The sequence below is a fragment of the Etheostoma spectabile genome, chromosome 4 (genome assembly GCF_008692095.1).
Source record: "Etheostoma spectabile isolate EspeVRDwgs_2016 chromosome 4, UIUC_Espe_1.0, whole genome shotgun sequence".
Classification (NCBI taxonomy): domain Eukaryota; kingdom Metazoa; phylum Chordata; class Actinopteri; order Perciformes; family Percidae; genus Etheostoma; species Etheostoma spectabile.
Genome location: NC_045736.1, coordinates 22,506,819 through 22,578,907, shown reverse-complemented (window position 1 = coordinate 22,578,907; position 72,089 = coordinate 22,506,819). Strand labels below are relative to the sequence as shown.

At 40.0% G+C, this 72,089-nt stretch overlaps 2 protein-coding genes and 1 non-coding gene across 6 annotated transcripts in view; 2 read left to right on the top strand and 1 right to left on the bottom strand.

The window, feature by feature from the left end:
• LOC116688071 (tensin-2) overlaps positions 1-29,985 on the top strand; it is a 31,006-nt gene extending 1,021 nt beyond the window's left edge. The window contains exons 2-27 of one of the 4 annotated variants that reach the window (XM_032513869.1): positions 7,565-7,670; positions 7,815-7,852; positions 18,516-18,548; positions 18,634-18,683; positions 18,852-19,035; positions 19,522-19,572; positions 19,702-19,824; positions 19,917-19,981; positions 20,327-20,410; positions 20,532-20,644; positions 20,824-20,884; positions 21,149-21,224; positions 21,663-21,792; positions 22,443-22,508; positions 22,593-22,709; positions 22,794-24,197; positions 24,331-24,475; positions 24,943-25,802; positions 25,900-26,031; positions 26,780-26,872; positions 27,075-27,152; positions 27,344-27,421; positions 27,615-27,783; positions 27,979-28,047; positions 28,355-28,384; positions 28,581-29,985. In XM_032513869.1, the coding sequence (XP_032369760.1) occupies positions 7,565-7,670; positions 7,815-7,852; positions 18,516-18,548; positions 18,634-18,683; positions 18,852-19,035; positions 19,522-19,572; positions 19,702-19,824; positions 19,917-19,981; positions 20,327-20,410; positions 20,532-20,644; positions 20,824-20,884; positions 21,149-21,224; positions 21,663-21,792; positions 22,443-22,508; positions 22,593-22,709; positions 22,794-24,197; positions 24,331-24,475; positions 24,943-25,802; positions 25,900-26,031; positions 26,780-26,872; positions 27,075-27,152; positions 27,344-27,421; positions 27,615-27,783; positions 27,979-28,047; positions 28,355-28,384; positions 28,581-28,725 (4,500 nt within the window). In that variant the 3' untranslated portion in view covers positions 28,726-29,985. Of the gene's footprint in view, positions 1-7,564; positions 7,671-7,814; positions 7,853-11,097; positions 11,177-18,515; positions 18,549-18,633; positions 18,684-18,851; positions 19,036-19,521; positions 19,573-19,701; positions 19,825-19,916; positions 19,982-20,326; positions 20,411-20,531; positions 20,645-20,823; positions 20,885-21,148; positions 21,225-21,662; positions 21,793-22,442; positions 22,509-22,592; positions 22,710-22,793; positions 24,198-24,327; positions 24,476-24,942; positions 25,803-25,899; positions 26,032-26,779; positions 26,873-27,074; positions 27,153-27,343; positions 27,422-27,614; positions 27,784-27,978; positions 28,048-28,354; positions 28,385-28,580 lie in introns of those variants that run through there. The other 3 variants (XM_032513868.1, XM_032513870.1, XM_032513871.1) reach the window with 3 other exon arrangements.
• Positions 29,986-30,240: 255 nt separating this feature from the next.
• Positions 30,241-30,312, bottom strand: trnaq-uug (transfer RNA glutamine (anticodon UUG)). Its single transcript has one exon. It is a non-coding gene; the product is annotated as a tRNA-Gln (tRNA).
• A 6,475-nt stretch (positions 30,313-36,787) lies between these two features.
• Positions 36,788-67,108, top strand: LOC116688051 (vitamin D3 receptor B). Its single transcript, XM_032513830.1, has 10 exons — positions 36,788-37,286; positions 37,578-37,650; positions 48,786-48,933; positions 50,140-50,270; positions 51,465-51,661; positions 53,813-53,912; positions 56,018-56,198; positions 58,684-58,835; positions 60,989-61,105; positions 61,576-67,108. Exons 3-10 carry the CDS (start codon positions 48,788-48,790, stop codon positions 61,827-61,829), a joined length of 1,278 nt encoding a protein of 425 aa, XP_032369721.1. The 5' UTR covers positions 36,788-37,286; positions 37,578-37,650; positions 48,786-48,787; the 3' UTR covers positions 61,830-67,108.
• The last annotated feature ends 4,981 nt before the right edge of the window (positions 67,109-72,089 follow it).

The window sequence follows — 72,089 nt, the reverse complement described above, 5'->3', positions numbered from 1 at the left end:
TTGTTTCAAATAGCCGTGGATAACCATCAATAGTGTTTGTCGCTTGACTCCATGGAAAAAAGCTGAACTTTAATTGTTATACACTACATTCACCACATCCTATTTATGAACATCAACGAAAAGAATCCAAAGAATTACCACTATGTTTCCAAATTAGATCCAAAGCACTTCTCTCTCTTACGAAATATTCCTTCTCTGAATTCTTGCCAGCATCAAATAGAACAGAAGCATCTTGTGCTGCACATGCTTGCATACCAAAGGATGAATGTGTGTTTTGCAGGGCCCATTTTAGACCTGCATTAGAAGCATGAATAGAGAGATTTGTCAAAAGTATGATTTAAAATATGGCATTCTTGCTGCGCTCAAAGGGATCAGTTGCAATACATGAAGAAAATAGATTCCGACAGCATTGGACGATCTACTTGATCTCTGTTAATCATGTCTCTTGGGGACGAGGTCAAGGTTCAAGAGGAAGTGGTTTAAGTTACTGTCCGGTTCTGACCCGCCGTCTGCCTGGCTGCTGACTCTATTTAGGAACATGTATGGATTTAGGAGCAAGCACCGTAAAGCCTCTGGAGGACTTTTTTAGAGACTTATAATAAAATAAGTGTCTGTGGGTTCAGTTCCAAGGCTATGCAAAAGAATGTGTGCATTCTCGCATCATGTCAGAGTAAAAGGACAAACGAAAAAAAAAGTAATTTTAAGTAATGTCACTGTATTTTCACACATTGCTGCGAGTTGCTGCACACTTCTAAATCTTACTGGAACAAAAACATTACTCAGATCACATGTGGCTTTGAATCCCCTAAAGCTTCAATTGTGCATGTCTCTCTGAATTACTTTGCGTGTGTGTCTAACCTTGCCAAATTATGATAACATTGTCCCAATTGAATGGGTGGACTCTGCAGTGGAGAGGAATGAAATGTGTCATACATAACCAGTCCAGGAATTCTTTATGTTGTTTGTAGTGTCTGCTTTTTTTCTTTGTCTCGCTCTCTCACACACACACTCACACACTCACACACACTCACAAACTCTCTTTCCCGCACCTATTTTCAGCATTTTCATGGCTGTTTGGAGGTGACAGCCCCTGCTCATGCAGGTTATAAATACCCTGTCAGAACTTAGAGCATACCCCTGGCTCGCCACCTGCTCCCGTCCCTTCCTGAGTAGATTGTGTGTGTGTGTGTGTGTGTGTGTGTGTGTGTGTGTGTGTGTGTGTGTGTGTGTGTGTGTGTGTGGTGTGTGTGCATGTGTGTGTTTGGGCGTGCGTGCGTGCGTGCGTGCGTGCGTGCGTGCATAAGCTAGAGGTTGTGGCTGCTGCTCTCTAGCATGTCATCACTAGTTAGGTGTCATTGAAAATACACTCACACAGACCAAAGTATTTAGTGCAGAGGGGGTGTGTCACTGTACTCTGTATTAATTTACAGTGTGTGTGTGTGTGTGTGTGTGTGTGTGTGTGTGTGTGTGCGTGTGTGGGGGGGGTTCACATTTTATTTAGTTATTTAGGATCCCCCTTGGCTAATAGGGACATGGGGGGGGGGGAATTAACCTTCCTTTTGGGGACAAAATGCAAGTCCCAAACATAAAACGTTGCATTTCAGGCTGAAGACTTGGTGTAAGGTTAGGTCCTAAGTTGTTCGGTCACACGTTGTTATTCCAAAACAACTCAGTGATAATAAAATGCTACTACTGCTGCCGTCCTCACAGTAATAAAAAGCTCATGCAGCCACAGTCATAAAGTATTCTATTATGCTTCTGTTCCTGCCTCTCCTCTGCTACAGTGAAAGTGCTTTAGGCTCTCTGCAGTGGTCAGAGATGCTTGTACAATGACATAGGCTTTGGCTGCAACTATCCAAATGGGGTGGGGTTCTTTAATGCTGCAATGCAATACTGCAACACTGCTGATAGTCACTGGAGCCGGAGAGTAAATGTCCTCTCATCTGAAGTTCCCTTTTACTGGTATCAAAAGTACATAAATGTCACCTGTACAGTCCAATGCTAATAGTATTTTTTGTAACTATTTTTAATATTGTATATTTTTTATATCTCAAGTTCTGGGTCTTATTTACCTCTGTCTTTTCTTGTAAAGCACTTTTTATGTTAATTATTATTATTGTTATTATTATAAAATGTTCAACATTATAAAACATTAAACAAATACTATCATTGTCATTGGATTGTATTATGTGGCCCATGCTCCTGTGGTATACACCCTTACTGTGGGTTTCTCCTTCTACTGTCCGCTAATGTACTGATAGGGTAGTAGAAATGGAGGGAAAGAACAACTGGGAGAAAAGTGTAAAGGCAGCACCAATTTTGTAATAAGACACCCCCACACTGTGAGATTAATGAGTCATTTCATTTGTCAGTTTTATATTTAACGACTGCTCTTTGATCCCATTTGTTGTTATATGACAGATGAGTACAACACAATTTTCTTCAACTTATGTGCTAACTCACCAACCTACTGCTGCTAACAACTCTGGTAACATGCTTTAATTTGTAGAATTTCTTTTCGTCATGCTTGATGGTAGCACAGGAAACAGAATCTTATACCTATGCACCTGAACACCTTTAATATTTAAAATAAGTTGAAATGTGTGTAGAATGAGCATGCATTTAACAGGAATGAATTAACTAAAAAACCTAAATGTCACTAGTTGCATCAGGAGATTAACTATGCAATGTGAAGTATATATTTTAAGCAGCCTGACCCTAAACTTCCAAAATAAGGGATATGAAATATAGGTATTTGAACATATGGGTGGGTGTAGATTAAGATATGATTCACTTGCAACATAAACAACATACCCTCTTAGCTCTGCGTTATTAAAAAGAAAGCTATGCTACTATTTGTCCACCAGGTGGTGATCTTGACTCATCGTGAGTTTTTAGTTTGAACTTCAAACTGTCACTGCATCAACAGATGAATGGCGGTAAGATTTCAACATGGAACTGATGAAATACTGTCCATCCAAAATCAAATCATCTCAGATGTTTGTCACTTGAAAGAGTTTGTAGACCTTAGACTTAGACTTAGACTTATCTTTATTAATCCCTTTGGGATGACTCCCGCAAGGAAATTAAAGTTACCAGCATCCGATACCTTTAGGAAGAATAAGACATTGCACCCCAAGTCATTAACCTGGCCAATGTCAGCTTCACCTGATTATGCAATACCCAGTGCACTCGTTATGTTTTTAGCGAATTTAATGCAACTGTACAACTTGACTCAGATGTGCAGCCACAAAACCCAAATATTATAAACATGTTAAAAACATTTGTAATTGAGTTGGCTCCAAGCAAATGGTGAAAGAAAAATCAATTCAGTGTCCAGTCAAATTGAGCTATTGATGTTATTTTGGTATTTTTAACTTCTGTAATATCACAACGTTACTTATATGATACTTACAATAGGATTCTTAATATTGAGATGGTTTAATGTTGATATTTTATATCTTGATGTTGATATATCCAGATGATAATATAAATAGCTTAGCCTTTGAGAAATATTAAAGCATTGTTACATTTCTCTTTTAGCAGAGCATTCAGCAGATTTAGATGTTTGTGTATTCAGCAAATTGTGGAATATCCTGCTCTGGAAAAATAGTGACTCTGATAAAAGATGTAACTTTTTTTTTTAGATTATTTTTTGGGCAATTTAGGCCTTTAATTGACAGGACAGATATGAAAGGGGAGAGAAAGGGGGAGTGACATGCAGCAAAGGGCCGCAGGCCAGACTCGAACCCGGGCCCGCTGCGTCGAGGAGTAAACCTCTATATATGAGCACCCGCTCTACCAACTGAGCTATCTGGGTGCCCTAAAAGTTGTAACTTATGTATCTTTACTGCGATGCGAGTCTGATCCAACAAAACTCCTCAATGTTGTCCTCTACTTTTTTATCCTGCTGGTGATCTGATGTCAGGTTTATAAAGGGACATGGTTACACGTATTGCAACTCAGTGGGCCATCACATAAGTCCAATTGATTCAAGCTACACAATTCACAAGTTATGTAATAACAGTTGAAATGTAAATGGCTGGAGGGGATGATGATCCTCCTTTGCCCTCACATGCCCTGTTTTTGTCAGGTTCCCAGGCCTATCGTCGCTCTACCTAAATCCCATACACAAACACACACACTAGCATCCACATAGAGACCTAGATTCAACACATTCAGTGGATGCCATGGTTTAGAGCAGCTTCCATTCATCATAATAGCAGAGTCCATAGTATGTCAATAGTCCATGTTACTCTGCTGATGTGATTATAAGATCAATACATGCAGCATAATGGTAATGTGTCCCATCAGTGCCTGCAAGCATCTGATCAGCATGGGTCAGTGATCAAACTAAACACTGTTTTTCCACCAGAGATGGTTTTTCTAGTTAGAAAAGACAAGAAGAAGAATTACAAAAGAAAAACAAGAGGGGCACTCAGAGAGCGCAGACCTCCAGATCTCAGTGTTAACAAAAGTGAACAATAATTTGTTATTATTTGTAACATATTTTTAACAGATACTTTTTATTTGGTGAAACACATCCTAAAACAATTTTGAACACCCTGTGTGACCCCATTATTCTCTCTGCTTTATGTTTACCATCTCCAGGCTGTTTGTAGCTTCATATTTTGCACACAGACATTAGAGTTGTAAAACTCCTCTCATCTAACTTGCAACAAGAAGACTAATAAGTGTATATCCCAAAATGTCAAACTATTCCTTTAAATCTCTGACTTGTTGCCAGTATAGTTAATGCAGTTGTGATTCGCCTTAGTATCACAAGCATCAAGTGGATTAAAAACTGAAGACTGAAAAACTGAATTTAGTAAAGATTGAATGTTAATGAAAAAAAAACATTCACAGTATTTACTGAAGCAAGTCACAAATTCTGTGGATTTTGTTTTGTTGAGGGTTGGGAAGTCACAGCAAATCAACAGCCTTTGCATTTACATTATGTAACCAGACAAAGCTAAGGGTAGGGCTACATAAAACATGAATTATACATTTCTAGTCATAAAGGATTTAGACTGCGCACTCTCCTCTTTAGAGACATGGCTGTTTTATTATACATTGTGGTTAAAAGATTGAGTTTCCTTTCCCTCATAATTCAAGATGGTGGGAGTCTTGTGTAGAAGTGAGACTCTGGTGTCGCATAGTCAATGAAAAGTGTTTGTGAGAGTGTTAGTCTAAACCGGAGTACATGCTCCTTCACCTCTCAGTTAAATTGAATGCCCCTCCTGTTTGGAAAAACCCAGGCGTAGGAAAATGTAAAAAATGCCTGAGTTTTTTTTCAAGACCAGAGAAATTCATCAAGTCATTTAACGGGAAGAGAAACACCAGTGTTTGCAGGTACACTGTGGCCGTCCACCTCTCCCATTGCCTCATGCACAAGCACGCATGCACACACACACACACACACACACACACACACACACACACAGTACAAACACCATCTCCCTCCTGATGTTTCCAGGCAACTCCTTCTCTACTAAAGGAAAGATTTAATGGTTTAATGTGCTTCGCATGCTGTCAGAAAGCATTGCTTTGGGAGAACATTACCATAGTTTTGTAAAAACAGTTTCCTATTGTAGTTTTGGAAATTGTATTGGTTTACAAAAAGAAAGATTCATGCATTATGAATCAGGACACAACATTTACTTGCTTTTAGGATACTGTGTGTGCGTGTGTTTGTGTGTGCGTGTGTGTGTTTCATACAGTGTATGGTAGGCCTATGTCTTCTCTTCTTTAATGGTATTGAGTATGTGACTCTCTGTATGATCCAGGTTGTGACAAGTAGCATTCGGTTAAATTAGGGTATTCTTACTCTTGTAGTATATAAAGTATTTTTATTGTATATTACTGTAAACCTTTCCAATAATAATACTATTAATAGCATCAGTAGAGAGATATTAGTTCAACATTTTGAGAAAGACAGCAAACAGTGGGTCTGTCTACGTCCGTCTCTTTCTTTGCTTGGCCCACAGAAGCTCATGTCTCGTGTGTACACAGCTGGCTAGTCCAGTGTGGTACCACCTTGCTGTGTTGAAAGGAGGGTAAGCCTGTCATCACATAGGAAAATAAATGTCACAGTATTTGTCTAATAGTTTTGGTTACAAGCCTGGTTCAGGTTTGCTTGAATGCTCAGTTTCTCTGTAGGTATGTGGCAAAAGATTTGTCTTCAAGGTAAACTGTTTATCTGTATTATTGCCATGTAGTCAAGGCATATTTTAACCCAGTGTTTATTTAAACAACTTTTTACGTTTATTGTAATGGCTTGAGGAGAGGCAATCGGCCTTTTGATTGGCTAATATGGGAAGGTGGGTGAAAAATATAGCAGCACAGAACAGTTCAATTTCAGTGCAAAGATTCTATGCCAGTTGTAGACTGCACTCACACATAGGCTAACTTTAGCATAGCAACATTTTAGGATTCACAATGACAATGCTAACATGCTGATGAAGTATAATGCTTACTATGTTCACCATCTTAGTGTTAGAGTGCTAGTATGCTAACATTTAGCATTTAACAATTAGTACTAAACACAAAATATGGCTAAGACTAAAGATGGTCATAAACCAAAGTATTGGACGAATAAAATGTTGACCTGATGTTTGCACGTACAGGAAAAGTCAGGGGGTCACCACCAATGTTTTTACAATTGATCCTCTGGGGAACATGAATATCTGTACCAAATTTAATGGTAACGTTAACCCATATAAAAGTTGTTGAGATATTTCAGTACGGACAGACAGACCTGGGGACCTGAGGAAAGCTAACAGCATCACAAAAGACACCAATAAAACAATGAACATCATGTCCATCCAATTATTTTTAGCTTAAATGTGATCACACAGCACATGAGATGAGCGTGGCAGATCAGAACGCTGCTTGTTTTTCATCATCTTAGCCGCCCGACAGACTGGATCCTCTTGAATGAGGACAAGTTCAAAGACGAGACAACAGGGTCAGAATCAGCTTTAGTTGCCAGGTATGAAGACACATATGAGGAATTTTGCTTTGGATTGTAGTGTTCACAATGCGCTTACTCATGAAAAACAATCAACAAATCAAACAATACATACACACTATAAACAGAAACAACAAAGACAGGTTGAGACAATAATGCAACGAAGAGTGCAAAGTATGCAGGAGTAAATTACAATTATGATCATTATTATCATTTTAACTATGGAGCATAGTGCATAGGATGCTGGAATAAATAGTATTATGTTTTTATATAAGTCTTATATTATAACATAACCTTTATGGGTGAGGGTGCCTTAAACACAGCGTTATATGACAGCAGTTTTTAGAGGAGGACGCTAAATGCACAGCAAGAAGGGCATCAGTGCTCATGCTGGTGTGTCACGGAAGCAGCACACATCTGTAATGACAGCAGCCAGACAGGGGACAGTGACAGTTTAATGCTGAGACATATTCCTTGAGACACATGAGGAAACTGCTAAAGCTGAACATGTCACAAGCACGTACGCATTCCTATGGCAGTAGCATTTATTGTTTTCACCTCTTGACTAATTACATTTTTTGTGTGTGCCTGCAGCTTGCCAAAGCAGGGAGCCACACCTTCACAGAGAAGAGCTTTAAGAGGAAACGGGTGTGTGATGTGTGCAAGCAAAACATCGACAACCCTGGGGCTTTTTGCAAGGGTGAGTCCACGTCTCAATCAGGTCAGGCAGAGGCACAACTGACCAGCATGGATACACACCTAGACCATACATAGAGCTCACCCTGAGTGCCCTCTCTCTGTCTCACTGTCAGAATAAAACATGTACTCTCCTTTCTGTGTGCAGAGTGCAAGGTTGCAGTTCACAAGACATGTGAAGCCAAGGTAAGCTGTATGTTTCCTTACTGAAGCCACCACTCTACCTTCCTCCTGTCCTGAGTAAATTGTGCTCCTGAGTCAGAGGTTCAGATGTTAATACATTGTAATTCTTAAGTGGAGTAAGCCATGTGCACTGACCTAGATGTCTGGTTAAAGAAGCCTCCCCCTGACTGCAACAAGCCAGGTTGCCATGAGTAAGTCAGTCATGTGTTAATGTAGGATAACAGGATTTTGTCAAGGATTACTCAACAAAAAGCAACAAAATCATATAGAGCTGGACTCGATAGAGACCAACTAGAATATTTGGCGAGTCCGAGACAAGTCTGAGTCCAAATACAAACGAGTCAAAGACAAGTCAAAAACAACTGTAAAATGCCCTGAGTCCGGACTGGACTCAAGTACTGCAGCCCTGGTGAGCTTTTCAGTGGGGGTCAGAGGGGGAGAAAGCACAAGAGGCAGCATAGTTTAGGGAGACGGCAGCTTGCAGAGGGAACTGTCTGTTTGCCTGTCAAGCTGTAATACTCTCGCTTTGCCAGACCCTCCTCCAAAAAGCGCACGTTTTAAAATTGTTTTAATCATGTAACACAAAACTCAGATTGGACAGATGGTCTAGCTAGCTGATTTACCCTGGACAGATCTGAGAAAAGGTTAACCACAGTTCTCATAAATTGACTGGTGTTTAAAATGACAACACAAAGGAAGCCCAAGGCACTGGGTATCCAGCCTAAATGAGTGAAATCCGGCGGAACATAGCAATCCCGGATGTGGACCGTCAAGGATATAGACTAGGCTGTAATAGATCAGCTGTGTTGTTTACTGTATTAAAGCAACGCTAGCAAACTTTTTGTACCATAAAATAATGTTTCCAAAATCGTTTCAGTGGTTCATCAACTCGTAACAGGGTGAACGGCACTTCTGCATTCGCTTTGCGGCTCTCTACCGGCTATAACCGCACTGTGCGAGTTTGCCAGCTCGGGTAGCGGATCTGTAGCACTTGAATGAGACATAATGGGACAATTGCGCTTCCAACCTGTAGGGGGACCAAAGCAGGAAAAGTTCTCTAGTGTTGCTTTAAAGAAAGTCAAGTGGAGGACTAAACTGTTTTCAATCACTGTTTTGAGTTATAGAAGCATTTTAGTTCATAGAACGTTCCCCACAGTTTCCCTGACAAGATGTATGTATGCAAGGCTTCAACTAGCAAGAAGTGTCCATTGTTACTGGTGATGACCTGAATCAGGAATTTTCTTCCACAAACAAGACAAAGAAAAGGAAGTGGTATGCTTTTGATTAAATAAATTTGAGTCAAAGATTTTAGTGAAGTTACTGAAATGATCTCAGCACCCTGCCCAAATAATGTTCACTTGTTTTAGGATTTGCTACTCAAGGCATCCCCTCTTTTCTCCTGCTCTTTCTGTTGATCTCACTTCTCTGTGTTAGCAGCAATATTTTCAGGGCGTAATGGCTTGACACTCCGTACTATTCATATATAACACATGAGGTTTGTGAAATAAGTCATATTTTTCATATTGCAGCCATCGAACATCACAGTGTATACACACTAATGTAAGCTTTGGCTTCTTACCTAAAATGGTAAAGTATATCATAGAATTGAAGATACCAAAGAGAAATAATGACCCGACAACAATTTGATGCTACAATGGAGCTCCATTGCAGAACTTGTTCATGCCTTATATCAGTGGTAAATGTGAGGTGTTGTTGTCAGTCCCTTTAGAATCAAAGAAAAATAGCTTCTTGTCACCATTAAACAATCACACAAGGTAAAATTCATCATAGAGGAGGTAGGGACATATTTCTAATTGATCTGTCAATCTGTCATGCAAAAGAGTGTGTTTTGAGGAAGCAGCCTAACAAAAGCTTTTGTTATTTTTGAGTGGATTCTCTTATTATGAGAGGACATGTTTGCGCTGTGTAAGAGAGAATCACTCTTTCGGCGACAGATTATGTCAAACCATTGGCAGTAGCCTCCTCTGCTCCCCTGTGACCCCGCTCACAGCAGCTCAGTGTCACACACCACTGTGAGCTCATCACTTGCTTTAACTATGCTGTTTTGCCTCACTACCCAACAACACAAACACAGAGAAAAAAACAGCACAATGGCATTTGACCCACACTTTATTTCTCAGCTCTTCTGCTCAGTTTAAATCCTGTGATTAATGACATGGGGCAGACTTGGCCTTCCTGTCCCCTCCTCCTCCAAATACTGCAATGGTGTACAACTGGGCACTGCCAGCTGTTGTGCCTTAGCAGCATGTATTCAAAGAGGATTATTTTTTTTTTCATACTTTGGCCCCCCTGGTCACCACGGTGATATCCAAAAACAACTCTTGGTGGCTGCAGGAGAGGCAGGCGCCAAGAGTGGACATCGTCACATGGGACGATGATCAATCCGGATAGGAGAAGTCTACGAGGGTAAATATAGAAAATAACAAGAGTGCCGTAGATGCCTGCCAGTGAGTGATCATTGGTTTTGTGGGGGGACACAAATAAGGGAGAGGCAGCTGGGGAGGCAGACTGTGTGTGTATGTAATCAGTCCCATTTGGGGGTATTCATAAATAAAGAGCAACATTGGGTCAAGGCTGCATATTGCTGTCTGCTTCATGTCACGCTATGCTCTCACTGTATGTTTCTAGGTGCTACTCATATGTCAACACATTGTTTTTTTTACTTCTTTCATCTCTTGAGTCTTACTGTCATCATCTTTTTTTTTACCTTTCATCTGTGTTACCTTTCTTTCCTGATGTTTTTATAGTCACATTTATAACTTCTCCCACCTTCTGCTTGGAATTTTTTCATAAATACTTTTATCAGTGTGTTATGCCAGCTTAGTACCATCTCCATAACAGTCACCACTAGTTTAGTTTTGTTTGGGTTTTTTTTGCAACCAGAGGGTTGTGCAGTCCATCTAATTCTGCCACTTGTCATCTCTCTGTCAGCCTCTGGCCACTGGAGAGGTCAGTGGCCAAAAGTACTGTGCAGGGCTGCCTAGTGAGCACATGTGGTGTATTGATGTGTAAGTGCACTTGAAGGGGAAAGCACTTGCACAGTTGACGTGCTTTACTGTCTCTGTGCATATGACACAGGCAGAGCGAGAGGGGAAAGCTGTGTTGGATATGCTGCTGACACAGTGTTAGTGTGCGTGTGTGTGTGTGTGTGTGTGTTATCGTGAGAGAGGGAGGGAGGCAAAGGGAGTTGGTGAAAGAGAGAGTGAGCAGAAAGCTTGTATGAGAGAGAGAGGGAGCTAGTATATCCCACTCTACAGACAGGACTGCACAGAGGCAGAGAGAAAGACTGAAGCTGCTTGTTGAGAGGTAAAACATGATCTGTATTTACTGAGTAAAGCTTTGGGTTTAGTTTATTCATATGTATTCAGCACATCAGTTTTGACTTTTTACGTACTTTGTGTATTTTTGTGTATAACAACGATCATTACAAATATTTACAATCTAACAACCTTGAAGCCTCTTCACAGTGTTTGCTCTGATAATGCGGCATGTGATTGTGCATATTATTCCATTAAAGCTGTAGCCTGAGAGCTCTTGCTTTGCCCAGAAAGAGGATTTCATTTACTGTGATTAAGGCAAGTGCAGAAAATGAAGGAGAGACTCCTGCTGTGACCTACAAAAAATACACAGATATTAATTTTTAATACTAGAGAGTGAAAGACTTACTTTTTAATGAGATAGTTGTCCGTATATGTGCAAGTCAGGAAATTATGGAAACTAAACACTTTTCTATTATGCTACTATACATGTGTTTAAATGTAAAATTTTGTAAAACTGTTAAAGCTGTGCCAGACTGTTTAAGGGCTAGATTAGATGTTTTTGTGGGCATGCATCTGTTTGCTTGTGTGTGCTGTAAGACTTGTCTTTATACACCAGCGTGCATCTATTTGTATGCTCAACTTTTCATACTTTTAATACTACTTTTGATTTTAACAACATTTATACCATCTATCTACATCTTTGTGTATGCTGCTGCTTTTTTGGATGTCTGATTCTGATAAATGTGCAATTTTCCACCGGTTCTATCCACTATCTATCTACGTGTGTAACACTGTGTGTGTGTGTCTATGTTGTGTATTGTGTACAGACAATTATCTACACCCAAAGGGCACCTGACAGAGACAAATGGCTGTATCCCAGACACAGTCAGCTGCCCTGACATCATCTGATGGATCCTAATGTTGTGTTGTGAAATACAGATGGTTGCCGTGTCTGTTCACACACACCAGCTGTTGTGATAATGTTTCATGCTGATTTATGAATTGATATATCAACTATGATGCTTTATGGAATATGTGCTTGTGTAAGAAGCAAGTGTTGTGTAGAGTTTTCTCTAGTCCTAATAAGTGGAGCTGGAACAGTTCCTAAAACAACTTAAACTGGTATTTCTTGTTAATTATTGGCTGAAATTTATGCCGATACTGATGTATCTGCAGTATGCTCATATCGGCTCATGTGTCAGTCTAGCTTTTATCCAGATGTTGTGAATTTCTGTGGCGTTTCTCCTATTAGGTGTCTTGAGCAACATGGCAACAAGTGTCATGTTTTTCAACCTCTTCTGTTTCGTCTGTGTATCACCACAGGAGACCAGATGGGTGTCCTGTGTCATGGCACATCAGGTAGAAACAGCTTTAAGTCAATAGAGATGGAGAACTCAGGTGGTGGAAGTTGTTGTTGTGGTGTAACTTCATTAAGGTGGTGAAATTGTTGTTGCTATTTATAACCATCACCAGCACTATGCACTGTGGACAAATAATTATCATGGTTAATTTAATTTTACTGCTTTACACTTTACAGGGACGGTACACACACACACACACACACACACACATACACACACACACACGGATGCATGCACAGTGTTTATATTTACCCATTGCTTTCATTTCCTGAAAGCCCAAGCCAAGTGATAGGTGCACAGCAAGACCTGTTCAATTTTCTAGGAATTGTACAGTTCCTATTTTTTGGGATGGCTTTTTAAACAATCTGAGCTTTTTTACACCTTTGTGTTATATTTCTTTTGATACCCATGTGTTGGATGAATATAGACAGTAGGTTGTGATAAATGTGTGTTTTTTAAATTACTGGATGTTAAATGTTGTTAGTCAAAGCACCAAATACATGTATGTTGCCATGATGCATTCACATAGCGTTGTAGTGCAGAGCCATTGGCAATTCTGCTGAAAATATCACTGCTGCTGCCAGAAAGGCAAGTGGATTTGCGAGACGACTGACGGACAAATAGACAAAATGAGCCTTTAAGTGGTCTGAGGGACGTATGGTCTAAAATAAGGAGCTCTATCAAAATAGCTCTGTGAAATCTCTCTGATGTGTGTCATTGGTCAGCATTTTCAGCTGTTGACATCTCTCTCCCATCCAGCACTCACTCTTGCTTTCCATTTGCCTCTCCTCTTTCTTCCTTCCCGTCTTCCTGATGCCTTTTTTTCTCCACTCCCTTTTTATTTTTATTGCTTTGAGCCCAGTTACGTTGCGACAGGCCACTGCTATGCGTGATGCTTATCGAGATGTCCTTGGTCATCTGATGTTGTTTATTCAAGGGGGGCACATACTTGCATCTCACTGCAGGGATGATTGTATCCTGTCCCTTGTCCCCAGGCACTAAAAGTAGAGAGAGAGAGTGAGAGAGAGAGAGAGAGTAAGAGAGAAAGAGCGAGAGAGAGAGACAGAGTTCGATGTAGCAAGAGAGAGGTAAGCAAAGGGGAGTGACACAGATTGCAGGGGTTAGGAAATGCAGAAACAGGGGATCAAAAATGAGAGAAAAACAAGAGAGGCAGTGTGATAATGAGAAGAAAGAGAGGGGATGCCATACTTTCATGTAAAGCCTCCTAAATCCCAGCCCCTCCTAAATTTGCCCTCTTATACCCTCGGTGAAATCTTAACAATCTTTGCAAAAAATAAAAAACCCCAGAGTTTTATTTAGCTTTCAGTGGACTTAAGTGTCTTTTTGTGAGATGATGGAACTTAGCCATGAAGCCATGTAGCCAGGAATAAGCCATGGTTATTTTCCTTTTCCACTTTCAAACGGGATGGCTTACTCACTTCTCCCTTTCTAGAGTGTGACAGAGAGCTCTGAATCGACTGTCAAAATGAAACTTGCTTCTCCTGGACGGCACACTGACGCCTGTGTCTCAAACACTCACAATTATCTCCCGCTTCCCTGTAACTGACTCAGCTACTCCGGCAGATCTCTGTGTTAGATTTTCTCTCCCTGGAAAAGGAGTGATGAATTAAGATGTGGCAGTGACAACTTTTAACATTTGTGCCACAGTCACTCTGTTGTGGAGCTGCCAGGAAACTCTTAATCAAGATCCACTGACACTCTGTGAACACACAGATCCACTTACAATCTGAATACTCAACGTACAATAATTCTGATAAACCAATTGATCAAATTTCTAGTTGATAAGATGAGCTGTAAATGTCAGATAGTAATGAAAAATCCCATCACAATTTACAGCACATTCTATAGCTTAAGAGCCAGCAGGCAGTAGTTTAGCTTAACATGAAGACTGGAAACAGGGTGAAACTGCTATCCCGGCTCTATCTGAAGGAAACAAAAGCCATCTACCAACACCTTTCAAAGCTATAACATGTTAATAAGTGAGTTTTAGAGGTTCTGGTTTCCAGTCTTTGTGCAAAGCTAGACAGCTGGCCGCTGGCAATAGCGTCATATTTATCCCACCACTGGCAAATAATCAAAAGATAACGCAGCACAATCTCACATTTGAGAAGCTAAAAATAGACAATGTTTGGCATTGTGCTTTAATAAATGAATACAAAGTGTTATTTAAAAAAAACAAGGTAATCTGAACCACTTGACAGACTGGTTATCCAGTCCACTAGTCAGTCAGTCCCTGAGGAATGGGCTCGAGTTCTGTCATTAGCACCTTAGTAAATGCTAGCTGGTGAACAGGACAAACTGAACCAGATGGCTATGCTCCCTGTGGTTCCAGCATGCAGTTCACATGTATTAATGAAGACCCTGAGGCTGGCAGAGCCACCAAAAAAGGTGTATACATTTTGTGTGTGTGTGTGTGTGTGTGCGTGTGTGTGTGCATGTGCATGTGCATGTGCATGTGCATTTTCATGTGCGAGTGAGCCTAGGTTGACCAGCATTGACATCCTGTTGCAAATTGTTTCCTGTTGACTCTGGTATCTTCCTCCTCTCCCTACATGCTGCATATTGGTTCAACCTGGTCTTCTTGTATGTGTGTATGTGTGTGTGTGTGTGTGTGTGTGTGTGTGTGTGTGTGTGTGTGTGTGTGTGTGTGTGTGCGTGCGTGCGTGTGTGTGTGTGTGTGTGTACACATAGATACACATGTGCATGTTGTGTCTGTCTCCTACTGTTCCTTCCTGAAGCCGGCCACCTTATCCACTTTACTACCATTATTAAACTTATTAAGAGAGGAGTTTTCCCCTATGGCTGAATCTCTGTGTTCTTTAATTTCCTACTGTAGGTTTACTAACATGTTTGTGATCTGTTGTTGTACATTAACACAATGGAAAGTACGTATTATGCTTGTGCTGGGGTGGAATGTGAAAATAACTGATTGATTAAAGACCAATAGATTTGAACAAATATTAACAAAAAAAAAAGAGTATTAGTACATTGGCTGTCAGTCTGTGTGAGACCAGCATGACGATAATTACGTAATGATATTATCTTGTCAGTTCAGCAGTTGCCTATTTTGTTGAATGTTCTCTGCAATGAAATAACCAATTACCGCATGCCCTTTCCCCTTAAGTCCTCCTTTTACTCATTCCTCGTGGATCACATGTCTGTTTATGTTTCCCTCCTTTTCCCCATCACATTCTCCTAAACTCTCTGTCAGACTTTCTCTGTAATCCTCTGTAATGGCGTTGGCCATCTCCACACAGGTTCCTTGTGTGTGTGCCATGAAATAAGAAAGCTATCATTTGTGTTGCCATGCCCTTAAAACCCCATCTTCTGTATTAAAAATAATAATAATAACAATAATCCTGGGTTCTTTTGCTCTATTTTGGAAATGCTAAAACACTAAAGCCAATTAGCAAAAAATTTAAGAGGATATTAGTGTTATTTTTGAACGTTCCACACAGACATTGGTCTTGGGTTAATAAAAATACAGTTCAGTAGTCCAGTACTACTGGGTTGGCACAGACTCTTCTTGACTTGCCAAATCAAATCAACAGCCGTATTTTCTATAAGCTGCATGAGGATAGTGATGCATAAACCCCATACAATGGTAAAATAAATGTATCAGTGGTTGCCTCAGTTTATTTTATTTCAACAATGGAATGCTGTTGTTGTTGACATGATGACATGATGGTCTACAAGAACAAAGACAAAAACAAACACAACCTGACTGAAATCTAATACCCTCATAAATAAATGTATCTGGAGCTTAGATCAAAACTTGCTTGACAATCAGTCGTGACTATTTGGTGCTTTTGTTTTGCTAAAGTTAGAGCAGAGATGATTTGCAAATTAGACCTTAAACCCAACGTCTACCTGGAAGTTGTGACATCAATCAAAAAAAATTGGAATTAAAAATGTAGCAATAAATTGGCCGACAGTATTGATTGAAATTTGGCTTTTTCTGTCAACATAAAACTTGTATTTCTGCACGGTCGCTGTGTTTTTTCTGAAGTTGTGGATCATTGTAATAGCAGGCATTTGACTTGTTAACCTGTTGTCTGACACCTGTCAGCACTCAGCCACAGAGGCCAACTCAGCTGTCAATCAATCTCAAGGAATAGTTCAAAGGTCAAAAGTTAAAAGGGTGTCAACTGTCAAGATTTACAGTTGGAGCCTGTCGTTGTGCTACAATAAAGCTTCCATTTATCAGCTAATTTCCGTCATTTTCTATTTGTTAGGTCATGTTTTTAATGCATTTCTTGTTGTTTTCAATCATTTTATGTAATTTGCATTGTAAATGACTTCATCTCATGGGGGAAAATTGAAGCCCTGTGTGTCCTTATAGCCATTTCTCTGGCATGGCGCTAAGGGTGCGCTTCATTCCAGCGCTTCACAACGCTGCCCGTGGTTTTTGTTTCTATGACGTCATTAACGTTAGCGAGGTAGCTTGCCTTGCTTGCTTGCTAGACCTTTATCCACAGCACTGCAAAGGAGGGTCTGGCTAGTCCACACAGCATTCTGTGATGGGAGAAAAACATGCTCTGGTTTATTGGCATATCTTTAAACCAATCACAATTGCCATGGGCAGCGCTAAGCACTGGGCAGAGCCACGGTGCCGTGGCAATACAGCCTTGGGAAGAAACTTGTTTTGGTGGAACGTGTACGTACAAAAGTTGTTTTAGTGGTGCAATTGAAAACTCAGATTGGACAGATAGTCTACCTAGCTGTCTGGATTTACCCTGCAGACATCTGAGGAGCAGTTACCATAGTCCTCAAAAATCAATTTCCGGTGGCAACGTAGCAATCCTGGAAGTTGGACGTTGTGGATGTAGACTACTATGTAGCTAACTTAATGCTAAATTAATAACAGGGGGTCGACTACACAGCTAACAACAAGCTTACAACATGTAAGGTGGTAAAAGCACAACACTCACCTGTAACATTCAGTGTCTAGCCAATCTGCTTCCACAAATGGGCTTTTCTCTCTTTGTCGACACCAGCACTTTTCTGAAAAGTTTGTAGATTTTAAACTTGCGCTTGGAGCGGCTGCAAAAAAGATGGAGCGCTCTGAAAAAAGTGTGTGCAGTGCTTCATATGCTCTCTTCTACTTTGGAACAATTGAAAAAAAGACACTCGCGCTCAGAAAAAACAAATGCTGTATGGACACAAACCAATGAACACATGCACTGACATACCAGTTTCTACTAGCTTATCACTTTAGGGTCAACTGTTATCCTGATAGTAAACAATGAATCACCACTTTCCCTGTGTTTGTGATTTTGGCAATTTACTTTTGGTTCAGCAGCAGATTACAAGGACTGCACGCCACATGTAGAGACTTCCTCCACTCCTCACTTCCTCACTCCTCTCCTTCTTCTTTACCAGGCAAAAACAACTCTACAATCAATCATATTTATTGAGCATCTCTAATTAAACTGAGCACTTCTTTTTTATAACAACTGCTTGGTCAGCACAATAAACACCAATCGGGTATACAGTGTGCAAAAGAAGAACTCAAAGAAGCCAATACAATGTCCTCAAGTTCTTTACATTTCTGTAGACATGCGTGCACAAGCTTTTTTGCCTTTATCTGTATGACACTGTTTGTTAGTGTGCACCAGTCTGTGTGTGTGTGTGTGTGTGTGTGTGTGTGTGTGTGTGTGTGTGTGTGTGTGTGTGTGTGTGTGCCTGTCAAACATCATGCATCACTAACCCATCATGTGGAACAGACAGATTTGTGCTGACAGCTTCTTCTTTAATGAGCTGCAGCAGATGACAGAAAAAAAGTGACAATGAATCTAACCATTCTTCCTCCTTATCCCTCCATCCTTTCATTCCTTCATCTGCGCTGCTGGAGCATGACCAAGAGTGTTAAACAAAACACATGACTTGGCATGTGTTAGTTCATTTCCAGTGTGCGTACGTGCGTACGTGAGTGCGTGTGTGTGCATATGACTATGTGAATACTGCAAAATCCAACAGTATGATGTGCTCATTTCCTTTCAGGTGACTCCCACCTGTACCTCAACATCAGACCTTGTGAGTGAATGTTTACATGTAGTTTTATATTAAGAAATACAATGAATCATTGCAGTAGAGTTAATCTTTTCTGATTCTTTCTTAGCACGGCTCCACTAAATCTACACCACAGAAGAAGAGAGGCTCCATACATAGGTACCAAGAAGCCTGAATCACACATCAAACAAAATAAAATTATATTTTATATGTAAAATGGATACACAGAAATAAAATGCACAGTAAAAAAAAAACATTATGGAGCCTAATGAATTGCCTAATGGCTGTTTTTGCTGCATTAAAACAATGAACTCTCACAATGTACAGGAGCAAAAGTGTGGAACAAGTGATGGAGCATGTGATGGAGCATCACTATGACTTTGACCTCACCTACATCACGGAGAGGATCATCTCTGTCTTCTTCCCGCCGGACCTGGAGGAGCAGCGGTACCGCAGTAACCTACAGGAAGTGGCCTCCATGATGAAATCTAAGCACCAAGACAAGTTCATGGTTAGTCATAAAACTGAAAACATTATGAAACTACTTCTTTTCTGAACAACAACTCATTCTCCTACACTTTCATAAGGCAACCAATGTTGTAATTGGTCTCCTAAAAAGACTGAATAATGAGTGGCCGGGTAAGCTCATTTGGTAAAGCGGGCGCACATATATAGAAGTTTATTTCTTGATGCAGAAGGTCCTGGGTTTGAGTCCAACCTGTGATGGTTTCCTGCAATTCTTCCTCTCTCTCTCTCACCTTTCATGTCTCAGCTGTGCTATCCATTAAAGGTGGAAATGCCAAAAAACAGGTTTAATTTGCATATTTGTGTAACTAAAAAAGAAAAGTCCTAATTTGGCATTGATAGGGACTGTTCATTGTTCACTTTCTTTCCTCTACTGTTTCCTTTTCATTGTATCTTTGCTATGTTTCTTGCTCAGTTTGTGGTTGATATGTAAAAGTAGATTTGTAATATCTTGTGTCTCTGCCTTTTTTAGTTACTGAATTTATCAGAGAAGAGACATGACATCACCAGACTTAACCCAAAGGTACAAGTATTTACATCTTAAAAGGTGACAGATCACATTTGTGATTACTTTGTATTTTCAAGATTAATGGACAGGTTAGATTCAATTGAAACCCAGAATTTGAAACATCTTTCCTCCTCTGCGGTTCAGGTGCAGGACTACGGCTGGCCTGATGTTCACGCCCCACCTTTGGACAGGATTTGTGCTGTTTGTAAAGCCATGGAGACCTGGCTGACCTCTGATCCCCACAATGTGGTGGTCCTGCACTGCAAGGTCAATGTAACCTGAATCCACATCTGTCTTTGTTTTGCTGTGAAAAATACTAGCAAGCTATTTAATGGTCACTTTGATCTGTGTTCTGACAGGGAAACAAAGGGAAGACGGGGGTCATTGTGGCAGCCTACATGCACTACAGCAAGATATCAGCTGGGTAATCTGCATCATTATTACTCTCACAAGGCACTTGTTATTAACAGCATGTGCTGATGATCAATTACCTGTTTTGAATTTACATCTGCCATCAAAGCTGCATTTAAATCCAGAAAAATTGGATACCTAGCTTAAATTGCCAAAGTTCATAACCAGAGCGATACATTTCTTATGTGCTAAAATCAAATCAAATGTACAACGGCCAAAAAGACATTATTTACAATTTCAAGTTTGATCACCTTCAGTGATAGTTAAGTCAATGTCATTACTGTAGAGCTGCAACTAACAATTATTTTTGTTAGCTACACTAAAGTCTTTATTAACACACCTCTGGTTGTGTCAACAGAGCGGACCAGGCTCTTACCACTCTAGCTATGAGAAAGTTCTGTGAAGACAAAGTCTCCTCTTCCCTACAACCCTCTCAGAACAGGTGGGACACACATATATCTTTGTATTTTTTCCTCTGCAACATAGTATATCACTTCTTGTGTTGCTGCTGTCATTGCCTCAGTTGCTCCCTTCTCCTATATTTCCTCACTTGTCTTCTTCAGGTACATCTACTACTTTGGTGGGTTGCTGTCAGGTACCATCAAAATGAACAGCAGTCCTCTGTTCCTTCACCAGATCCTAATTCCATCACTACCAAACTTCCAGGCGGGAGGAGGTAAGTTTCACACAAACAAAGGTTGTATAATAGGTTGCAGTACAGTTACGGTTATTATTAGTTTTGAAGAGTGAAAAAAAGTGTTTTACAATGTAGAAGGGGAAAAACAATAAAGCCATTGTCTGCCAACCTTCCCCCTTTTTACAGTTTTTCTTCTCCACTTTTATCTGTATCTGCAGGTTTCTATCCATTCCTAAAAATCTACCAATCTCTACAGCTTGTCTACACTTCAGGCCTCTAGTAAGTACATGGCTAGTTGTCAAGTTACTGCGTTGTCAGCTCACCACCTGCAGACCGACTCCTTTCCATCCCCTGTCCAACTGACAGATGTTGTCTATACAGGCTGCTGTCTATGTTTAGGTGTAGGCTGTTCTGTGCTTATGTTGAAGTTCATGTTGTTTACCACTCTTTAACCCAACTGAGACATGTTTTGACTGGTTTAATGTGTGTTTTGAACTGTTGGGGCAGTTTTTTATGTGTGTGTGTGTGTGTCTGTGTGTCCAGTGATCCCCAGAGCTCAAGGGCAAGGAAGCTGTGTGTGACTATGGAGCCAGCACTATTATTGAAGGGGGATATTATGGTGAGCCATAGCTTATCGTGTCACTATTTGAAAACCTTACTTTGAAATCAATCCTATCCATATCCACTCATATAGTACATCACTGCAATAAATGCAATAATTCAAATGTACAGTATATTGAACTGCTGTTAAAAAAAAACTTGACTGTGATGAACTTTTGTAACGTTGCATTTAAAAAGTGCCTGATTATTTTTCAAACCACTTAAACAACAAATCCTCCGTAGACTATGAACATTCATGCTTAATTATTTTCTTACGCTGTCGTGCATGTCTCTTTGAGAGGGTATTCATATTTAGAGCCCATAGCGACAAAGAGAGAATTACTGTTCTTGTCTCGGAGAGTAATCAGTTGCCACAGCAGCAACAGATTAAGACAGTCCATGTGAAATTACCCTTTATATTAGTATATTGCTCTCTTACCTGCATCCTCCTCTGCAGGTGAAGTGCTACCACCGGCGGTGTCGAGCACCAGAGAGGGAGGTGGTGTTCAGACTTCAGTTCCACACCTGCACTGTCCACGGAGCCCAGCTATGGTTTGGCAAGACTGAACTGGACTTGGCCTGCACAGGTATAAAAAACAGAGGGAAACATGGAAAAGAAAGTAGGGGCAATGTTCAGGTTTTGTACAGTCAAGAAAGCATTGCAGAAGAGAGTTGAGTGATGGGTATTTATGCCACATGTACACAAAGAAAATCACTGCTGGGTGGATGGTATTTATAGCATATATACTGTACAGCATATATCACTATGCTTTTCTACACTAAATTTGAATATTTTGTAAACATATGGTTAAACAAAGGAAACCCCTTTTTATATTTCTATTGCTTCCTTAACCATTTACATAGTAGTATGATTTAGGATCCACTCATTTTTAGTCCATTGTTGTATTTGTGTGTATTCTGAGACACATACCAAATGACAGTCTGTTGAGATGAAACAGAAATGCATGTACATGGCTCAGTAAGCAGCAGTCTCATGACAGTTGCTCTTAGTGCTACATGCTGACGCTTGCATGAATGTACAAAGAGAAGTCATTTCAGATGGATTTATTTGAAGTGTTATTCTGTTTCCATGATGAGTAGTGAAAGCAAGTATCTCTATTTATTAACTTTGGTGTTTCCACATCACAGATCATACTTTCTTGTGAATGTTTTTATCAGTCTCTGTAGTTACGGCCTGGATATTTTAGTCACTGCCTTTACACTTGCCTTTCTGTAGATGACAGGTTCCCTCCAGATGCCACAGTTGAGTTTATCTTCTCTAATGGGCCAGAAAAAATGAAAGGTGAATATTATCATCTTGTCTGTCACTGCATTTGTGTCGTTTTACATTTTTATATTGTTCATATCAAAATGTCTGCTTTCCAAGGTCGAGAATACCGCAAGAATGATGCCTCCATCAAAGTGAACTACAACATCTCAGACCCTGTGGTCAGATGGGATTCTTATGAGAACTTTAACCTGCACCACCAAGACAGCATTGAAAGTAAGAAACACGCACACACAGGTGTAAAGATTTAGCTTTACGTTAGGGTCAAACATCCTATCAAATTCTTCTTGTTTCTACCAGATATCTGTCATACAAGGGGCCCTCTGGACGGCAGCCTCTACGCCCAGGTGAGGAAGCGCCGTGGCCCGGGCTCGACTGCCTCAGCAGCGTCCCCCAACGGATGTGTCACTAGCAGCCCAACAGTCAAGCCTCAAACCCCCAGCCAGACCCAGTCACTCGTCTACACATCTGACTCTAGCCGCTCCTCAGTCCCCTTTGATCACCTGGAAGAGTCCTCTCCGTCCATAAACCGCCCAGAAAAAGAAAACACTGACTTTCCAATGAGGAGAGAAGACGGGGAAGATGGAGCAAAGGAGAAAAGAAGAGGGAAAGAGAAGGATAGAGAGACAGCAATTTTAGATGACGGAGATCCGCAAGGTCCTGTTTGTTTGAGGCGAGAGCACTCGTGTTGCGGTCGAGCAGGCGCAAAGTGTGGTGATGGCGGATGGGAGAGGGAACGAGAGCCCTGCCTCTCTGATGGCCATTGTCTTGGCCGTTGCAACAGCATTAAAAAGAATCCAAAAAGCCAAACTCTGCCGACCTTACCATGCAAATCTGTGTCCCCGCCTCCTCATTCAACTCATATGGAACTCTGCCACCGACATAGCGCCCATCCTTTACCTGAGTTACCATGGGAACGTCCACCCCCGGCCCCACCCATGCCCTGTCTCCTCAGGCCTTGCTACCCTTATTCCACCACTGAACACAACCACCCACACAGCCACACCCTCCCAGCCTTAAACAGACTTTGCACTGGGGAAGGATGTCACCTCCTCCATTATTCTAGCCACAATCCAGCCTCTCATCTCTCTCATCAATCACTGCCCTCAAGCCCTTACAGGGAAATGTTCTTCAGCTCTCCAACACCGTCCTCTGGTTGCCACTGTCGGGAATGCTCCAGCAGGCGAGAGCACCAATCAGCCTCAGTTAGAGCATTCCACCCATTGCACCCCGACCAATCAGAAAATTGCTGGTCCCAAAGAGCAGGGGTCCCACGAACAAGAGAGGTGCCTCCACTATTAGAAAGTGAAAATCCATGGGAGGTGGCGAGAGAGGCAGAGTTCTGGCAGTGCAAATCAGCCATGCCGGCATTTCATGTTTGCCACCCTTTGGATCAGAGTCCAAACCTGGAGCCTAGATATGCCATTGGACCTCATCAAGGCTACCCCAGTCCCCAGTCTCTGATGGATGTGCGGGATGGAGCCAGCAGTGGTTACCACACCCCTCCACAGCCCCGTCACTCCTGTCCCTGCTCTCCTTATCAATCATCCCCGGCCGAGAGCCATGAGAGCCGGGGTTACGCCTCAGGGTATCACTCTGGATCAGCCTCGCCTCTGCCTGCTAGTAGCCCCTCTCCTGGAAGAGGCAGGCTGCCCGAAACTCCCTCTGGATCTCGAGACCAGCAGCATGCTGAGCATTGCAAAGGTGACTGGACAGGTGGATGGTAAAGTGGGGATTGATGTTGTTTTTTATTAACATGTTTGTTACTTCTTTTCTTTCTTATTTCCTTGTAGTACCTTTATCTAATCTTGTTTTATCTCATATCTCAACATAGAAGAGGCCAAGGCTGATTTGGAGGATGACAAATCCCAGGGATCAGAGGGTAAATCGGACTCTAATGGACAGTCAAGTACCCCTGGGCTGGACTCTGATCCTGACTACACAATCATTGGAAGCAGCAGCCCCACACACACAGAAGACAGGTGGGTGAAACTTTTAGTTTTTGGCAACTCTACTAAAGCTGAAAATAAAATTACATTTATTCTAGGGCTGCAAAAGATAACAATTTATTGTCATCGCGATATCAACTGGCACAATATACGCATTGGGAAAGGCTGTGACTTATTGCTTAATTGCTTATTGCAAAAGTATTAGTTGAAAGAGAATATCAGTAGAAAAGTGCAAAATATGTCACTGTCATTCTTTTTAAGTGGTACCTTTTATATTCAATTTAAATATAACAATGTTGGAAAAGATTTCTATACATTTGTTTTAAATTCAACAAGCACATTTTAGCAGAATACTGGAAGCAGCAGAAATGCAGACATCAGTACACTTTAATATCTAATAATATCTAATATCTAATTAGTACACTTTAATGTTGTGCCGCATTAATTAATACAAATTTGTAGATAATTATCTACTTTTCCATACTTTTCCTTTTCCTTAGTGTAACTGCTGATAGTCCTTCTCAAAGCCAAGAAACCTCTACACAACTGGAGTCCAGCTCAAATAGCAGCAAAGCCATCACACCAGTACCAAGAGAAGCACAATCCCAAAGTTCCAACATATCCATAAATTCCACACAACCATCAAGTGAGCAGAGTTTGAGCTCTGATGGTACGCTCGGAGCAGCCAAGATCACTGCAGAGGGATCTAACCAATTACAGACTTCAAACTATGCCACTGTCATTATCACCCCAGTCCAAGTGCAACTGAATGGCTCGGCCCTTCCTAGTGATACCACATCTGACAGCAGCAGAGGTGTATCCATGAACCCTTCTGTCAGTCTTAGTTCTAGCCCTTCCACCACTTCCCCAAATTCTCCTATTGGTTCCCCAGACCTTCAGTCTTCTCCTCAGCGCTCTACATCAGCTACCGACACAGCGGGACAAAGACTGAGTCCGGAAAGAGACAGCTCAGCCGACACCAAACCACCATCACCCGTGCCCGAAGGATATCATACACCAACCTTCCCCTTAGCGTCTTATTACTACCCATTACTAAACATCCCTCACATACCATACACTGGGTACACTGCAGTCACCATCCCCGCCATCCAGCCACCACTTCCCGAGAAGAAACGGCTTTTGTCCACACCGGGATCTTTAAACGGACACAACTCTCTACTCAGGGCCTCCTCAGCTCCTTCCCCCACGCACCACGTTACCTTCTCCACTTCTGTGGGAGAGCAGAGATGGGGATCTTCACAACACAGCTGTAGGGAGGAGGCAGACATCAGGGTCAATGCTAAGTTTGTCCAGGACAGCTCCAAGTTCTGGTACAAACCAGGCATCTCCAGAGACCAAGGTGAGGGTTAAAACGAAGGATGATGATATATTGTCATTGCTGTGTCTCTTATTTCACACTACAACACCCTAACTCTAATGTGTCTTTTCCACCGTAGCCATAGCTGTTTTGAAGGACAAGCAACCAGGAACTTTCCTCATCAGAGACAGTAACTCATTCCAGGGGGCCTATGGCCTGGCCCTCAAGGTGGCCACCCCTCCTGCTAATGCCAACGTCACTGGCAGCAAAGGTATCCATGATCCAGGGTCCTGGTAATGTTAATGTTGGCTCACTGACACACTGCCAAGCCTCACACTTGAATCTTGAATACAACAGAGCCATTGATCATGTTAATAGCAAAACCTGTGTTGTTCCTATTGTGAATTCTAGTCAAAGGTGTTGGTGTAGGTGGTTTTATGGCACTAGTCTAGTCACATCAATTCCCAAATCTACAAACTATGTATAGAAAGCCTAAAATAACTAGATCAGAAAACATGGGATTCAACTTAACCCATCAGATTTGCATCCCTTTCCTTTGTCACATGCAGGTTTCATCAGAATATACCGCCCACTAATCTCCCCCCACAGTTTGACAACTACGTTTGGGTTTGTGAGGAACATACTTGCCAGAAAATAAGACCACAGAAAACATTTAATCCAAGTACTTTAAGTGCTTATTAAGTAGTTTCTGATCCAACCAATGTGTGGTTTCTTTTATCTTAAGTTGTATGTTTTCTGTCATAATAAGTTTTAGCACTATCAAATATATGGTATGTATCATTTTTTTGCTGCAAGCACAAGTTTTGATGATAGACCATATTTTTTATGCAATATTGATAGACACAAATTAGGTACTGTCGTGACTAACCAGTTCTATTGTAATCACAATCTTACATTTGTTGTATGTGTGTTCATGCATCCTTATAGGATATGCTCTCAACTAGACAACCTTACTTTACTCACTCCCTCCCTTCTTACCCTCCTCCCCTCTCTCCCAGGGGACCCTCTGGAACAGCTGGTTAGACACTTCCTTGTCGAGACAGGGCCACGGGGAGTAAAGATCAAGGGCTGTCAGAACGAGTCCTACTTCGGTCAGTTACGTTGGAGACACACCTGACACATTACATTTTACAAATTTTGTTACGTAGTGATCGTTTTAACATGTGAAAGTAAAGAAAGTGTTTGTTTTTATTTACCTCCTTTCCAGTCCCCAGTTAGCTTCCTTTTAATGCCTTCTATACTGTCATTATCATAATCTGTGGTACGTATTTTCTCTTTGTGTCTTTGTCTCAGGGAGTTTGTCTGCCCTGGTGTACCAGCATTCAATCACTCCCATCTCTCTGCCATGTGCCCTTCGCATCCCAGAAAAAGGTCAAATCAGTGCCATTACACTTAGACGCCATGAATTTGATTCCAAAAAAATAAAATCAAAGTCAAATAACTAATATTTATTATGAGACACTAATAAAACCCTAAAAGAATAGCAGGTTATTACAATAGCTACAGACTGGACCCTCATTAAGAGTGTTGTTATGTAATTGATGAAGACTATGATGTTTCAGATCTGGTTGGGGAGCTGCAGGAGATGCAGAGTGCAACCAACACCAGCACAGCAGCTGACCTCCTCAAACAAGGAGCAGGTAGTACATGGTCTTGTTTTTGTTTTTGGTGAGTCCGTTGTTACATGAACTTCCATACAGGACCACATGCAGTGAAATAGTTGTGGTTCTTACCTTTGACCAGCAGAGAATGCTCAAGCCTCATATGTTCACAGTACTGAGCTGAAAGTATATTTGTGTTAACCTATATTTTCTCGTCTCTCTCATGAACAAGCTTGCAACGTGCTCTACCTGAACTCTGTGGAAACCGAGTCGTTGACGGGCCCTGAGGCAATCTCAAAGGCAACCAAGTGTACTTTGGCCTTGAGTCCACGTCCAGTAGCAACAGTGGTCCACTTCAAAGTGTCTGCTCAGGGCATCACTCTAACCGACAGCAAAAGAAGGTACATCTACCACACAACAATCTTACCTCTTGACAACATTATAACATTTTCAATCCAGTCGATGTAACTGATAATTTTATGTAAGTAAAAGTGGTCCGACACAGTATGTAATGTTTGATAGAAAACTTTCCAGATAGGATACTTAAAACCAACGCCAAAGACAAATGAGTCATCATATTGTTTGTGTATACACAGGTTATTTTTCAGGAGACACTACCCAATCAACAGTGTGACTTTCAGCAGTCTCAACCCCCAAGACCAGAGGTAGGTCACTGACACATATTGATAAAAAAGACATTCACAGTATAATTCAATTTTAAAAATACTATTTGTGCTTGTACATGTTACCACTGATTATCTTTTGTACAGGCAGTAACATCTGTGTGTCTGCCGCTGCTGCACAAATACGTCCTGTATTGACTTAATTTTATAAATATAAGATATTTATGATTTGTCTGCTTTTTTCCTCTAAGAAGTGAATGTAGATTGCTAGTCACTGTCTCCATGTCTTTGTTATTCATGTTTCCCTACGTTTTGTCTTTCTGTCTCTATTTGTGTGCTTGTGCTTCAGGTGGACTAATTCTGATAGCACGTCAAGCAAGTAAGTGCTTGCTTCACTGTGTGTCTTTCTTGGCGAGTGATATAAACAACTGGTTCAATGTGCTACTTTGCATGGCAGTTAATCACTATACAGTTTGTAACTTTGATTTCGTGAGACAAAACTGGGTTTCTTTCAGTGTCAATTATTAATAGCTGTTTTGTTTTCTTTTACCTTTTATGTCTCCTTGGTACTGCAGGATGTTTGGCTTTGTTGCGAGGAGGACAGGCAGCGCTACAGAGAATGTGTGTCACCTGTTTGCAGAGATGGACCCTGAGCAGCCGGCTGTGGCCATTGTCAACTTTATCAACAAAGTCATGCTGGGACCACAGCTACGCAGATGAGAGAGGGGATCTGGGGGAGATGTTAATATGATTTTTAATGAAGTGTGTGTGTGTGTACATTTGTGCTTGTGTTTATACAGGTGGCATGACTGTGCTCAGCTGAGGATGTTTTTATAACATAATCCAGTTCTGACAGATCACTGCTCTGTAGGGCAAAGTATTTTTCACCTGTCAGTTTACAAAGCACACCGTGCACCACCTTGAGAGGAAAGGTTTGATAAGCCAAAGACTGACCTAACTTTGATAACCTTTGCCAAATGAGATTGAAATGAGACATTAGGTCTTTTTTTGTTTTAGTTTTTTGCTGTTGATAAAGTTTTTTAATTTGTAATCCTGTTTCAAACTGTTCACATGTTTCATAACAAAGTACCACATTGTTATTTGTATTGAAGTTAGAGCTAAAGGAAATATGGCTAAGAAGTCTTTGACAAGTAGTAAAATGTAAGAGTTAGCTTTAAGGTGTAAAGTGGCCAGATGAAATTGCGGCCCTTAGAAATGTTAGAAAGAGTAAATGAAGTAATTAAATACGTAAGAGATCATCATTATCGGGGAGAAAGTGTCTTTGGCTACATTGGAACTACTACACTACTACACTATATGCATTTGTATTGTATTGTATTTTTGTTGAAGTGATAACAACAGATACATACAGTGTATTATGCTAAACCTGCCTCTAATTTTAAACACAGATAGATGATTTAACAAAATGTTATGTAGCTGTCTACTAACTACATAAGCAAGTAAAAGGGAGGTCAGACTTAAAATAGAGTTAGCAAATGTAATTTAGTGAAAGATTGTGGACAGGACCTAAATATTTTTAACATTTCTACAGCAACAAATAAGAAAAAGCCTTGCTTTGTTAAGTTAAAAATGTGATGGAACCAAAGGACATTCTCATATGACAATCTCTGCAATTTTAGTGATGACATTATAAAAAAGAGCCAGTATAGTCTCTCCATATCACAGATTAGTCTTGGCCCGTCTGTGTCCTTATTTAACTAACCAATATTTAGAGCAACAGAAACACCAAAGACTTCATTATCGTGTAAAGCTATTCTGAACATTTTTTTTTATCTATACACTGTTGTTTTTTGGTTTTTGTGTTTTCTATAAATTGATACAGTATTTAGATGACTTCAGCACAATTATTATTTTTCATAATGAATTTTTATGTAAAAGAAGTAATATATTTTAGGCCCATAAGAATGGTATAGCTGTCATATTTGACAGGACATTTAAGTAATAAAATCGACTAAAATGCAAGTGTATGCTTCATCATTCAAAGGCTTAATCTAAAATATATTTTAAGATGTTGTTCTTATTTATAGACCAAATATGATATGTTGTTACCCTTTGTTGTTACTAGCTATGAGCAAGGTCATTTAGTAGGCCTACATCTCATTAGTATTGTATCATTTTCCACATCTTCTTCTCTTGATCTCCTCTTCAAACAACATGATTCACGACAAGCAGTCATTCAACAATTTTACGGTGAATGAAAGGTAAAAAAGGATGAGGTCCCACCGAGATTTGAACTCGGATCGCTGGATTCAAAGTCCAGAGTGCTAACCATTACACCATGGGACCATCTCCTCCAAAGCTAGCCACAGTACCCTACTTGTAGTTTGACAACGTTACACCTTTTTGATTTGTCACATACATAATTGAGGAGTTTTATCTGTTAATCAGAAAGTAAACTACTCCGTGTTTCGGAAATTTTAATTTAGCTAACTTACTTAGTTAGCTAACTAAGTAAGTTAGCTAACGAAAGCTAACCTAGCTAACTCTAACCAACGTCGCTGTGTGGTGAGAGACTGCTGCAGCAACGGAGTGTGAAATTAGCCAAGTGCAGACAGTCGAGCACGTTTGTCTAACCGTTCCCAGCAATATGTGTATTTAAATAATTTACTTAAGGCTTGAGGCTCACGTAAATTACTTTCAATAATTTCTGCTAGCTAGCTAGCGTTGCTCCTTAACCGATTTGGGCTCCTCTAAATAAAAGCTCCGTTTTTCTTCTTCTTCTACTTCTTCTTCTTCTTCTTCTTCTTTCGCTTCTTTTTTGTTTTTGTTTTGGCAACCATTTTTAGGTGCATTGCCGCCACCTACCAGGACTGGAATGCAGAACAGTAAATCAGCAGAAAAAAAGAAAAGAAAAAAAAAACATAACAACGAAATAAAACAACAAACTAAATGAAACAACAAAACTAAATTAAGATGAAATAAAATAAATTCTACCTAACGATGCTGTTTTTTTAAATATTCAATAATGTGTACCTTGATGTGAACATGCATTCCCCATGCTGCATCTCCTCCAAGTAGTGTCCAAATGTTGTCTCAGAAGTACATTTTCTACCAGCATGCTTATCTTAGCTTCTTTTAGAGCTCATCTCTGTTTCTTCCTTGCTGCACAGACTCATGTTGGTATGCACCTACCAAAGCCCATTTCAAGCCGTTTTGCAGGTTCTCAATCCAACAATCCTCTAAACATTTGATCCAGTTGACTGGGTTGGGAGATATGAGTTAGGGGTAGGCTAGTCACTAATTATTTGCATATATCATTTGCAATTACGTTGGGCTTGCAATGACAATAATATTTCTTGCATCTTGAAAACTAATAGCATAACATCTTATTTATTATAATTTTTCCTGTGTTGAGGAACAATTGAGGCTCCACTTTGGTGTGATACCTTGGAAGCAACTGCTCAACCGGTTGCATAGCAGCACATTTTAATGGCAGGCACTCTGGGATTCATGGCTGACGTCCTCTGTGCCATTTTGACAAAATGCAACATAAAGATTTAGCACAGTATTTGTTAAAGCCCAGGGGCCCATCTAGGATAGTACATATTAATGGATGATCACCAGTGTCCATATGTTGTCCCACATCCCCCCAGAAGAGGGGACTAGAGGGACTAATCCTCTTGTGTGTTCAGATCTCCATTTTGCAGCTCCCGTCTAAACTGGAGCTGGAGCTGGATCATGTAGCAACTAATACATGTTTTCAATAAGCCCTGTTGATTTTGTGCTTTATAAAGTTGGAGAACTGTAGTAGTCTAGGACAGCTTACACCCCCTCGTAGCTACCTTTCTGAAGAATTATTAAAAAGAAAACTAACCTTTAGTTCCTTAGGTCAATGTTTGAGGAAGAAAATAGGAATTCTAATAATGCTCTGTATTTGCTGCAATAAAACACTTTGAAGAAAAGAAAGCAAACTACAATTTCGACTAACCACTAGCTGACAGCTTGATTCAGTCTAAAGTAATGTTACTCAAACTAAACACTGGGAAAAGCAGGCTACAGCTAAATGAAGACTTTACAGTAAAAGTAGCTAAACTCACGTTAGCTTTCTGGTGGAGGCTAACGGCAGACCGCAACTGTCTTCTAAAGATCTTCTTTAACTGTCTGTGGGAACAGATCATGCAGTGTCATAAATCCTCGTACATTATGATTATCAAGAGCAGGACAGATCGTGAAGGCAGCACGGTTCATGTACCGACAGCTTTCGAACGAGCAAAGTGGCAGTTGGTCAAGGCCCCCTCCTCCTAAAAGGCTACAGACTCAGAAATGGCACATACCAAGGAAAGCTCATTGTGTGACTGTCTCTGGTGGCTGTAATTCTGCACCAAGGCGGAATTTTGGGAAAAAGACATCAGATGTGGTATTAGGGGACTACAAGGGTCAATATAAAAGCATCCGAAGAGCACCATGTCATGGGACCTTTAATAATTTAACGTCACTACATTTCAGATGCTAAAAAACTGCATTATTTTGAACTGTTGCTAATTCAAAATAAATAATCCAAGTGAATATTACATAATGTATGTGATACTGGCTATAGCATTACAATAACATAAAATAGAAATTAATTTCATATAATTGTACCTTCAACTAAAGAACAGTATGGGACACTACAAGTACAAATCTGTATTACAAACTACCGAGCAATCAAAAACAGAACACACAGAAACGAAGAAAGATATATTAGTGAGTGATATATGGCTATACATGGAACAGTCTGATGGCATTGAGGACTATGCTGTCCTGAAACAGTTGGCTCTGGAAATAATACTCTGCTGATGTTTTCCAGAAGGTAAAATACTTTATAGTTTGTGTCTTTGATGATTCTGTTGGCTTTCTTCAAGCGTCTCCTGTGGTAAATGTCCTGTAGGGTTGGTCGTTTCTTGTCTGTGAGGAACTATGCTGTTTACATCACCTGCTGTACAGCTTTACAGTCCAGGCTGGAGCAGTTTCGACACCACACAGTGATGCAGCTGCTACAGATACTCTCAGTGCACTGTAGAAGGTTCCAACACTCTGCGGTATTGCTGTACTAAAGGACTTGAAACTGCTGACTGTCTACATAGGGTTCGATGAGAATGCAGGAGTTTCCTCCTTGTTATTGCTGCTTTCTAAAGTCCACAGTTGTGCCCTTTACCTAGTTGTTCTGTCACCACATTTGAGACTCACCTTTGTCTCATTTGCTGACCTGTCACTGTCAGATACAATGTTTGTATGTGCACACAGGTAATTAGGAGATGAAATAAAATAATGGGTTTACATGCACTCCGCTCGTCCGACTTAAACCTAGTTGTGGCAAGTGCATTCTGAATATTATGTTGCTTAAGAAACCTGTTATTCCTTATTTTGTTGTGTACATGATTCAGAAATCAGGCTATTGCTGAAAGCCAAAAATAATCTAATGTTCATGAAAACTTGGTCAGCGACTATGCTGATGGCTGTGTTGTCATTCTCAAAATGATGACGATGGGGCTGTGCTGTGCCTCCCAGTTATACGTGATCAGGGAGTAATGGCATTATGAGCTTAGCATGCAGTCTTAGGTGTCTGCAGTGCTCAGAATAAGTGGAGGGAGTGTCACTCTTCATCTGCCTTTCAGCAAGTCCAAGATTCGGTTGCACACGATGGTGCTCACACGTAATCCCTGAGAATGAAGAGAATTGTATTGAAGACTATGCTGTAAACAACCATATTCGTACATATATGCTCTTCATGTCTAAATGTGACAGAGCAGTGTGGGGTGACGGTGATGGTAGTTGAACTATTTGTTCTATAGGCTAGCTTCAGACTATCTAGATTGCCCAGGGGACGTGAGTCTATGTGGGTTTTGAACAGCAGCCTTAGGCAACCCATGATGACAGACATAAGTGCATCAGGGTAGTAGTCCTTCAGGCAGGATATCCTAGATTTCATAGGCACAACATGCATGTTGCCCTGAAATGTTACAAACTGGAGCAAAGGGCAAAGACTGAGTGTATCCACTGGACAGCTGCCAGCTGATCAGCACATGCTTTCTGCCAGAGAGGCTTTCAGGTGCTGTTAAGGGGGAGTGATCCGCCCACATTAGCTCTGCCCACAGTGAGTACTCTAGAAATACTAGGTCATCCTGTAATTAACAAAACATGTATAGGATGTGTTTGTCTTATTTGGGAAGGAGGTATGTGACTCTTATAGTCTTCCCTCTGTGGCTCTGTGTCTGTATTCAGTAAGTAATGGAGGATTTACAAAGTCAAGAAAGCTCCTTTCAGACACAATGTTTGGTCACGCTTTCATGTGTTTATTGAAGATAAAATAGGTTACTGTTATATTGCTCATCTTATCAGATGTGTATGTACCTGCAGCTGTATACATACTGTAAATTTGTGTACATGTGTGCATGTAGATGTCTGCTTTTCTATACAGAATCGTAAAATCTGATTTTGCTTCCTTGCAACATGACAGTTTTGTACCATGTCTATCTATTTGCACTGGTGTTATTTGTTTAATGGCTGTTACCCTACTACTGTTTATGACCTTACTATTTAGTTTTACAATACACAAACAGTATTTTGCACAAACCTCACCTGTAGTCCTGTGTAATGTCACTCTGCATAATCCACCACTTCAGAAAATGATGCTCTTTATCTTTAATGTTTTAATTCATCTCATTGGGGTGTTAATGACAGTGTCATAATGCACCCTAATTGACCATAATGGACCAATGTTCCACTTTACAAATAATGCATGTTTACCTGTCCTGTTCTTTGCACTATAGAACAGCCTGAAGTTAACTCTGTTAGGCATGTTGCAGTATGTGCTCCTACTATACAAGTTATTTATGTACCTGCTCCAGTGCCATGAATACATATTTACATAGTCATAGTTTCAGAGGGTGTTACTGATTTATGATTTCCACTGATTTTCAAACAGCAAGCCTGACATGGGTGCTGTGGAGCCAAATAAATCCCTGTTGGCAGAACAGCTTGATCCAGAGCTGGTGCCACACTTGGAGACCGCCCAAGTCGCGAGACACGGATCAACTCTCCATGAGCATAAACCTAACCCACAAACTTTACTACCAGTTACTCTACACAAATCAACAGTCAACAAACTTACAGGATATGCTAATTCTAAGGTTATTCGTATTGTTTTTTTTGGTGTGGCTTTTATTGTTGATTGGTTTGTACTCTGTAGCCACACAAAGGGTAAAATGTATAACTGTCTAACGTGGATTGGACTGGAATATTTAGGGCATTTTTGTCGTAAACATTTTTTTTTCTCCATTTTGAAGGCTACACAGTGCTGGCAGGAGATTTAGAAAGTTTAAAAGCAGTGTACAACACACTGTAGCTCTAGCACAATGCTGACTGATAGATCAGGGAATGTAGGGGATAAATGTCTGATACACATGTGATAAACAACACAGAGGGTACTTAGCTTATTCATATGTTTTCTAAATTGTGAGAGGGGTAGGCACAATATTTAGTTCAGTTTTGGTATTGCTATAATCTGTTTTTGACATTGAGTTATTTGTTGATATTGACTCATTGACTTATCTGTTGCAGTTGAATTCCTAGAAGCCTAATACTGGAAAACCAAAATAAAGATAAATTAAAAATAGCAAAAAACGATTAGATAGAAAATGGGGTAGAAAAGTGCAATTTTACCATAAAAAAACATTTATTATTTTAAGGAAATGGTGCTTGAAAGGCAGATTATGTTATATCATATATATGACAATCTCTGTAATCTGTAAAGAGCTGTAGGCTATTTTCTTTACAATCTGCACCCTATCTAGGCCTATCTATTGTTTTCAGAAGTAAAGACCGATTAGGTGGATGAGGATATATGAAACCGGATGGGGCCTCTTCTCTTTTTCCCCTCTCTCCTTCGTATCTGTCGCCTTTACTGTTTACATTATAGACACACCCCTGACCTTCACCCAGCCCCCCCCCCCCCCCCCCCAACACACACACAGAACCCACCATTTATCACATAGAGCTACTTGTGCACACAACCTCGAATGAACAAATGCCACCTAAAAAACAAGAAAAGGGGATTTCATCTTGGTGAAGTGCTGCAGTGTTTGATCGCGTAGAGGAGTTGTTTAATCGTCTATCTTTAGCATAGACTCGGCCATCTCTCATGGATTGAAAGTGTATGGCAAGATCGCCATGCAGCGGCATTGCTTTCCAGCCTACCACTGTACTGCAGAGTAGACACACCCCTCCAATGCACACGCCTAACTGCACACATCTGAAAGAGAACAAATCAGTCAAAGAAAAAAATGGAGCAAAATGCATTTAATGAAAGATTTAGGGACCGGGCATAGCTCATGCTATTATTTCAACTGCGTGATATCGAAGGTGATGTTGTGGCGTATTTCAAATATAGGGCTCAAAGCCTGTAGCAGCAAAACAAAGACAATCCGCTGCAAAAGACATACAGGATCAACTGGACTATTTCCACCTATTGAGACACCACACGTATCTAATGTTAGCGCAATAATCACCCACGCGGTGTCCATTGATTCGGAGATTAGAGTCAAACGATGTTGCTTTAAACCTCACGCGGTCAAAGTTGTTTACCTCTTCCTTACCTCTGACGTAACGACACACCCCTGTTTTAGGGGACAGCCCTCCGCCTTATGGGCACCAAAGCGGACCAAACGAAACCGGTCTGGGCCGAAATGTCACCAACCATAACACGGGAGACATGACGAGCCCACCTGTGATTGGTTAACGGAGGGGCTGGGGGGAAATCCCTCTTTTCCGTAGAGGTCCTGTAGAGGAGGCGGTGCATAACAAAAAGTAATGACCATCTATTTGGGTCTTGAAGAAGGAGGGCTATTTCACGTCGGACTAGCGTATGTGTGATTGAGATTTCTTCATGTTCGTGCGTACGTTTGCCCTTCATTGATATATCGTTGCGTTTCAGCCATTTTTTTGTTGGATGTTCGTTGGTCGCGTTCGCAGATCGATTATTAAGCTGGCTGAACTTGGTGCTGCGTTTTAGGGTTAACGCGACCAGCTAGCCACGTTGCTAACGTTAGCTACTACGAGCGCTGCTGTGTGAGCCAATGTCTGGAAGGGCGTACGAGTTTGACGTTTTCTCACCAAGTCTCCTCACATTTTGAGTTTAGTACAACGCGGTCCTCTCTCCTCAAAGCTGAACCGCCCAGTCAACATGGAGGGGACACACTTTGAAAGAGCATGAACACGACGACAAACGGCGACTAAAGAGGATTAAAAGCAACTCTGTCTTGATGGGGAAAAGTTGAGCTGAGGTATGAAACTCGCATGCACATGAGGAATGCTAGAGTAGATATTTGAGTTTTCGTAATTTCTGTTGCTCAAGACCACATAAAAAAGTTCATCACCGTTTAAGTCTGTTGTTTTATCAGTGCATTTGCCTTCACACTTGCCTTACTGCTGTATATGTGATGATTGCAATTGATTGTGTATGTTGCTGTAGAAAGTAATTCAATGTTGCATAAACAGAGCAGCTGCAGGTCAGCTACAACGTTATAGGCCCACTCAGTGACTTGCGACATGCCATTTGCTTTTGTTTTGGACAGGATTAACAACTTGGGATAAACTGAAAAACGGTTTCAAGTCTTCCTTGTGTATAAGGGCATGCAAAAACCTCAGGTGAGACATTTTTCTTTTGCTTTTGGTTTTAAGGCGTACCCCGTTTAACGTTATATTGATACATTTTTGGACAGATTTCATGGGATTGTTGCAGTGTCTTGATTTCAAAACTATAATACTTTGACATACATTCACAAGAAATCTCTTAAGAATAAGATAGTATAATCCATGAACTAGTATCAACATTGCCATTAATACAAATGTACTATCAGTATATCAAAGAATTAAATAAATAAATTGAAAATGTCAGGTTAATTTGACCTGTCCATTTGTGACACCTTCTTAAGCCAAAGGCCGGAGTTAAAGGGCTGTGTTATGAAAAATGCACAACAGAAAAGGAATTTATAAATACAGTCCAAGGTGTTTTTCTGTCCACGTGAGAACATTATATCACACAGCTACCGAGTGAATATTCTCCCCATACATTTTTAATATTACTACTAGCTAGTTAGCCGCAGCTAATGTCTGTGAAATATCAACTCAGATTTTTTATTGGATTAGCACGTGTTAAAGAAAGAAAGGATAAGCTGCAATTTATGTCCTTATTTATATTTTTACACCTTAAACACTCAATTCCTAGTTGTAGAGAACTGAGGCACTGGCTAATAACGATATAATTAATTACTACAAGCTTCTTGTCTTTCTTGCATCTGAAATGTAAACAGCCTCCAGCTCTTCTCTCTCTGCTGCTCATCACTTCAAAGTAAATCTGATGTGGACCAAATACATCTAATAGCAAATTAAATTAACAACAACTTGAGATCAATGGTCACACATGTTCTGAATTCATATCATTTAAAGATATGTGTAATAATCATGTTATTTGGGCCAGAACGGGAGACTCTACCCAAATGAGGACCACATATGCTTCAGTTTTTGAATACTTTTTCAATTCATTTGTCAGTACAACTAAGTGTGTACATGTGATAAAAAGATACCAAATGGGCATGGTTGGTGTCTTTATTGACTTTAACTGTAGCAGATTGTTCATGGAACTGTGTGCTGTGGTGATGGTACAGTCCATTAGGTCTCCTGCACAGTGAAATACCCTGCCCCCACCCCCCTTTCGTGACTCCAGTAATTGGTCGCTTCCTCTCACATGTAACCCTATAGAAAGAGGCTGCTGTACTTAACTGTAAAGACCCTCCTGTATGTACATCTGTACATGCGTGCTGTTTGCTACATATGTTCAGTTGCCTTTGAGGCTAATGAAGTGTTAAGTTCCCCCTAATGTCTTTAGGTCCTCAATTACCTCCCTTGGTTAATAATTTCTAGGCTAAACACATCACACTGGTAATATTTGTTATATATGTAACACAAGCCATGCAGAAAAATATCTTCTTGCAAAGAAAAATATAAGTCACTATATGATACAAGTACAGTGGATGTATGTCCAGATTTCTTTTTAAAATAAATTTCAGTGTATGCAGTGGATTATGGATGAAATCGTAGTAAACATGTGTTCACCTTTTCAAAAGCTTTCTATTGTTTCTTATAAAATTATTTCAAAGTATTTTCTGAAAGGGAGACAGCTTTTTACGGAGGTTATCTAACTTTGACTTGTGAGCTAACTGCATTTGTATCCACATCACCCACATGTATGTTGCTGTCCGGTACTGTCCAGTTGGCTCTGTGCGTGCACGATCTGTGTGCTTGAGAATTGTGCATTCTCTGTCAAATTCGGCATAGACATAAACAGGACTTTCTGTGTGTGTTGGAGAAGTCCTCTCCCTGCCTCGTCTCTTTCCCCTCTCCAGAGTCCAGCAAGGGGCCCAGCATAAGGGGGCAGGCTGCCGTCACTGCCTCTCTCTTGCCTTGCAGGCCAGCACTGGGGCCTGAGCAGGGGGGAAGTGGTGGAGAGACTATAGCGTTGGACACAGGACATGTGACCCCCCATCTCTTCCACCCCAGTTTAGCCCATCCTGTGTGGGGCACAGGTCACCTTGTCATGTGCTATTACTGCTGCTGTAACATTCTCCCTGTGATCATAGGAAGAGAGCATGAGATAGACCCGTGGAGGCTGTGTGAGGGAGAATGAGAGAGGGAGAGGGAAGCGAAGGGAAGGTACAGGACTGGACTAGTCTGCTCAGCCAGTTGTTTAGCTGAATTACAGACTCAGTTGTCTGTTTTGTTGTTAGGTCCACATTGTCTCTTTTTGTCCATTGTTCTCTTTCTGTTCTCTCCATGTTTTTTTTTCTTAGGCAATTTCTAAACACAAAGCATATTTGAATTACATTTCTGCCACAAATCCCAGATCATGTTTTCTTTTAATGGTGCCTTTTTTCTTCACTTCCTCGTCCTTTTAAATTTCCATTTATCACCCAAACGTTTTTTGCCATTATTGTGGGCCTAAATGTACTTCTATGTGTGAATCTCAAGTCCATGTATTTCCATTGTAGCCCAGCTCTCTCTGCAGCCCGGGTCATTCCAGATCTGATTTGTTTTGTCTCTTCTGTACTTGTAGTGACCCAGTCTGAGGTATGCAATAAAACACATCACCTTATGTTATCTCCTTTCTCCCTCCAACCATCTCTACATTTCTCCATTATGTCTATCTATCTATCCAGCTCTCATTTTTCTCTTTAAGAGAAACTTTTGGCAGCATGGAATAATTTTAGAACCATTTGTGGGATTGCTTCATGTGATGTAGACGGAGGATGCTTATTGGACTGTCAGACAGGGCCTCCTACTCGCACTCAGGCGTTCCACAGCAATCCCTCTCTTTCCTCCAGCGCTGTTATAAGTCTGGATGTGATTCCGACTCTGACTCTTTATGTGTTGGGATGTGGTCTGTAAGCTCATTGCTGACATTCTTGGAACGTGATGCCAGAGGTTTTTTTATTTCCTTCTTTCCCCTTTCTCTATTGCACGTCTGTGTGCAGTTAAAGTGATCCCTCTTTGAAATGCTGTCTGGACCCTTCTTTTTACCCACTTTGTTACGTCTTGCACTTTCTCAATCACATTTCTTTTTAATGCCCAGGCACTAATAGCACTACTTAATTAGTTTTGTTAGATGGTGGGTGCTGGTGGACAGTGCGTTTTTATGATCCCCTAATATTGACTTTGATGAAAGTTAATCCAATACCTGGGCTGCGGTCCAAATCTTTTTTTTACAGCTGAGTTTCAACCTGTATCTTTTTTGTAAAATAACCAATGGCCTGTATTTCCTGTTTGGTAATCACATAATCTGACAATGGAGGAGCTCGAAATTAAATGGCGAGTTGAACAGGAGATAAGCTACTTTATGAATTGTATTGGACTTCTGCCATGGTACACCTTGGCACCTCCCTGTATGAATATCTCACAGCAACTAAAACTGCAGCAGTAATACACAGACTCCCAAATTACCATATTCCAAGAAATGCTCTTATTGTGCAATGTCATCGGCATGAAATGTTACTATTCGTCATATTAGCACTTACCAAGTTTGGTGGTGTGTTCCTCAGGTTCACACCATCTGTAGTTGAGACTTAATTACCCGCTGATTGACATCTAATGTCAACTAATTAGATTGTGCAAATTAGACGTTGGGACACTGGAATGCAGATGGTGCCAACAGTTTACACTGATAATTGTGACACAGGTTGTGTCATTTCATGCAAAAATTGGTGGAGGATTCCCTCAACTGCACCCAAGTTAAAAGTTGGCCAGATGTTCAGTCATAAATATTTAATCACTGGACTTTTAATTTAGTGTAGGTTAAGCGCAAGTTTCGAAAAATATTCTTTTATACGACAAGAGTGTTTTTTCAGACATGTTGATCTTAATTTAGTCCAGACCACCAAGAGCACTAGACCATTAATCTTTAGAATTGATGACCTATCAAATGTTTAATGCTTCTGCAGACAGTGTCCTGTCTTTAAATCCAACCTGGGACCCGTCAGTCCCTGGATTATGTGACACACACGTGCCATTTCTGGCATAATGTGAATAAATCAAAGGAGGAAAAGATGAGTCACTGCTTCACTGCATGCTAAGTAGCACTTGTTCTGCCTCTGCTATTTTGTTGGGTAAAAATAAAGGGAAACTCCCTAGCCTTTCCTCCAGCTATTCCACCAAAATTAGGGTAATGTCTTTATTTTGCAGCTTTCACCACCCAGTTGAAATGACACGCTAGAGTCAGGTCTGCGGTGCTGCACATAATTACAGCAGGCCTCATCTCTTGCTCATCAACCACTGCCGCTGTGTAACTCAGACTCCCAAACCCCGGGCTTACAGTACTCATTGCTTTTCCTACTTTTGCCCCCTCGATTTAGCAGAGTTCATCAATTACTTTTTACATAAGGGTTATTTATGGGGGGTGGGGGGGGGGGAATCTCTGGGCACCTCACGATTCGATTCAGAGGCCAACAATTCGATTCTAAACCAATTATCAATGCATCTCGATGCAACAATTGTTTTATGTACATTTCCATGCTTGATTTAAAAAATATAAATACGTATCTTATTTTTATAAATCTAAAGTAGATTTTGACATATACAGTATTTTTCAAGTTTCAGTGAAATGTATTTTGTAGTCATTCCATGCTTAAGCCTTAACAGGCTTGTGAAAGTCACCTTCTCTCACAGTAATCTTCCATGTCAGAGGCTCAGTTGTGTTTAGAGGTGGAGAATTGGCTTCTTAGAACATGAAACATGAGGTGGTTGGCTGTAATGTGATAAAGTAGATAAACAGCCTTTACGTGTTTTGCCTAATTATTTTATAATTATTTTTGCCTAATTATTTTTTTTGGGCCATTTTTGTGTTGATTTTTATTCACCCTCTTGCCTAAAGTCTAAGTTGTTGTCCATTATCTTGCAGTCCCTCTGTTTTCTGATTTGTACATGTCTGGAGACTTTTAAATAAAAATAAAAACATTTAAATAAAATTTAATAATCGAATATTGACTTAGCAGAATCAAGCATTGAATTGATTTTTTTTCTTTTTTTCTCCCACCCATAGTTATTTATTTATTTAATTGCAGACCAAATGGTGCATATCTTACATTACGAGATCAATTCTTCTCTCAGCTTCTACCTGTTAAGAATAATGATATTGTCAATACTTTTAACTAGAGCTGAAATTATTAATCAGTAAATCAAGTAGTAAAAGATGAAAAAATAATTGAATTAGCAAAGTCAAATATGCCAAAAATTTCATAGTAGCAGCTTCTCACTTCACGTTGGTATCATTGTAATTGAATATATTTGGGCATTGGGCTGTTGGCCAGACAACACAAGACATTAGGGCTTCAGGGAATAGTAATTTCCCCCAATTTTGTTCCATTGTAAGGTTCAACTGAGGAAGTTATCATCAAAATAATCCAACATCCTTATAAACCCCAAAACCGGAATATCTGTCCTGGTTTTCATTGTTAATGCTCATTGGGTGAGCAAGGGGGTGTGGTGGCTGTCAATAAAATCTGTGTCTTGAACCTAAAAGTCTTAAAGACTAACATACACTTGCATTAAGATTAAATGTATTAATACCAGTCATTGTCATACATACCATTTTGTTGGCCAACCAACAGATTTTTCATTGTCACATGGACAAGGGTAATCACACAAATACAAACAAAATCCGCTCCTTGATTTAAAAAAAAAAAAAAAAGGAGTAAAGCCACAGACCAACCTATTTATGAGATAAGTCATACTAAAAATGTGATTCCTACATAAATAGCAAACCTTTTTCCTCTGTAACTTCTCAAGATGAGAGGCTGTCAGATATGAGACATTTAGTATTTATATTTAGCCAGTAATTGAAGTGCTCATAACTGTGTATTTTTAGCCATCTTTTTAGATGACAAAATCAGACTGTTTGTGTTGACTTCTTCTTTCTGGGCTATTGCTGAGTGCCGCTCCTCATACCATCCCTTTTGTCACAACCACCAACAACAGCCAGCAGGTTATGCCTTGTGACACAGAAAGCCACTGGGATAAAGAGGTCACCCCTCCCCTACTCGCTGTATAAATCCATATTGGTTTTTACTCCATCTTTCCAGCGTCTCCTTTTATCAGAATCAAAATCAGAATCCGCTTTATTTGCCAGGTATGAGGACACGTACGAGGAATTTTTCTTTGGAGCATTGTAGCTCACACTGTGCTTACACACAAAACAACCAAAACAAAAAAATATTCCTTTTCCAGGCTCTTAAATGTTAATACTTTCTGGTTTATTTACTCCTCCATGACAATAAACAATTTTTGAGTTGTGGATGAAACAAGACACTTGAAAACGACAGCTTGGGGTTTGGAAGACACTGATCAACACTTTTTTTGTGCCATTTTCTTATATTTTATAGACCAAACAACTAATTGCATATTTAAGAAAATAATCAGTGAAAATGATTGTTAGTTACAGCCCTACTTGTTACAGTCTACATGCACACTTATTATACCTGAAGGTGAAAAAGGCATAGTAATTGCCTGTAATGGATAAATCAGTCCTATTTTTTCATCCTTAGACTTAACGCCAACATATGAGACATGAGTAATATCTCACATTTTTACTGAAGTGACAGATTTGATTGATGCTGCCAAAGAAGACACAATATGTTAATCAGTTAAGAGTGAGACATTCAGTAGAAGCCCAAAGCTCAAAACCTGTTCCATGGCTTTGCCTGCCCGGTCACAGGAATGAGTACAGATCTGGTCTAAACCTTGTGCATTATTTAACACGCTCTCAGTACTACTGTGTATTTAGTGTAATGGCCTGTCAGAGCTGAATGCAATCACATAGGACTGACATTACTGATCAGTTGATGATATGGTACAGTAATTGGGTGTTTTCCCTGTTGGTTTGCAGTGAGTGATGAGTGTGAATGCCTGGTGGGATTAGTTTGCCTAAATGCAGTAGAGTAGATTTTTTTTGTTTTACAAGGGGCAAGTATTGTGTAACTCACCTCACCAAACGTCAGCAGGACTCCAGAATGTCTTGTTTAAAGAAAAAAAAGAAATTAACTTACTATGATTTATGTTTTTGTTCTTACATAGAAGTTGTTTTTTCCCATTAAATCTGTTTTTATCAAAAGGTAGAATATGTAGCAGCATTTAAATTTGGCCCTAATTTCATCCTAAGAGCCAGAGACAAAAAGAGAGAGAGCACAGCGGTGGTCGAGCATGCTAGAGAGTGAATGAAGAGAGGGAGCGCCATTTAGTGAGGACAAAGCCGTTGTGTTCTTTTTATTTTTTATATTTGAACACAAAAATGTTAACATGACACAGTAACTACTATATTTAAGACCATTAAAACTAAATAGACAATAAACCATACAAGCATATGTATAAATGACACCATAAGTCCATCATACTGTACATGTCTTTCCTCAACACAAAGTTGTTTCCTCCAGAAAGCTCAGGTTCTTTTCCAATTTTCTAGTATAGACATCCATTCTGTCAAACTTTTTTTTTCTTTTTTCTTTTTCTTCTCTTTTCTCAAAGGATGAGACCCTAGCCAAAACGATCATTTTCTAGTTGTTTCATGGCGGTTACTTTTAAATGCATCCAAACCTCCGTAAAATGGTGCTGCATTTTCAGATTATAAGTGAATGCATATCTATTACTCTTTTTGTGTGGGTCGGTTAAACGGACACACAGGCAAACAGCAGTACAAAGCAGCACATTCTTGCAGCAGAGAAGAGGGAGAGTAGCAGAGAAACAAGCGCTATGAGATGTTGAGGGGTGTGGCAAAACAGTGGTTGGCTGCGCACCCTGCACACTGTTATTGGCTGAGAAATACACAACCCAGATGGAGCCCAAATGATCTGCTGATGCCCATAAACATCCCGTCTTCACAAAAATAAGAAGAAAATTGAAAATCTAGCCAGAGGGCTGGGTCTCTGCAAATACAGACAAAGCCACACATGTCTAGTGGGTCAAAAATGATGATTAAGAGGGATTACATTTGTATTAGTCTATGCATTGTCGTTTTGGAAAATCTTGCATTTTATGCCTTTTTAAAGATCCATGACACTCCTACCCGGAAGGAAGGAAGTTTGGTGAAACTCAATTACAGAAAACTGTATGTTTGTGGCACTATTTGGAAATATCCTGTTCAGGTGTGCTGCACTTCATTTTTGGTGCTTTTATACAAACTCCAATTAGCGTCTGAGGCTTGGTCAGCAGGGTTACTTACATTTTGTAGGCAATGTGGAGTGTGAGGGCTTAAAATGTAAACCTGTAAAATTCCTAAAACCTAGGAATATTACATCACCTTAATAGCAAGTGTTATTGTATAGTAAATAGCCGAGAAGGCTTATCTTTATTACTGCAGCCGTTCTAGCCTGGTATGTCGTTCTGAGGAACCTTTGACTCATGTGTACCATACCACTGTACAAGTGATGTGTGAGACGGTTGGTGGGAGAAGGAAACAAGTTGAGACAATTGGGAAAAACCGGAGAGTTTAGGACACCCTTGCCTATTTTGTCACTGTAGACTTTTAGTTTACTGTAAATAAAACATTATGCAGAGAGCAAATAAAATGTTAACATTAGTCAGGCAGTGTAGATTAAACCAACTTCATCTGTGTGTCTTTGTTCTGTACATTTTGTGAAATTACCTCTCAGCTTTTAGTTTTCTTTAAATCAGCTGGCCAGAGCTCACTGTTTCAAGAGTTTAAAGTCCTACTGTTCATATAGTAGGACTTGAGTGAAACTGTAGGACTGTTTCCTTTTACTAAATATAAAAAAATATGAATACAGTCGTTACATTTACAGAAAGTATGTAAGACTTTTTAGCAAACCAGTGGTTTTAATTAAACATTAGTGATGGAATGACCTGTCAAAAGATTAAAAATTATTTAGAAAGGCCCTTACCTTATTGGCCGTTGATTTGTGAGATTGTATTGTTTAGTTACCCCCACCCTCCGTTGGCCCTCCATCTTTTTCCACATTTCATTCTGCAGTTGAAGCAAGCAAGGAAGAGAATAAGAAGGAGCTTTGTGAAAAGGACAGTGATTGTTTGTTTGTTTTTATGAGGATTCTAGCCTTGCGGTGACGTGCCTTTTTTTTTATTTTTTTATTCCTCTCATGAGGCTGTTAAGTGAAATAGATACTTGGAGCACTATGTCATCAAATGTAACCAGATCCAGCATTTTGGAGTGGAACAAGAGTTTCCACTTGATTGATATCGCTCCAGTTCCTCACCCCTGGACAAAAACGGTAGAGTTTAAGTTCACCTCCAAAGGGGAGTCTGGGGACATGAGTATGTCCTGCAGGAAGCAATGCTGTTTGGTTGCCATGGAGACAGGTTAAAAGAGATGTTTCACCTGTTGTAGAGGTTGGTTTTTTTTACAGAAACTTACAAAAAACATGACAGTTAAAACATTACCTCATAAAAAATATATGTTCTCATATTTCCTCACATATAGTTGTGTTCAAAATATTGGCAGTCCAACATGTCTAACTTTATAAATCATATTTTTTGGTAGAAGAGATATTTCTACATGGCGAGTAATTTACTAGTAAGTGTTGTAGGGTCATAGAAAACCAACAGACCCAACAGTCATGACATGCATGCTGCTCATTCTGTGTAATTTAATCTGTAACTGAAAGGGGCATGATGTTCAAAATAATAACAGTGTTGTGTTCAATTAGTGAGGTAATTGATTCTGTGAAGAAACGTGTCAACTATGGCCCATATTTAAGGAAGGAAGGATTCAAATGTTGTGCATGCTGGTTTTAGTGCATTTCACACTGAAATACTCAGCAAAATGCGTTGTTCCAGTCAGAACAGCGGATTTTGATTAAAAAGTTGACTGGAGAGGGGAAACATATAAAGAAGTGCAGACAATTACAGGTTGCTCAGCCGAAATGATTTAAAATGCCTTGAAATGGCATCCCAAACCTGAACGACGTGGGAAAAAACAGTCAACCATTTCCAAAATGGCAAAGGTTCAACCAATGATCAGCTCCAGGAAAATCAAAGAAGATTTAAAGGTACCTGTGAGTGCTGTTACGATCAGAAGAAGACTATGTGAAGCAAAGCTATCAGCTAGAAGCCCCCGCAAAGTCCCATTGCTGAAAAAAAAACATGTACTGTATAGGTTGAAATTTATCAAAGGACACATTGACTGGCCAAAGGAGAAATGGTGCAACAATCTGTGAACTGATGAGACCAAAATTGTTCTTTTTGGGTCTAGGTGCTGCAGAGAGTTTGTCTGACGACCTCTATGGACTGAATTCAAGCCCCAGTACATTGTGAAGACAGTAAAGCACGGGGTTGCAAAAATCATGTTATGGGGATGTTTCTCATACTGTGGCGTTGGGCCTATTCATCGCATACCAGGGATCATGGATCAGTTTCAATACATCAAAATACTTGAAGAGGTCATGTTGCCTTATGCTGAAGAGGAAATGCCTTTGAAATGGGTCTTTCAACATGATAATGACCCAAAACACACCAGTAAGCAAGCAAAGTCTTGGTTCCAGATGAACAGGATTGATGTTATGGAGTGGCCAGCCCAATCCCCTGACCTCAGTCCCATAGAACACTTGTGGGGTGACATCATAAATGCTGTTTCTAAGGCAAAACCCAGTAATGGTGAGGAATTGTGGAATGTAGTTCAATCATCCTGGGCTGGTATACCTGTTCACAGATGCCAGAAGTTGGTCGACTCCGTGGAACACAGATGTGAAGCAGTTCTCAGAAATAATAGTTATGCAACTAAATATTACAGTAGTGATTCAAAGTAAAGCAAGCCCTTAAGACATTTTTCAGTTTATACAGTAAATGTTTGAGTTTGTAAAGACATGCAAATGCTGCTATATTTTTAAACAGCCCAATATTCCTATTTCTTCAATGTCTATAAAGATGGAACACAAACTTGATCAATTTTGGTCATGTTTTGATTTGGAAGTGAATGTGCAGTGTTCCCAATGCATTGATATTATGGAAGGATTTTGAGCATTATTCACCTTTTTAAACACACTGCTATTATTCTGAACACAACTGTATTTTCCATGAAGTGCAACACTGACTGAACAGATTATAATATAAGAAAATATTCTTAAATTGACTTCAAATGTTAGAGATTAACATGTTTTTCCTTTTTTTCTTATTGAGTTATTGAGCCAGTAAACAGTTTGTTTAACCAGGAGATGAGTTTGTTTGTCTTTTTCTCTCTCTTATTTTTCTCCATTTGCCTTTTCTTTTTCTAGTGATGGAGTCAACAGTTGTGAGTACGTCCACTCTGACCCCTGATGAGTTTGATAGAAACGTGCCGCGGATCTGCGGCGTGTGTGGTGACAAAGCCACCGGCTTCCACTTCAATGCCATGACCTGTGAGGGTTGCAAAGGTTTTTTCAGGTACACAAAAGCAAATGTGAGGTCACAGTTCTATTGTAAAGCAGTAAAACAATTTCAATGCACAGACACACACAAACACACACAAGAGTAGTCATTGTGTTGAAGCACAATTGCTCATATCACCCTGATGAAAACAAGAGATGCATATTACCTGACAAGTTATTGATATATGTACACAGTGGCTTACAGACACAGGTCTGAACTCACATAAATAATGGCCACACACACACACACACACACACACACACACACACACACACACACACACACACACACACACACACACACACACACACACACCACACAAAATAATTACCTCCCACAGTTACATACAAATACACACAAAACCACTGACAACATCAGAGAAATGCCCAGCAGCAGGTAGAGAAAACAAATGAGCTCCTTCCTCTAGTTAATGACTTGGCTGCTGCCTGCCCATTGATACACAAATGAGTTTCCAATTTAACTAAGAACAAATCTAGAGCAAGTTGTTGGTGTGTGTTGTGTTGTGTGTGTTGTGTGTGTGTGTGTGTGTGTGTGTGTGTGTGTGTGTGTGTGTGTGGTGTGTGTGTGTGTGTGTGTGTGTGTGTGTGTGTGTGTGTGTGTGTGTGTGTGTGTGTGTGTGGTGTGTGTGTGTGTGTGGTGTGTTGTGTGTGTGTGTGTTGTGTGTGTGTGTGTGTGTGTGTGTGTGTGTGTGTGTGAGATGTATCCGCCCATTTACGCCTGTTCCTCTCGGCAGTGTTGATGTTTAAAGGGAGAGGATGAAAAAGAAGGATGTTTGATAATCTTCCTCGTCTCTCAGCTGGCCCTTGTTTGAACTCTTACCAAGCATGCTTATCTGCGTGTTTTTGCACACATCTGTGTATAAATGATCATACTACGTACTATCCATCACTGACTAAATCACTATGCCTTGCGTCACTGTTTGGCAAGACTCTTTTACCCCTGGTTTCCTTGGCACCCATCCATGTTTATGCTGTCTTGAAGTGCAATAACAATCATCCAGTGCTATCATGACTATTATATGTGCACAGCACTGGCAAAGTGCTAGATTTATTAAATTCAATTGATTTGCTCCCGGATCAACATTCAGATTCAAATTCTCAATAACTTCAGTGAGTCCTTTGTATTTTACGTGTGTGCGTGTTTATACACTGATAAATGTGTGTGTATTTTAATAGACTGAAATGTATACAATTTATTTAGGCGCAGTATGAAGCGCAAGGCCGCTTTCACATGTCCCTTTAACGGCAGTTGCACCATCACCAAGGACAACAGGCGCCACTGCCAGGCATGCCGACTCAAACGCTGTGTGGACATTGGCATGATGAAAGAGTGTAAGTATTGACAGATGACCCCTATTTCTTCAGGGCAATACTCTTTAACATTACACCTTGTTATTTACTGCATGTATTCAAATAGGGAGTAACCCTTCTGAGTTAAATGCATGGTACTTACAATAAATAAATGACAAAATTAGACATTCATATAAAATACTGCATATAAATTACATTCAGTCTTCAATCTTTTTTTTGACTGGATGGTAAAATTGACAGAACGTATTTTTGCAGTTTTGGGGGCCTACTGTCCCTCTTCTTGTTATGTAATATTTATACTGGGGTCAAGGATCTCTGGGTCTTTGCCCCCATTAGCGTGTTGACATGTTCTCTTTGAAATATTGAGCCTTCCTGCATTGTGTATAGAGTTAGTGTACTCCATCTGAAGTTTAAACACCTGCTGTTATGTTCAATCTAATGAGGCCTCTTCTTTACCCTAGTCTTGTTTATTTTCATGGTCTTTAAATAGCAGGTACATTTTTTTTTTTTTTTTTAATCTTGTTTACCCCCGTTATATCCGGATATTGTCCCCCAGGCCTCTCACTTGCAGCTAAATGTTCTTTCACTGAGGGGTTGTGGGAGACACTGCGATTTACTGTACGTGGAGAGGAGCAAGTGGCATTGCTGTTGCAAAAACAGCAACATGTTGTTGTGACCCCGCTCTCTCTCTCTCTCTCTCTCTCTCTCTCTCTCTCTCCTTCTCCTCTCTCTCTCTCTCTCTTCTCTCTCTCTCCTCCTCTCCTCGCTCTCCTCTCATCGCTAGTTTGCTCTGGCTGTCTCTGTGAGCTAATTCAGTGGTTAGAACAACAAGGAGCAAAGACAATGCATTCACTTGTGTATGGCACCAGGGGTCTCCATATGGACCCGTCCCCTCCCATTCTCTTCCACCAGAGAATAACAACTCCCCCCCCCCCCCCCCCCCAACACCACCATCCAACACCACATTGACATAGCTGTCTTCACAATGTAAAACACAAGTACTGTACATACTGAAAAACTTTAAAAGTGGTGTACCTTCAAGCAATTTTGATGATACACCTGTGTTCAGTTATATCTTAAACTTATTTTTCCCCGCCATGCATGTGTTTTCCAGTGTTTAGTTTACCTGTTTGTGCTTATATAGTTCATATCATATATGGTTGTGTCATATATATAAACACTTTCTCTCTCCTTTTTTGATACTCGCACCCTCAGTCATTCTGACAGATGAGGAAGTGCAGAGGAAGAAGGACCTGATTCAAAGGAGAAAGGATGAAGAAGCACAACGTGAAGCGGAGAAGGAGGCGCGGCGGCCCCGGCTCAGTGACGAACAGAGTCAGGTCATCGCCACGCTGGTGGAGGCTCACCACAAAACATATGACGACTCCTACTCTGACTTCTGCCGCTTCAGGGTTTGTCTCCCATTCCCTTTAAAAGCCAGGCACATTTGTACCTCGGCGCATTGCTATTATGATGGTGGATTTTCTAAGCAGGAAGGGGAGATTTTCAGGAGAAGAAACTGATCTAAAAAATTAAAATACTACAATGTGAAATAGTATTATGACATAATGCGGTTTCACTTCATGCACAAGCAGATTATATCAATACTATTTCACATTGTAATATTTTGTTTGTGTGCGTGTGACAAGCATAGTGCACTGTGCACAAGCCTAGGCTCATTTTGTTAATGCGCTGTTAAAATAACAACGAAATGCTGCGTTATTGACTTTAGTACAGGTTTTTTGTTGGTCAATGGTGCAATCACCTTCAGCTGCCTCAAGATTGAAATACGCCAAGAATGCACCTGAACATACCTCCCTGTAAGACCAGTACACCCATGGCTACACAGATGGGCACAGGAGCATTTGCTATTTAAACAACGTGGGTGCTTGATGGGAATTTGAAAACCTGCGTGAATCTTAAGACTAGCACTTGAGCAGGGCACTAGATAGGGCTGCACAATTAACCAAATTTTAATCACGATCATGATTTTGGTTTCCCACAATCAAATTTGCGTAATCAAGCATATTTTAAATGCGTCATTCCGTTCATAGAACGCTTCAGTTTTTTTTTTTTTTTGCAAATCCAATCTACAGCTCCGTAAACAACTGTCTGATCATGTTGTCAGAGTTGTTCCCTGCACCACGCAGCTTAGTTTCTAGATGTAGACATTCAGAGGATAAGTAACATAACAGTAACAGATGGCATACGTCGGTCACAAGGTTTACCAGTTTACTAGTAAACGCAACATTTTGTCCCGTCTGTCTTGTTTTTCAAACAGCAGTGACCAGTGCTAGTTAGTGTCTGTTAGCTCACAGGGCTCTAGGGTGCGACTAACATTTTCCCTAGGTCGTACCGGTGCACCTAATGTCCTCGCATTCACTGTCTCTCCACAAACGAATCAATGTTGTTTATATCAATATGGTTTAATTTTGCGTTTCATGACCCATTTTTTCTGTAAAGCCGTGCCTGTGTTTGGATTGGCGAAAAACACAGAAGAAGTTATTGAATGTAACTAACTTCAGTTCGTAGAGTAATAGTGTGTGAGACAGAGCATGCTGGACCTGGGCAAGAGATGTGACCCATGGCCAGAAAATCATAGTTCATAAAAATGCGGCGCAGTGACGGTACAGACATTTCGTACACACCACGTGTGTAACTCTGCTGACCCGCCATTCGACCCGCGCTGGACCCATTCATAATGAGTCAGACGTCACTCTGAGTAGCATACGTCCATCGCACTCCCCCTCTCTCCCTAGCTCTTTTAATCAGTTATTGTTAAAAACAAGTGAAGGAGCTTTCTCAGAGATACATTTTATTTTCTATTTATTTCAGATAATTTTCATTTACATGTGTTGCTGTATGTACGTACAACAAACAACTTCAACATGAGGAATGTAGAACTATATGGATGTGAAAGCAGTTATAAATAGCCTATGTGACAAGAAAATTTGTTTAGCTTAAAATCAACAAATAATCGTGATAATTAATCGTGATCTCAATATTGATCAAAATAATAATAATAATTATCATTTCGTCCATAATCGTTCAGCCCTAACACTAGATAGGGCCCATTATGATAGTGTTGAATTGACGGAACAGTTCTAGCTCTATTAGACCAGTATTATGCTGCTTTAGAAGGATCTTTACATTTCTTGCATTAACCAGCATTTAAGTGTTGTTGATTCCTCAAATCAGAATTTCCTTGTGCCTGTCAACAGAAGTCATGCTTTGTATTGTTACACATAAATCTTAAACCTAGTGGTCCATTGCTTCTCCAAAACTCTGTGTTGAATCCCCCTTAAACACATCTGTCCTTTCAGACATCTAACCTGTAGTTCATCCCAAACAAAATATTCTTACAGCACATACTCAAGTCCAGTAATTTTAACCCTATTGTTTTCAGCAGATATTCAGCAGAACCACGTATTCTGTATGTTTTATATGAGAGTCAGAATTATGAACACAAAATTGTTGGTTAATAAAGATTGTGAAAGAAGACATTTTTATTTTGTAAATAGACTTATTTAAAATTGTTCCGGTGTCTTTTTTTTGCTATCTAGCCTCCTGTGCGCGAGGGCCCAGTGACGCGTAGCGCCAGTAGAGCGGCCTCTCTCCACTCTTTGTCTGATGCCTCATCTGACTCCTTCAGTCACTCTCCAGGTAAGAGGCACACACTATGGAGACTTCAGTCACATCAAGTGAAAACACTGACAGTGGAGGGTTATAATGAAACTAGTTTGTCTTGCACACTTGACCTTGTGTAGGAATCATCTAGAAACAAATTGTATATTGAAACAACGTGGGATTAGGTGTGTTTGGTAGAACTGTGACAATTATTAAATAATTGTCTATCTGCAATATCTTTTACATAATCACTGTTATTTTGTACAACCGCAATCAAAGCATTAGCACATTATTTAAATAAGATTTGTCACGCTATTGTTTGGATCCATTGCTATACTGGCATAGCATCACATAACCGTAACATTAGCCAGCCTATGGTGCTATGGAGGATGCCCCACCCGCAGTAGACATTGCTGCCGCTCCTCTTTTCACCTTGTGTGTTGAGCTTTCTGTTTTAGCTAGAGAGCAAGGCATCACACTTCTTTTCCATCTTTGTTGTTGCACATGCGTAGTAGCTAGGTAAGGACAAGTAGCCAGTCACAAGCAGAGCATGAGGGCGTGCCACGCTAGCAGCTAGGCGAGCATTATAACGTGTTACAAAGTGGCGCACGTTCATCACGGAAATAAAGGCTCGACTACAATAGAGCTGTTTGGAGCAGTTGGTGAACAGCGTTTTCTGTTGGAGATGGTAAGTCCCTTTGGGGTGGAATTTGAGCTTTTTCACTTTTGCAAACTTATAGTGTGCCAAAAAAGATATATAAAACACAATAAAGGAAAGGGAAAAAAACAAAAAGCATAATATGAGCAATTTAAAGGGGAATCATGCAGGGTTTTCTTTAGCTTGATTTACCTTAACTGAACAGCTTTAGAGTCATTGGAATGGTTATATGATTTTCTTCAAGTTGAATGGTGGTCTTCTCGCTCCCCCATAGCGTCTATAAGCAGAAAAACCGCCCTTGCAACTTTGGCCAGCAAGCAGGGTTGCGTGATATCAGGTCTTGTGATGTGACGAATTGCTTCACGGCACAGCACACATACGCACATTACCATAAATCCCAACGCTGTAGTGGAAATGGGCTGTTATTCATTAACATTATGTTGACGTAGTTCCACAGGGATATGTGCTTTTATTTTTCTAATCTGGACAGAACAACTTGTTTGCTAACTTTTGCTAAGGTCCAAATGGGTATGACTAGATGGTAATTGTTGATTTTGTTTCGATGTGCCAGATTGTAATTACTGTATATAAGTGATTATTGGTCTGAATGTTTAGCTAAAGCTATGCTAGCGGCAGCTGTCACTTGTTGCCAGAGCAACTCCAAACATCCTGGGCTGTAGCTGTCTAAAGCCAGAAAAATTAAACACACTTTTTCTGTTTGAGTGTTTTGTTTTGTTATTGACAGGAATAAATGTTCTATTTCAATTTTTTTGTTCATGTAAGCAAAAATGAAAATGTTTTATGATAATAAAGAGATGTGGTTTACTTTGTATGCTGTGAACCTGCGTATCTGCATCGCATAACAAAAGATGTATCCTGGGATTCATTTAAACTTTAGTTTGAAAAGGAAATAAATAGACAATTAATCCACTAGCAACATTTTGAATTGTTACAGGCCTATATTATCAAAATATACTTGACGTAAGATGGCAATTTCTTCCAGTTCAGCTGTTTGCTGCCATATATAATCTCTTACGCCCCTTTTACTGAGAATCCAGTGGAAATTCTGTGAATAGTCCCCCCAGACACCTGACTCCTAATAGTAAACATCAGTTCATTAATGCATCCGCCACTAATGGAGCAAACACAGCGAGGAACACGCTGCCATGGCCCACCGCCAACTCTCAGCAGAGACATATGACTCAAAACTACCCTAGCAAGCTCTGCATGCTTCACATGTTGTCGTAGCTGTCATCTCACTCATGCTGACCTGACGCTTGTGTATTTTTAGATGATCCTTTTCGTCAACAAGTTCCTCTCTTTTGCATTATTTCTTTCGGTTCTCTCCGCACAGAGTGGGTCAGCAGACAGTGTGTGTCTATGCATGGAGGAATAGTGTGACATTGTGCGTAACCACTTTTCTCTCCCTCTTGTCTCTTCTTGCGTCCTCTCTGCTTTGCTGTCTTCTTCTTGCTCATTGCAGAGTCGGTAGACACAAAAATGAACTTCAACAACCTACTGATGATGTACCATGAGCAGGGCAGCAGCCCTGACTCCAGTGAGGAGGAGGGCTCCAGCTTCTCCATGCTGCCCCACCTGGCTGACCTGGTCTCCTATAGCATCCAGAAAGTCATTGGCTTTGCCAAGATGATCCCTGGGTTCAGGTATGTGTACATGTGTTTGTCACTCACATGTCGGTCGTAAGAGGGCTTCAACCAATTGGGATAGGTTAACAACTGATGTTAAAAAAAACACACAACAGCTGATTTTGACTACTAAGCTGGCAAAAAATATTGTCTTTCCAAATTCACAATGAGCAATATAAGATGGCAAGAAAACATGTTAGCAGAAATAATTACTTTACAATAATGACATGTTGCTAATTTAGTCTTGGGCTGTATGGTTTTGCATATTTAATGTGACATAAAGATAGAGGAGAGTGTCTTTGGACTTTCTGTTGATCTGATTCTCTCCGTTGATTTTCTGTTTGCATATGGAATAGACTGCTTAAGTAAACAAGTATTGATGTCTGGTAAAGGTAATCTTTTCCTGAACAAAGACGTATGGTAGGGCTGCACAATATATCCGTTTTATTCATCATTATATCACCATCGTAAAAAGATATTTGAGTCTCTGTTAAAAACTGCACTTTAAAATGTGACTTTCATACTCTTTTTTTTATTGGCGCCTTTTGTGTTCTGTTTAATATTCAGTTTGTTAAATTAAAAAAAGTTGGAAATAATATCCTTTCAGTTTTTTTAATCAACAAGCAATTTGTTGTATTTTTGCAGTATACTGAAAGCAGCAGAAAGGCAGAACTGAGTACACTATAATTTACTTATAGTAAATAAAATTGAAATCATACTATTCAACAATACCATTTTCAGACCTCATATATTTTGTATTTACACATCTCTGAGTGACTCTTTACCTAAATGTGTGTTGAAGACTTTGTACAGCTCCCTGTTTTTCTGCCAGATTAGTCGATATTGTGCCACAGTGATGGCTGTGGTCTAAAGGCCATAGATTACTGAGACTGTATATTACAGATGGCTAACACATTGTGGAAAATCTTTTTATGTTGGTGTTCCTTCACTGAATGAGGTTGTATATTTGTTCAAGTTTAAGTGTGTTAGTAGGTGATTGTCTAACCTTTAGAGCAAGAGTATTTAATTCAAATTCAAAGAGGTCTAGTTAGAGATGTTGGGGGGGGGGGCTGCCTGCGGTGAGGATGAGACGACGGAACGGGAGCGGTTAAAGGCCTTATAATACATCCATGAATGGGAGTGGATGGCTAGAAGAAACAAAGCTTCTTGAATAGGAATGGATAAATAAAAGGGCTAATGACGCAGTAGTTAAGTCTCAAATACCACTTGGGCATTTAAAAAAAAGTACATTTAGAACAGATAAAGAAATGTGTGATTAATTTGCAATAATCCCGAGTTAACTAGGACATCATGCATTTAATCACAATTCAAAATTTAAATTTATTGTCAGCCCCAATCTCAACACATCTTAACAACTGGAACATCTACTTTTCTCTTTCTATTTGTATAAATCCCACTCCTCCATGTTGTCTTGTTCAGTGAGAGAAGTAGTGAATTTCCTGGGCTGCTAAACCAATGCCGTAAAGGCTAGAAAAGCTGCGCTGATAAGAAAAGAAACACTCTGAATTTGAATCTGAATTTATCAGTTATAGTTCTGGATCCAAACCGGATGTCATATGGATCCACACCACAAACCGTCCATAAAGCTTTAGAGGAAGAGGAAGTTTGAATGGCACAAGGTTGATTCTTAAGAGATACAAAAAGAGAATGCAATATCACCTAGAAAATAGAATAGAAAAATATACCTGTGGAAGACACAAGCCAGCACATTATTAGTAATTTTAAAGGTAAAATAACAATAGCGGCCCAAGGCTCTTTCATTGTTTCTTTCCCACCTTCCTCACATTGCGATTGCTGCCTTTCAGCGCGTTTGTCTCTCAGCGTGTTGACAGGGTCAAACACTCAGTGTCTCGTGGGGTCACCCCAAAGTCAGAGCTAAAACTAGTTGGGGCCTGTTTTTCTTGAAAGTTGTTGTTCCCACTGGCAGCGAGTGATGGACGCGGTCGGATTACTTTTGGAATGTTTGTCCACTTATGATCTGCTCGCTAAGCCCTGAAAAACACCCCAGACCTCCCCTGAAGATCTGCAGCTTTCAGCTCATTTCTCCTTCTAGCTCAGCAGTTTAATTTAATAAACATTTAAAGAACTTTCATAACATTACTACATTTACTGTGACCGTCACTGCGCTTAAAACGGCATCAGTATGATTTATGTCTGTCAAATGAGTCATCCATACACAGGGACCCATCACAGCAGGAGGAAGCAAACAGAAATACTTATTGTGGATGTTTTTGTCTTCCTGCACAGCATACTTCTGAAAAATTTTGAAGAATGTGACTGACCTTAAACCTGTAGTCAGTAAACCATTGATAAACAAAATCCTTTGACATGAATTATACAACTCAGGAACTGACATAAACACACCGAAAGGGAATGTGCTTGGTTTGACTCTTTACCTGGTTACCTGTTGCTGTATCACTTTGCTTTCAAATTAAACATGAATGTGGTTCACTAACTTAGTAAGGGATATCTTTCCCTGCAGGGAGCTGACTGCAGAGGACCAGATTGCCTTGCTTAAGTCCAGCGCCATTGAGGTGATCATGTTGCGCTCAAATCAGAGCTTCAACCTGGAAGACATGTCCTGGAGCTGTGGGGGGCCTGACTTTAAATACCAGATCAGTGATGTCACCAAAGGTCAGTGTCCACTCTGCCACGTGTAAAGTCTGACCGCTGTGAAAATTAACTGGTGGGTATTCACATGCATGCTCGTCAACCCATTTTGTTCAGCTAGCTGAAGAAAAGACGCACATGTTACACATTAACACTTCTATTCAGAGCTTGAAGGAAGCAGTCTGGCTGTAAGATAGCAATCATTAGCGTGGGAGTACAGAAAAGGTTGCTGATGGTCGCCTCTGGACATACTAGGGCTGTCCCAATTACTTTTTAAGCAATTTAATATAGCAATTACTTTTTCGATTAGTCGACTAATCTAATGATACATTTTTCAATTAATCTAATGATTAACATTCTATTAGCAATTATTTTTCCATTGCTCAATTATTAACAATTTACACAAAACTAATTTTAAGAAGGCTTAAATCTCTATTAATTAAAATTGTTTTGCAATTAAAGTAAACAAAGCAAGTTGAAAAAGATAAGCCTGTATTTGCTTTTTTTTAACAGTAGCCGTGTTATTTTTAGACGCAAGGCGTCAACGCAAATGATTGTGTCGACGCAATTACGTAATTGACGTTGACTACGTTGCCGAATCGTCTCAGCCCTAGTACATACCCCACAGGGGTGGGTGAAAAAATCGATACAGCATAGAATCGCAATATTTTCAGTGGCAAGACTGTATCAATACACAGGTACCATGCCGATTGATCTTTTATTATATATGTGTTGGTCAGTTTGTCTGCTTGACAATTTCATTTTTCAGCAATAAAATTGAAGTGATATGGACAAACAGAGAAATGTATCTTTTTAGTTAAAACAGATGTTGACAAAGTTTCCTTTTGGGGACATCATTTGAAATTGGGAAAAATTTGAAGTTGGAAAAAAGGTAATAAATTGCAATATATAGCAGTATGTTTAAAATTGCAATAATGTCATATCGTGACATAAGTATCGTTATGATATCGTATCGGGAGGCGTCTGGTGATTCCCACCCCTAATACCCCACAGTAAAACGATGCTAATACACAATTTTCTGCAAAACCAGTCTTACATATTCACAGAGGCCGCTGGGGGTAAGGCTTTCATTTGCCTTTCTCACAAGACCCCTCTCTCTGGGATTAACCAAAGAATGTCCCTCCTGACCTGCTCACCACACAAAACAGCCACTGTCTGGGCCAGGAGAAGCAGCTCTGTTGTGCTCTTCATGACATTGACATGCCATTGACATGAACATGACTAGAATGCAGATGTTTTTTTCTTATGCAGTAATTAATAATCTGTGTAAGTAGAGATAAATTCAGAAAAAAGTTGAACTCTCCTCGACATGGTACTTCAAATCAATTCTGCCCCTTGTTTCACAGTTGCAGTTCATTAGTGAATTAATAATGTAACACAGTCATAGCTACTGCTCTGTATCATTAAAAATGTCCAATACCATACTTTTTTCTATACCTATCAAAGTGATACTTTTCAATACTTGCTAAACACTTTTTTTTCTGAAAAACATTTTAAATTCTTTTCAAAAAACAAATCTTTATACACAGCATGAGTAGAATTTTCTTAAAAACAATGTATGGACACAGACACAAATAAAATTTCATTTTGGTGTGTTCGCGACGTTTCTGGGTGTCAGGCTTTTGGGAAATGGTGTATAGCCACCAGCCACAGTGCATAGGGTGTGAAGGCTGGACTCCAAAAAAAGAATAAACATATTATATGCACACATCCAATAGTAAGCTATAAAAATGGCAGATACAGCACCTTAAAATACACAATTATAGTGATGTGAAACAACAAGCGGGAAAAGCTCATTCCGAAGCAAGATAGAATCTGGGCTGGGGTTTCAAAAAAAACAAAAACATTTTTAATGACAAAAAATGTATACAAAAAGCATATGGCTCACATATCAATCAGTCAAAGCATAAAGGTTTCATTCACAGCCCCTGGCGTGTAATGAGGAAATTAAGGTACAAACGTTTGATCAGTATTTGTATGGCTTCTTTTTTATGTACTGTATCTACATACACCCCCCCCCCCCCCCACATGCAAAGACATAAATGAAGAATAATGTAGTAAGTGCGACAGTAATGTTCCCTGGAAGGCCTTTCTACATAGTATGGAACTATTCTATGTGCTGCACGGACAGGAATGATGTGTTGCATTCTCTGTAGCGGGCCACACTCTGGAGCTGTTGGAGCCACTGGTGAAGTTCCAGGTGGGCTTGAAGAAGCTCAACCTGCAGGAGGAGGAACACGTGCTGCTGATGGCCATCTGCTTGCTTTCTCCAGGTACCGTAGGTCTGACTGTGTGGAGTAAGGAACCTATAGAGGGTCATGATGAATTATTGAAGTGATCTTGTTTGCCTCTTTTTTTCAAATTGAGAATATATTCATTAGCTTTTATTTTTAGCAAAAAAAATCAACTTTAAATAATTTGATTAGAGATTATTTGAATTATTGAATGTGAGTGTGAGAGATCTTGTGTGTATACAAGGCACCTCATTATTCATTAGATGTGCTCTCTCTGATCTAAAATTAGCAAGCCACCTTACCCGTACAGTAGAAATACAAACGCAAAGAACACAGAATTATGTTTTATTTACATTTGAACTTCTGAGATTGTTTTGTGGGATAAATACTATTCCACAATAAACCCAAACTTTTTGATGCTCAGTTTTGCTCAGTGGCATTTCAATTTTGCTCTCTAGCTTGTGTAATAACCCTAAATACCTTAAGACTCTCCTCTCCCCCTCCTGCAGACCGCCCAGGTGTGCAGGATCATGCACGGATCGAAGCCCTCCAAGACCGTCTGTCAGAGACCCTGCAGGCCTACATCCAGCTTCGCCACCCAGGGGGACAGCTGCTTTATGCCAAGATGATCCAGAAGCTGGCCGACTTGCGCAGCCTCAACGAGGAGCACTCCAAACAGTACCGCTCGCTCTCCTTCCAGCCGGAGCATAGCATGCAGCTCACTCCGCTCGTGTTGGAGGTGTTTGGCAGCGAGGTCTCCTAGAACTTCTGAACCACCTCAATGAGGGAAGATGGAGGGAGCAAGCAAGCTGAGGATGTGTGTGTGTGTGTGTGTGTGTGTGTCTGTCTGTCTGTCTGTCTGTCTGTCTGTCTGTGTGTCTGTGTGTCTGTGTGTCTGTGTGTCTGTGCGCTATGGAGAGCAAGCAGATGTTTAGGGACTAAACAAGGAAACTTCATATAATACAAATCAGCTATACATACAGTACAACTTCTGCTTATATACACTGATTTTGTCTCTATTTAAATCAACAAACCGCTGCTTTAAATGTCTGGACATTGGATGTGTGTGTGTATATTTGTACACAACAACACAACAAGCATACTCAGTTATTCATTTAGCCATTCAGTTGAGCTACCTCTTTGTTTTACAGGGGTTGTTTTACATTGCCTATGTAAAACAGTAACCTTTACACAGAACAATTTAGACATAGTCTACTATACTATACTGACATTTCAGTATTTTTCAGTGCAAAAGCAGTGCCTGCACATTACTTTGACTTTTTGATGATTCAAAACAAAAAAATGTTCATCCGCATCTCTCCCAGGCAGCAACTATATGACTTTGTATACCGTTGTAAACACATACCTTTCACCAAAGGTATAGTCAACTACTTTCTCAAAAAGCTTCCATTACCTAAAAACAACCTAGCTGCTCGATGGCTTGTTTCATGCATGCAGCCACTCGACATGCTAGCAAGTTGTCTGACTAACCTCACAGCCTATGAAGGAAACGGTCATTGCTTAGGTTTATACTGCAGAGTACAGAACAGTCTGTAATTTTGTGAGGTTTTGACAGGACTTTGGGGTGCCTGGTTTTGAGATGAGAATTAGCCACTAAATGTGTTAGCTACTTTTACACTGCTAACTGTCAATCAAACCAAGCCGGGATTATGGCTTGTTGCTCTCTTAAAGTTTTTCATTATTCTTCTCTTCTATTTAATTGTTTGTTTTCATGTAAATAGTTAATTACTACCACATGTATCTTACGCACTGTTTTACCACATTTTACTCAAGCTTATGTATTGATATACAGTATCTATATTATCACAGATTTTAAAGGGCTAAAATGCCAAATCTAACTGGATAGTAAATCAAGGCCAAAGCAAGGGGCCTGTTTTGTTAATATATAGCTGCATACCATACTTGGAATTGGCATATATACTGATGTAATTGCAATGGATGGATGTTTGTTTTCTACGTCATTTCACCTTTAAAAACAATTCCATGAATTGTTCCTCCTTAGTAAAAACCGTGACTAGGTGGGCAGAGAGCTTAGGAAGCTGCTTCAGACCTCCCCAGATATCACACCCCTCTCATTTCAGACAGGGAAGTGGATTTTCTAGAATGTCGGAGGGCCTGGGCTGTGCTGATGGTGCGCACGTCTACACTCAGGCCCTCCTGCTTGATGATGCATGCTGCGCAGCCCTCTAGTGGCTGCATTGTGTAAATACATGTGTGTGTGGTGTGTGTGTGTGTGTGTGTGTGTGTGTGTGTGTGTGTGTGTGTGTGTGTGTGTGTGTGTGTGTGTGTGTGTGTGTGTGTGTGTGTGTGTGTGTGTGTGTGTGTGTGTGTGTGTGTGTGTGTGTGTGTGTGTGTGTGTGTGGTGTGCGTGTGCGTGTGTGCCGCTGTACATAGGGCTACATAATAATTCTCAAGGCTAATCTTTTCAGAAATATATATGCAAATACATATTGACCCTTTTTGTTTTTGATTTATTATCACTACCTTCTGAGACACTATGCTCTTTTGTTATGACTTTGATCAAGTTTTTTTTTGTAAGAATGATGTAGAAAAGGCTTAAACAGGGATTGCTTGTGTAATTGACTCAGTCAAGTACTTTTGTAGTGGTGGGTTGATGTATTTGCCTAATTTCTAAGGTTCATTTTCAGAAAGAGGACAGGGTCTCTGACATAAGCCATATAGATCACTAAGCTAGTTATACACCTGATACATCATGTATCAAAATTATGACTCCAGAGCCTTGGATATCCTCATAATGTTATCTTTAAAGTTCATATGCTATTTGTCCATGGCTCTTGGAAGATAAGCTTGTATATACTAGGAACTCTTATGCCTTCTCTCTGCTGTCATATTGGGCTCATGCTTCATCAGACAGTATCTAATGGCTTATAAACCAAACTGCCAAGACAATTTGAAATGCTTAGGTTTAGAGGCCAGTAATGTATAGCTTGCTGCATGTGGGATTATGGTAACATTTTATGAGATGCGTGTTTTATTATATCAAAATATATCCCCAAAGAAGTATCAAGTCAAATTCTTGCCAAGTTTAAATGATTTCACTAGAGCATCTCTCATATACAGAGATGACACGAGTCTCAAACACATATATCTTTTATTTGCTGTGTGACAGAAGACATTGGTTAAAACGGTTCCTGTGATTGGCCTTTACAGGCCTCCTATCTCAGACCGAGAGTAAACTAGGGTTACTCTTGTGAGCTTAGAGGAAGATGGTGGGAGAGAGAGAGCACGTGTTTTGTCGTTGAGCTGGACGAGTTCTCACAACTGCTTTGTGTGAGGTTGTGACAGTTGTTGCTTTAATTTGTTCAGCCCACATGGCTTAGGATGTTTTGTCCATTCTTCGTCAATGTGGTTTTATTCCAACTCTCCATCAGTCACAATGACAATTGGCTGACAGTCGGGGCTGCACACAGAGATGATCTGCATAGCAAAGGTAGTTTTTGGATGTAATCATTGGTTTTCTTCTTGAAAATCATTGGGATTATGTAGTGTGTGTATGTATGTGTGTGTGTGTGTATATATGTATGTATATGTATATATATACATATATATATATATATATATAATTCCATGTGCCCCACAAATCTCTCTACCGTGACTTGACTTTAAGGAGTTGAGGACTAAGTGTCTTTAGGCAGCACCACTCATATGTATAGTATGTCATTTTGATGAGGGGTCTGATGTGCTTGGTTACTGAACACTGACTTTTGAAGTTTTTGAAAAGTCTCCATGTTTGTTTTCTCTGAATACATACTTCGGTATGTAGATATGGGGTTGATTTAGTTCTATATTGTTTTTTGAGATAGAGATGCAATGTTGATTTGTGTATGTTTAATACAGCGGGAGGTTCGGTGAACATGTAAGTGCCACAGGGAGAGTTCCCGCCACACAAGAACAGGGTAAAAGAGGAGTTGCTCTTGGGGCTTTGAAAACCAAACAGGAAGAGGCTTGTGGATGTATTCTGTAGCCCCTAATTGAACAAATAGATTTTGGTCAGTACCTCATTGCACCAAGGGGAATTCTTACTGTAAGTTTATCATAAGAAGGGAACCTCCTTTTTATGACTAAATATGTGATTAAATGTCGTTTTTGGGACCCTTTCCCCATTTAATTCCACACCTAACATACTGTACATAACATGCAAATACAGCTAAATCGTGTGCATCCCCAGAATCTCCTGTTTGGTTTTACTATGGTAGGCTGCTCAGTATCCCTAAGTTTTTAACTCTGCATTGCGGTTGTTGAAAGTACTGGAACTTGAAAACCATACGTCAATGGAAATCTACCACAAATTAGATGGATCCATCTTTGGTGAGAATTTTTATGGTACACTATCACCAGCAAGCTTTACAGTTTTATCATGTTAGTAAACATTTTTGAAGTTTTTGTAGGACTGTTGCCATTACAAATCCTGTCCGTAAAAACATGTATATCATTCATTGAAAACAGTTGTCCATCTCCAATGCAAAGGCTTTTAAGTTTTTTGTTCCTCCTATTAGGACAGGGATTGTAATGGAATCAACTTAATTTAGTTCTTACAAAAATGAGTGTCCACAATGGATGTACACCATAATCTACCTAAAAAAAAAAAAAAAACCTACCTCTTTTAGCTCAGATTTTGCTTTAGCATTAAGTATTTGCCTCTGTTTTTACTTTTTGTAATATTTGTATTCATGTTGGTATTTATTGCTGTCTAATGAGTCATACTTCAATGATTACCTCAGATATCTTACAGATGTAGTCCAGAGTCCAGCTAATGAAGTCATTCATAGTTTTTTTTTCTTTCTTTGTACAGTTTTTTTTCCAGACTTAACATTGCCTTCTTTTCTTTCTTCTTTTTTTTACGCACAAAATACCAGGAGTGTTTTTAATATAGTGCCTGCACTCTGACCAACGGGGCTCACACTGGCTAGGGTGAGGCTGCATTTACTCCAAAAAAAGACATCTTCTCTACATCTTTGTCCTTTGGATGTCTTGGTGACATGTCAGCAACAGATGCAATTAATATGGTTGCCATGTTGCTGATGTCTACCTTATCTTTATAGTTCTTAAGGCCAAACTGAAGAAGAGAACATTGTGGAGCAAATGCAGTTGTAACAAAGGAACAAGCTGAAAGGCTTTCTGGCAGTAGGAGAAGCGGGAGGTGTGTTTGCGCTCCATTTGGTACTGTTAGCATGGTCTCTGTAGTACGCCATCCTTACCTTGCCCCTATGATTTGCTGCATCATTTTCCCCATACCCTCTCTGAGTCTTTACCTCTCCTTCTGTCTTAATGTCTGCTCCCACACCTTCATCATTCCCTGCCGGTGTTTGGTCTAATAAGGGGAATTAGGAAATCCTCAGTATCCATGCAATGCTGCTTTTATCTCGAGCATCACCAGGTTGTGTGTTTTTGACACCACATAATACAGGCATTGTCCAAAATGTCAGCCCTCCCAGCGGCGCGACAAGCCTCATTGGAAGATTGTGTCTTTTGAAACACGCGCAACTTAGTGGTGCTCGTTTGGGGGGGGGGGATCCTTTCAGACCGTAGTATCATATTAACGGAGCAACTACTCACTTTGGTGAATTAAAACCAAGTTTATTTTGTATTCATGTCAAACTGCTTCAGGTAAACACTGAATAAAATAAGAGAATTGATCAGTGAATACTGAGGAACGATGTTGCCATGGTCACATCTACCCTGAGCTGTGTGCCATAATATGTCCCTTTTAATGCAAGGGAGGGTGTTAATGAAGCTGGCTTCAGATGTTCCCCAGCTTAATTCAAATGAGAAGGTTGGCCTCTTACTTAATACTTAGTCATGTATATTGATCTAAGGAGTACATTTTATTTTTGGCATTGAATTCTCAACTTTGCAATGTGAACCCAAGTCATGCCACATTCAATTAAAATGCCTGAACCAACAAAAAGCACTTAATGTAATGTTTGTAACACGTGTATACAAATGAACCTATTAGCCATAAACTGCCTGTGTAGGTCAGCATGATATGGCTCCAATTATTAAGGAAAAAAAAGTTAAGTCACCATAAATTCTAATGTAATTGCAATTTATCTTTTGTCTTTTTTTTCAAAGATCTTTTTTTCTATTTTAAATTGGTGTTCATGTAATGTTATTTTTGTCAGATGTTTTGCAAATCAAAAATAAACCGTTGTACATAGCAGTGGGCTTCTGTGTGATTTGTTTTTCATTAGCTGTACATCATTAATATACATATAATATGTCAGTCTATCAGTTTAATGCACTTTATGGACATGTCTGTCCATAGAGCTTATTATCTTTGAACAGCTAATAAGACACTACTGTATATTGTAGGGTGTGAAATGTGCGCTTTACACAAGAACATTTTCAAGTACATCAAACGGGACATTGCAGTTCATGGTTGATGCCAAACAGTTCTTAAAATATGTGTTCCATTCTGTTTTCAGTCAATCCTATTTTCCCGCTCTTTTACTCACAAATACAACTGTCTTTTCTTTAAAAGTTCTCTTTTTAAGGTTTAAGCAGTAGTCTAATTCAATAAACTTTCATTATTTCCATGCTATCATTTGGCCACCAGAGGGCACTGTCTCTTGTTGCATGTGGCTGTGCGCCTCCATTGACCCAATGACCTCTCTGATTCCAAACTGACGACACCCAGAAAGAAATGGTTAAGATCATTTAGGTCATACTGGACAACTCGCCACAAAGTTGTGGTTTGTCTGTAGGGAAACACAATCATGCTGGTGAACACACCCAGCAGGCTTGTGTGAAGATATATCTGACATTATGTGCAATATGTCGGAAGAGATTTGAGCTCACCTCAGCTCACTTCTCTCTGGCTGGTCGTGTATGGAGCAAGATTGTGTGAGTGGTGATGTGCAGGAGGAACAAATAAAAGGTTATCAGAGAAATCCAGTCATTGTGCGACAGTTAATTGTCAGCCCTGGTACGGAGCAGAGGCACTTATTTTGCCTGCTGATAAGGTTGCGCTCGTGCGGTCTGCTGAGCCGTTGCGTCTCTGCACAAGGTTAGATGAAGGAAAAGAGAGCTCTGGTTGCAGCAAAATCCCTTAGGTGATGGCTTTTTGGCAACTTTATCTCAAAACAGGGCAACGAGAAACGGTACACCATGTACTTTTCCACAGGGGATGTATTTCTGGCTGTACATTACCTCTCCACAGATGATAAGCATTACTGACAGTAGCAGTCTTGTGCATCCCTCAGGTGTGTAAAGGTGAACCAGCAATAGTACAAATTTAGGGTGTCCATATGCTAATTATTCTATGAATAAACAGGCCAAATTACATTCATATTCAAATTTTTCAATCAAATGGCACTGATTTGCACTCTTTATGAGCCCAATCAATTTAGTACATTTAGTACAAGTATAACGGTTGACTCGCACAGAGTTTCAAAACCAGTCCGTACTGGTCTGTACAGCCAGTCTCACAGTTTTCTTTCTGCTGACAGAAATCAGTTCATTCAGATGTTGGTTCATTGCTGTGGGAATCTATTTAATTCCATATGTCCTTTAAAACTGCATTGATCAATGTTTTTTATATAAACAATTGATTAAAATAACTAATGTGAAATGGGAAAGGAGTTGCTCATAGTGACAAAGTCACAAAAAATTATAACACAAGTCTGCAGTTCTCATCAGCTTTACAGAGCGTTTTAGCGTTTTTTCAGCTCACTGTTTTGTTTTCTTCCGGCTCGCAAATGTATTGTTTTAATCTCATCAGCTTTGTTTCCAGCTGCAGCAGGCAGCTGCTTTATGGTACAAAAAGCTATAATAAATTCACTGTACGTTACCTACTCAGCACCAACAAAAAGTTAACAAATACAAACTTAGAGACTAGCTGGTGAACATAGTGGAGCATTTAGCAGCTAAAACGTCTTACATTCTACTCAGAAATGTTCCCTTGGTGGAGACTAAAACAAAGCGTAAAGGAGAGTGAATGTTGGACATTGTGGAGGACACAAATTTAACTCCAAATAAATGCTCATATCAGGCAGCTGTTGGAAAAACATGTTTGCCACAACAACTTTATAAGGTCAAAGGTTATATGTCAATGTTTGGTTCACAGCTTGTTTGGCCAAAAGTTCAATAAATACTTCGCTTGAGAACCTAAGACCGGATTCTAAAATTTAAACATGTCAAGGGTGTTAATTTTTTTTCTCTGAAGTACCATCACATTTTACATGATGTGACAGAAGGTGTGACTGAAAATAACGCACAATGTCAAAATACAATTTGACCTCTGGCTGTTTGTGCTCCTTCTCTGTATACCACTCAGTGACCGGGTTTGCACCAGGACAGTTTCTTGGAATGATACTATGTGATTTCATTTTTGGGTGAGGCAGAGTCTAGTCAGTACCAGATAAAGAAGTCCACACACACACACACACACTGCAGAGCGGCCCCAGTGTAGTAGAAGCAAAATAGGGTGGTCCTTCAATGCATTTATTTCTGTCTATGGTGGTAGAAATACCAATGGGTGGTGCCATCATATTATAAGAGACTGATACTGAACATGTGCATTTTGATGGACCACGGCCCAGTGGTGGAAGAAGTATTTTAATTGTAAAAGTATTAATACCACAGTGTGTAAATACTCTATTAAAAAGTCCAGCAATCAAAATCTTACTCAAGTAAACGTGCAAAAGTATTGACATCCCAAAAAAAGATAATGTATTAGCTGATTTATGTTTTTGCATCATCAATGTGGATCTTTGTTAACAATGGAACGTTTAAAGATAAATGTAGTGCAGTAGAACATTTGCCTCCAAAATTTAGTGGAGTAGAAGTATAAAGTATCATTAAATAGAAATACTCAAGTCAAGTAAAGTACTTGAGTAAATGTACTTTGATACATTGCACCACTGCCATGGCCTCTGTTTGAAATGCTATTATATGTTTTGCTAAGAATGGCCCTGGCATAATAAGGAGTATTTTATTTTTGCACCCCAGCTTGGGGCATGACTGTTCAGTTGGCACATAGCCGCCTGCAGGGGGATGTCAGTTGTGACTTTCCAGTAATAACAAGGGCGTGTTGTTTTCTGTGTGCATATCTCTCGTACGTCTGTGTGGGAGACAGAGATGGAGTTTTATTTCAAACTAAACAACCAGTCACGATGAGAAGACAAAGTAAAAGAAAGACGCAGTCAGATCAGTAATATGAAGCTCATGCTATGCATTGAATTTCTGTGTGTGCCTATGGGGTGAAAGAGAAAGGACCCTTTTTTCCGCTTTTCTATTGATTCTTTGCCCACTTATCTAGATTGGATGTTGGATGCCTTTATGCAAGTCATCCAAATATCATTAGCGTTAAACCTACCTACCATGTGGTTTTGGTTTAGAATGTGAGGAACGCATGCATGGCCCCTGGATGTTTCTCTACTCTCAGGCCCTACGTGGGGCAAAATAACATTCTCTGCTCTCACGGAGCTGAAGGTGGAGACGGGGAAAATACATATATACAGAACATCAATAAACCTGCGTTTTTGGAAAGGTTCTGAGATGTAGCACTCAGGAGGTAGCTTTGCATGCAAAGATTGACTCAGTGGAGGGCCCATAGTGCGAATTATCATATTGTTTGTTATTACAAGGGTGCCTGATTAATGTAGAACAGGAGGAACATCACATTTTATACATTTTTAAAAGGAAAATGTTAATTACAGTTTTGGTGTTTTTTCATTCTCTTCCTGAGCTGGACATTTTTCTAAAGAGGAAAGGAAAACATCTTGGCATTAGATTTCTGTTGTTCTTGTACCCTCGTTACTTTCCAGGCAAAAGGAAGTGTGTGTGTGTGTGTGTGTGTGTGTGTGTGTGTGTGTGTGTGTGTGTGGTGTGTGTGTGTGTGTGTCTGTGTGTCTGTGTGTCTGTGTGTCTGGTGTGTGTGTGTGTGTGTGTGTGTGTGTGTGTGTGTGTGTGTGTGTGTGTGGTCTGTGTGTGTGTGTGTGTCTGTCTGTCTGTCTGTCTGTCTGTCTGTGTGTGTGTGTGTGTGTGTGTTGTGGTGTGTGTGTGTGTGTGTGGTGTGTGTGTGGGTGTGTGTGTGTGTGTGTGTGTGTGGTGTGGTGTGTAAGGAAGTGTTCTTGGAAAAATAGTGGCTGCAAAGTCCCATTAACAGCCAAACATTTCCTCTGTTTTCCCATGCGCTGTATTTATACTCAGTGCCACACACACACACACACACACACACACACACAGTGTGCTACTGTGCTTATTCACTTTCTAGCTACTACAGTCATGTGATTTCTGTAATAGCCTGATTTCATTATACATAGAGTTTAGGTGGAAAGTTGGCAGAAGTGCTGATTTATTTCTAAAGTGTGGTTAATAAAAACAGATTAGAACTCAAATTGCAGTTTCCGTGAAAACCGAATGGCATTGAGATATTTATAAGTTACATATACAGTATATATTTGTGTATAAGTCATACATTAATTATGAACTGTGTCCAAAATAAAGCCATTGAGCAAGGCATTTAAAGCCTGAGATGCTCCCCTGGAACAGTGTTAGACTGGCTGCACCAGATTTGAATGTGTGTAGGAAGTAGGATGTTGCCCTTAAAAATCCTTCATGCACAGCTGAACAATTCTGCATAATTAATTATCAGAAAACACATCTACTCCTATCAGAATAAAATCAACAACCTACATGAGTGAAAAACATTTTGTAGGAACACACTGAGAGGTTTTAGTTATATAAGATATTTCTTACAACATGAATGCAAGTATGGAAATGGTCACTGTCAATTCATGCAGCCCAAGGTTGAAAATAGTCCCTGTAGTACCAAAATGAGTTTGGTCAAAAATCATAGCAAGTCTCGCACCTATTTGATGTTCAGAAAAGGAGTGAAAGTTTTCAGTGTTGAAATATGAAACTGAAAACAAGAGTCAGTAAGAATCTTTTGAGATTGCAGGAAAGTTCACCAGCTTCACGATTCACACGGTTTCCACCTCTGATTTCCACATGATATTTAACACAGATCTCACCATAC

Excerpts from the sequence above, each read along its gene's own strand:
- LOC116688051 (XM_032513830.1), top strand. The coding sequence starts at position 48,788 with ATGGAGTCAACAGTTGTGAGTACGTCCACTCTGACCCCTGATGAGTTT. Across the intron at positions 53,913-56,017 it reads CTCCTTCAGTCACTCTCCAG|AGTCGGTAGACACAAAAATG; the intron begins GTAAGAGGCACA and ends TGCTCATTGCAG. Across the intron at positions 58,836-60,988 it reads GATCAGTGATGTCACCAAAG|CGGGCCACACTCTGGAGCTG; the intron begins GTCAGTGTCCAC and ends CATTCTCTGTAG.